General features: G+C 33.8%; 5 protein-coding genes, 1 long non-coding RNA gene and 1 pseudogene across 6 annotated transcripts in view; 2 read left to right on the top strand and 5 right to left on the bottom strand.

Moving 5' to 3' along the window:
* Positions 1-979: 979 nt before the first annotated feature.
* Positions 980-3089, bottom strand: LOC132556759 (uncharacterized; annotated as a pseudogene).
* A 5067-nt stretch (positions 3090-8156) lies between these two features.
* LOC132556758 (uncharacterized) lies at positions 8157-10194 on the bottom strand. The gene is made up of 6 exons (XM_060221200.1): positions 10156-10194; positions 9903-9983; positions 9513-9665; positions 9031-9186; positions 8723-8893; positions 8157-8498 (listed from the first exon to the last, which is right to left on the bottom strand). The coding sequence occupies exons 1-6, from the start codon at positions 10192-10194 to the stop codon at positions 8157-8159; spliced, it is 942 nt and encodes a 313-aa protein (XP_060077183.1).
* A 10365-nt stretch (positions 10195-20559) lies between these two features.
* Positions 20560-22561, top strand: LOC132556813 (uncharacterized). Its single transcript, XR_009554482.1, has 3 exons — positions 20560-20658; positions 21664-21760; positions 22097-22561. It is a non-coding gene; the product is annotated as an uncharacterized LOC132556813 (long non-coding RNA).
* Positions 22562-24576: 2015 nt separating this feature from the next.
* On the bottom strand, positions 24577-48204 carry LOC132556812 (protein disulfide-isomerase A5-like). The gene is made up of 25 exons (XM_060221258.1): positions 48132-48204; positions 43512-43641; positions 42987-43074; positions 42532-42597; positions 42165-42210; positions 41458-41550; positions 39569-39629; positions 39257-39324; positions 38931-39022; positions 38605-38673; positions 37315-37451; positions 35129-35196; positions 34020-34101; positions 33586-33598; positions 33065-33130; positions 32113-32252; positions 31666-31736; positions 31075-31203; positions 30139-30331; positions 29632-29699; positions 29125-29206; positions 28695-28707; positions 26281-26349; positions 25504-25757; positions 24577-24796 (listed from the first exon to the last, which is right to left on the bottom strand). Exons 1-25 carry the CDS (start codon positions 48183-48185, stop codon positions 24642-24644), a joined length of 2307 nt encoding a protein of 768 aa, XP_060077241.1. The 5' UTR covers positions 48186-48204; the 3' UTR covers positions 24577-24641.
* Positions 48205-54424: 6220 nt separating this feature from the next.
* On the bottom strand, positions 54425-58809 carry LOC132556809 (large ribosomal subunit protein bL32m-like). Its single transcript, XM_060221254.1, has 3 exons — positions 58719-58809; positions 55780-56046; positions 54425-55069 (listed from the first exon to the last, which is right to left on the bottom strand). Exons 1-3 carry the CDS (start codon positions 58807-58809, stop codon positions 54840-54842), a joined length of 588 nt encoding a protein of 195 aa, XP_060077237.1. The 3' UTR covers positions 54425-54839.
* Positions 58810-58927: 118 nt separating this feature from the next.
* LOC132556806 (proteasome subunit alpha type-2) lies at positions 58928-65342 on the top strand. The gene is made up of 7 exons (XM_060221252.1): positions 58928-58971; positions 59585-59661; positions 59953-60085; positions 61236-61358; positions 61733-61820; positions 62480-62553; positions 64593-65342. Exons 1-7 carry the CDS (start codon positions 58934-58936, stop codon positions 64765-64767), a joined length of 708 nt encoding a protein of 235 aa, XP_060077235.1. The 5' UTR covers positions 58928-58933; the 3' UTR covers positions 64768-65342.
* Positions 65343-67667: 2325 nt separating this feature from the next.
* Positions 67668-72089, bottom strand: part of LOC132556805 (uncharacterized) — a 9231-nt gene continuing 4809 nt past the window's right edge. Inside the window, exon 5 of the mRNA XM_060221251.1 lies at positions 67668-72021. Within this exon, the coding sequence (XP_060077234.1) occupies positions 71872-72021 (150 nt within the window). The 3' untranslated portion in view covers positions 67668-71871. The remainder of the gene's footprint in view (positions 72022-72089) is intronic.

The following is a 72089-nucleotide window of genomic DNA, read 5'->3' as shown; positions in this document are numbered from 1 at the left end:
TACCTGCCAGGTCTATATACACATGTTGTCCTATTGTATACCTGCCATGTCTATATACACCTTCCCTAATCTGAATTCACTACGTTTATATAATCTTCTTCCCATCGTGTGTATTAACTTGACCCTATGTTTATGTTTCCCACGTGTGTATTGGTTAGGTTTCGTGTTTCTACAAACATGTCTTTCTCTTGTTTATTTACTTTTCACTGATTTTTTTATGATTGTTCAAAAGACAAGCAGATGAATAGCATTTTTTAAAACAAATTTAAATAGGATACAGTAGAGCCAAACAATTAATTAAGCTGTATCATACAGCTGTTTCGTTCCTCTAGGACTCGTCAGTGACGAACCATAATTTTAAACCAATGAGGCGCCTGAGGAAAATTCAAAGTGATCGAAAGAAATGTGCAAAGCTAGATATGGAAGTGCTTCCTGTGTATTCTCGAAGTCTTGGAATAAAACATGTTTCGCTCATGTGTATCGGCGGGATTCATTTAAACATTACATCCCCCAGTCACAATGTTGTTTACCGAATTTCTATAAACAATTTCTTATGTAGGAGTTTACAAGCATTCTGTAAACAACACTTTCCATGTGTGTGATAAACATATTTCCGTTATGTGTTCCTCGTGTGTGTAAAAGAGATTTCTATAACACCATTTCCCACTAGTATGTTAACCATGTGTCAGTTAAAACAAGACATGTACGAAGTCAACCCTGTTAATCTTTAATGAAAAATAAGCGTAACAAAGGGAAGCAATAACGATACAGCATCAGATAACTTAAATAAAATCAAAGATTCCAGATAAACTCACATATAAAATAGCACTTCAAACAAAAACAAATATTATGTAGCCTTTCAAACAAACCCAGATATTACGTGACCTTTTAGAAAATGCAGATTCTGAGTGGCATTATAAACGAACCGCAATATTAAAGCGACAAGTATCCTCTTTAACTTTCAAGTCTCTTGATCTGATCAACGACAGATCAGTTTCTTCTGGATAAAGGTCCCGAGACGGCTCATCTGGTGTTTCATCATCTTAAGGAACCCTACTGGTTTCTTTTCTGTGCTGGTGTCGATGACCACGTCTTCCTGTAATGAGTCAATGACACCGGTTCTTTGTTTCTCCGGTTCTTGTCCATCAATGACATTCTCTTTGATTTTATTTTGTCTAGTCTTCTTCTTCTTTCGTTTCTTTTCCGGATTGTTTCCGCTGCTTTTCGAGAGTTCGGCGAGTTCTGATGGCCATTAAGTGCCGAATACCAGTTGTTGCACGTTTATTGTCGGACTTAGTAACGGTCATCGGCGTCTGCAAATTTAATTGGATCAGTTTGGTTTACAATAAACGTATACATCTGTGTAAAGCACGTAAACAGGACACGCAACACACTAATGTACAACTACCAGAATGAAATAATTACATATCTAGATCTACATGTATAGGATTTCATTCCTGAATTAATCAATAATTGTCAAATAAAATCATATTTGTATTACGTAACGTTTATAACATCCGATCTTAGTAAAACTTACTTCAGTCAGCTGGCTAAGTTTCTCGACAGCTGTCAATATGTTTGAAGTATGACCTTCACTGTCAAGGTCTAACATCATGACGTCACCATGCATGGTGATATTATTGTCAATGACAAAAGCCCCACCCGCATCTATTTTTCCAAGACGGTTCAGCAGTCTTGTTTGATGAAACTGAAAATGGAAAGGCAAGTAACATTTTGTTAGTAAAAAAGGCAGCCTTCATACTTCGTTATATTTTAGTGTGCTCCAATATATTGATCATTTCAGACGAGCTCAACCAATACCACTAATAGTAAATTGTGTAATACCTCGGGCTTTGGGAAGACGTCACGGAATCTGTACGTTTCGATAGCGTCTGAGGGACTAAATATCGGCCTGTGTGGTTTCCCCTCTGATGGGTCCACAAGGGAAACCTGCTTTCCTTGATTTACATACATTTTAATGTCCTTTGGTGGTGTGGCCATCTGTTTAATACAAGAGCATTGAACTGAAGATCAATCTTGTGGACGATTCCATCATCAACATACAAACATTTCATTGAATGTAAAAATATTATGGCGTTAGAATGGTCAAGCTTTCAGCAAAGTCACACTAAAATAAATGTATCCTCTCACCACATGTGGTGCTACTCGATAGAAAACCACACGAAGAATATCCTTTATTACCACTGCTTATACTACATATCTTATAACATTCTTTATCAATATCCTTTGCTACGGATGACATCGTTAAAAGTACATAAACAATAATTCTGCCAAGTGTTATTGCATAACATTATAAAACCACTAACCCTTGGTGTTCCATGATCAGACATGTCGCATGTGTATTCAACATCAACATTGTCCAGGTCCCAAACCAGTAAATCGCCATGCGAGGTGATGTTGTCGTCAATGCTGAGTGTGCCATTTGTTTTCTGTCGTATTTTCCCGACCCGTCCAAGAGACTAAAATAGAAACCAATGTATACTTTAGTTTTATAGACACTGAAACATGAGTAATCCTCCAGTGTACAGAGAGTTGTTATGTTATGTAGAGTATCTTACATTTCTATGGGATCAGACATTGGTTACAGTTTTCATTAAGTGATTAACATGAATATTACTACTGTTTTTTTTATATTTTCTTCTATGAGTTTTATCTATAATATTACTTTAAAATAAAGCAAAGGAAGAATTTACGTTTGTATCTTTTTGCTTGTCATCCTCTTTCTGGTTTCGAGAACGTTCCGACAATACAGGAGTTCCCCTCGGGTCTTGAAACTGCAACAAAAGCACAAAGATTTCTTAGAAGTGATTGTTTTTTTTTCTAATCTCAAGGAAGACTGGTATCATGTGGATCAGTTTGTATATAAGGGTTTTTTCTCAATGGAATAAAGCGGCCATAAACATGTACTCAAGCCTGCCCTCTGTGAATTATGAAAGCATGTTTGTAAAACTTCGGTTTTTACATAATAATGATAGTTCCTTGGCAGCTAGGATTATAAAGGTATATTCCATGAATATACTTATCCTTACCTCCTCCCAACCGGAGTGATTTTCTTCTCTAGAATCCATTTTCTGCCTTTGCACACTTTGTGTATATCTAACAGTTGCTAAAGTTGAAATTCCCGCTATTAATTTAATCCTTCTTGTATGTTGGTAATTGTTTACCGCAACAAGAACAATAGGTATCACGTGACGTCGTGACATGACAACGTCGCAGGCAACGTCGAGGTCACGTGCATATACCTGGGAAAAAACGATGGGGAGTATCAGCAAACTAAAAAAAATTCAATACAAGAAAATTATTTTGAGGAAGTGAGTCGATACAACGAAATAATGTAGAGAGGAGGGAGGGGGAGGGGGTTTATGAGTCGGGGGATGGGGGTATGAGTCGAAACAACGAAATAATGTAGAGAGGAGGTAGGGGGGTTTATGAGTCGATACAACGAAATAATGTAGAGAAGAGGGAGGGAGGAGGGGGTAGTAATATTCTTAGAAGCGGTATAACACTATTAAAATGTATATGTTATACAGTATGCAGTGAAATATGACGATTCTGGTATTCACTCGGGGTATATATTTATATATATTTTTGTTTTGTTTTTAATATCGATTGGGGATGCAATGAATCTATCTGTTAATTTGCTTGCTGTTGCTAATCACTTAGTAAAGAAACTTTTCTGAGTTGACTGGTTTTTCTGCGTATATTGTTTAACTATAGTAGATAGTGTCATGTCACGTAACGCGTCCACTCGTTTGGGGTAGCAATCGTTTTTGCACACTTCAAACTTTCTGATCTCGTCTAATGTCAGAATATTCACAGTCGACACAACCACTTTCTCCACAAACGTTAAAGAAGCCGATAAAGTGTCTATTTCTCCAGCTTTCCAACCAACCGCTAGGTGACTTGAAATCCAAAATTTTCATTTCCCTTGTTTTCTGAGTTGCCTGTTCCTGAACGAACGGTCTACGTATTGGAATAATTTAAGCCCTGGTAAACAATTACTCACTTGAATACGAGAAAATTATTTCTTGGATGCATAATTTAGTTGATAAATGACCTTTGAAGTAATATTTACGGACATTGTCGCCCTGGCGATATCAAATTTATACCAACTCCTTTTGTAAAGGTTTTTAGCTGATTCAGCTGTATATACGTTCAAGTTTTTTCTCCATTGATAAAACCTTCCTTTTGTGTTTTGAAAGTGTACGCTTTAGATTAATTACTGTCCGCTTACATACCTAAGAAGCCACGATAACGAGGGTGTGTGTAAACACCTGGCTACTCTTACTATGTGAAGACTTGCATTCATCTGTAATGGTGAATACAAATCACACAAAATAAAGTTATATAGAATATCTGTGAGCTAACGTCATTTGAATCTATCCTAAATTAACATGTTTCTAATTTTATCCGTCATTGTGACAATCGCCGCCAGCAGCCTTATGGAATCAGGCGTTAGTCACTCGGTCATGGCTGACAGGTGGATGAGGGTGATGGTCTACAGCACTGTATACTAATTAAATGTGAACACTTTACGCGTATAATGCTTAGTTGTTTCGCTCGTGTGTATTTTTCAAGTTTCCTTAGCATGTTCCGCACGTGCATACACTAGGTCTGTATCAACATGTTTCCCTCGCATGTACTTACTAAGTCTACATCAACATGTTTCCCTCACGTGTATACAGTAGGTCTGTACCAACATGTTTCTTTCACGTGTATACACAAGGTCTGTACCAACATGTTTCTTTCACGTGTATACACAAGGTCTGTACCAACATGTTTCCTTCGTGTGTTACAGCAGGTCTATATTAACTTGTTTCTTTCACGTGTATTCACAAGGTCTGTATCAACATGTTTTCCTTGCGTGAATTCACTAGCTTTGTATCAACATGTTTCCTCCACATGTATTCAATAGGTCTGTATCAACATGTTTCCCTCGCGTGTATACAACACGTCTCTATCAACATGTTTCCCTCACGTGTATACAGTAGGTCTATATCAACATGTTTCCATCACGTGTATACAGTAGATCTATTTCAACATGTTTCCCTCGCTAGTATTAACAAGGTCTATATAAACATGTTTCCCTCGCGTATATACAGTAAGTCTATATCAACATGTTTTACTCAACTATGTTCATATTGTTTATTCACTAGGTCTGTATAATTGTTTGTCCCTCTTGTTTATTCACTAGGTTTGCATGATTGTTTGTCCCTCTTGTTTATTCGGGGTAAGTCTGTATAATTGTTTGTCCCTCTTGTTTATTCACTAGGTCTGTATAATTGTTTGTCCCTTTTGTTTATTCACTAGGTCTGTATAATTGTTTGTCCCTCTTGTTTATTCGCTAGGTCTGTATAATTGTTTGTCCCTCTTGTTTATTCGCTAGGTCTGTATAATAGTTTGTCCCTCTTGTTTATTCCCTCTTGTTTATTCACTAGGTCTTTATAATTGTAGGTCTTTATTATTGTTTGTCCCTCTTGTTTATTCGCTAGGTCTGCATGATTGTTTGTCCCTCTTGTTTATTCACTAGGTCTGTATAATTGTTTGTCCCTCTTGTTTATTCGCTAGGTCTGTATAATTGTTTGTCCCTCTTGTTTATTCACTAGGTCTGTATAATTGTTTGTCCCTCTTGTTTATTCACTAGGTCTGTATAATTGTTTGTCCCTCTTGTTTATTCGCTAGGTCTGTATAATTGTTTGTCCCTATATACACATGTTGTCCCTGTTGTATACCTGCCAGGTCTATAAATACATGTTGTCCTGTTGTATACCTGCCATGTCTATACAAACAGGTTGTCCTGTTGTATACCTTCCAGGTCTATATACACATGTTGTCCTGTTGTATACATGCCAGTTCTATATACACATGTTGTCCTGTTGTATACCTGCCAGGTCTGTATACACATGTTGTCCTGTTGTATGCCTGCCAGGTCTATATAAACATGTTGCCCTGTTGTATACCTGCCAGGTCTATATACACATGTTGTCCTGTTGTATACCTGCCAGGTCTGTATAAACATGTTGTCCTGTTGTATACCTGCCAGGTCTATATAAACATGTTGTCCTGTTGTATACCTGCCAGGGCTATATAAACATGTTGTCCTGTTGTATACCTGCCAGGTCTGTATACACATGTTGCCCTGTTGTATACCTGCCATGTCTATATACTCATGTTGTCCTGTTGTATACCTGCCAGGGCTATATAAACATGTTGTCCTGTTGTATACCTGCCAGGTCTGTATACACATGTTGTCCTGTTGTATACCTGCCAGGTCTATATACACATGTTGCCCTGTTGTATACCTGCCAGGTCTATATACACATGTTGACCTGTTGTGTACCTGCCAGGTCTGTATAAACATGTTGTCCTGTTGTATACCTGCCAGGTCTATATAAACATGTTGTCCTGTTGTTATATACCTGTTGTCCTGGTCTATATATATACATGTTGCCCTGTTGTATACCTACCAGGTCTATATACACATGTTGCCCTGTTGTATACCTGCACATGTTGCCCTGTTGTATACCTGCCAGGTCTGTATAAACAGGTTGTCTGTATATACACATGTTGCTCTGTTGTATGCCTGCCAGGTCTGTATACACATGTTGCCCTGTTGTATGCCTGCCAGGTCTGTATACACATGTTGCCCTGTTGTATGCCTGCCAGGTCTGTATACACATGTTGCCCTGTTGTATGCCTGCCAGGTCTGTAAACACATGTTGCCCTGTTGTATGCCTGCCAGGTCTGTATACACATGTTGCCCTGTTGTATGCCTGCCAGGTCTGTATACACATGTTGCCCTGTTGTATGCCTGCCAGGTCTGTATACACATGTTGCCCTGTTGTATGCCTGCCAGGTCTGTATACACATGTTGCCCTGTTGTATACCTGCCATGTCTATATACTCATGTTGTCCTGTTATATACCTGCCATGTCTATATACACATGTTGTCCTGTTGTATACCTGCCATGTCTATATACACATGTTGTCCTGTTGTATACCTGCCATGTTTATATACACATGTTGCCCTGTTGTATACCTGCCAGGTCTATATACACATGTTGTCCTGTTGTATACCTGCCAGGTCTATATACACATGTTGCCCTGTTGTATACCTGCCAGGTCTATATACACATGTTGCCCTGTTGTATACCTGCCAGGTCTATATACACATGTTGTCCTATTGTATACCTGCCATGTTGCTATATACATATACACTTCCCTAATCTGAATTCACTACTTTATATAATCTTCTTCCCATCCTGTGTATTAACTTGACCCTATGTTTATGTTTCCCACGTGTGTATTGGTTAGGTTTCGTGTTTCTACAAACATGTCTTTCTCTTGTTTATTTACTTTTCACTGATTTTTTTATGATTGTTCGAAAGACAAGCAGATGAATAGCATTTCTTAAAACAAATTTAAATAGGATACAGTAGAGCCAAACAATTAATTAAGCTGTATCATACAGCTGTTTCGTTCCTCTAGGACTCGTCAGTGACGAACCATAATTTTAAACCAATGAGGCGCCTGAGGAAAATTCAAAGTGATCGAAAGAAATGTGCAAAGCCAGATATGGAAGTGCTTCCTGTGTATTCTCGAAGTCTTGGAATAAAACATGTTTCGCTCGTGTGTATCGGCGGGATTCATTTAAACATTACATCCCCCAGTCACAATGTTGTTTACCGAATTTCTATAAACAATTTCTTATGTAGGAGTTTACAAGCATTCTGTAAACAACACTTTCCATGTGTGTGATAAACATATTTCCGTTATGTGTTCCTCGTGTGTGTAAAAGAGATTTCTATAACACCATTTCCCACTAGTATGTTAACCATGTGTCAGTTAAAACAAGACATGTACGAAGTCAACCCTGTTAATCTTTAATGAAAAATAAGCGTAACAAAGGGAAGCAATAACGATACAGCATCAGATAACTTAAATAAAATCAAAGATTCCAGATAAACTCACATATAAAATAGCACTTCAAACAAAAACAAATATTATGTAGCCTTTCAAACAAACCCAGTTATTACGTGGCCTTTTAGAAAATGCAGATTCTGAGTGGCATTATAAACGAACCGCAATATTAAAGCGACAAGTATCCTCTTTAACTTTCAAGTCTCTTGATCTGATCAACGACAGATCAGTTTCTTCTGGATAAAGGTCCCGAGACGGCTCATCTGGTGTTTCATCATCTTAAGGAACCCTACTGGTTTCTTTTCTGTGCTGGTGTCGATGACCACGTCTTCCTGTAATGAGTCAATGACACCGGTTCTTTGTTTCTCCGGTTCTTGTCCATCAATGACATTCTCTTTGATTTTATTTTGTCTAGTCTTCTTCTTCTTTCGTTTCTTTTCCGGATTGTTTCCGCTGCTTTTCGAGAGTTCGGCGAGTTCTGGGTTTCTGATGGCCATTAAGTGCCGAATACCAGTTGTTGCACGTTTATTGTCGGACTTAGTAACGGTCATCGGCGTCTGCAAATTTAATTGGATCAGTTTGGTTTACAATAAACGTATACATCTGTGTAAAGCACGTAAATAGGACACGCAACACACTAATGTACAACTACCAGAATGAAATAATTACATATATAGATCTTCATGTATAGGATTTCATTCCTGAATTAATCAATAATTGTCAAATAAAATCATATTTGTATTACGTAACGTTTATAACATCCGATCTTAGTAAAACTTACTTCAGTCAGCTGGCTAAGTTTCTCGACAGCTGTCAATATGTTTGAAGTATGACCTTCACTGTCAAGGTCTAACATCATGACGTCACCATGCATGGTGATATTATTGTCAATGACAAAAGCCCCACCCGCATCTATTTTTCCAAGACGGTTCAGCAGTCTTGTTTGATGAAACTGAAAATGGAAAGGCGAGTAATATATTATTAGTAAAAAAGGCAGCCTTCATACTTCGTTATATTTTAGTGTGCTCCAATATATTGATCATTTCAGACGAGCTCAACCAATACCACTAATAGTAAATTGTGTAATACCTCGGGCTTTGGGAAGACGTCACGGAATCTGTACGTTTCGATAGCGTCTGAGGGACTAAATATCGGCCTGTGTGGTTTCCCCTCTGATGGGTCCACAAGGGAAACCTGCTTTCCTTGATTTACATACATTTTAATGTCCTTTGGTGGTGTGGCCATCTGTTTAATACAAAAGAATCGAACTGAAGATCAAGCTTGTGGACGATTCCATCATCAACATACAAACATATCATTGAATGTAAAAGTATTACGGCGTTAGAAGTATCAAGCTTTCAGCAAAGTCACACTAAAATAAATGTATCCTGTCACCACATGTGGTGCTACTCGACAGAAAACCACACAGAGAATATCCTTTATTACCACTGCTTATACCACATATCTTATAACATCATTTATCAATATCGTTTGCTACGGATGACATCGTTAAAAGTACATAAACAATAATTCCGCCAAGTGTTATTGCATAACATTATAAAACCACTAACCCTTGGTGTTCCATGATCAGACATGTCGCTTGTGTATTCAACATCAACATTGTCCAGGTCCCAAACCAGTAAATCGCCATGCGCGGTGATGTTGTCGTCAATGCTGAGTGTGCCATTTGATTTCTGTCGTATTTTCTCGATCCGTCCAAGAGACTAAAATAGAAACCAATGTATACTTTAGTTTTATAGACACTGAAACATGAGTAATCCTCCAGTGTACAGAGAGTTGTTATGTTATGTAGAGTATCTTACATTTCTATGGGATCAGACATTGGTTACAGTTTTCATTAAGTGATTAACATGAATATTACTACTGGTTTTTTTTATATATTTTCTTCTATGAGTTTTATCTGTGATATAATGTTATAGTAAAGCAAAGGAAGAATTTACGTTTGTGTCTTTTTGCTTGTCATCCTCTTTCTGGTATCGAGAACGTTCCGACAATACAGGAGTTCCCCTCGGGTCTTGAAACTGCAACAAAAGCACAAAGATTTTCTATTACATGGTAGAATGATCTCAGGATAAATCAGTAGTGGGAAAGGATATTTTCCTACAGAAATAAATCTATCGTATACTTTCCGGAGTCTGTTACACCGCGATCTAATACCTCGATCAGTGCCATAAATTTACGGCAGACCCTTACCTCCTCCCAACCGGAGTGATCATCACCTCTAGAATTCATTTTCTACCTTTATACACTTTGTATATTTCTTGCTGTTGCTAAAGTTGAAAATTCCCGCTACTAAAACTTTCTTGTATGTGCGTAATTGTTGGCCGCAACAAGAACAATAGGAATCACGTGATGTCGTGATATGGCAACGTTGCAGGCAACGTCGCTGTCACGTGCACATTTGCGGGACAGGAAAAAAATTACGATAGAGTAGACCTCGTTGATTGGAAAATCTTAAAGCATTTACATATTAATAAATCTCAAATCAAGGAAATTGACTTTATTATTTGCACGTTAAACACAAATGCCGTGAGCTGGCGTCAGGGAACTAAGACAATGCAGAAGGGGAGATAATAGTGTTCTTACAAGGGGAGGTAATGCTATATTTAGTTATATAGTTTGTAGCGTATTATCTGTTAGAAGTGGCCAATGTCATTTGAAGCAGTCTTGTTTTAACTTGTCGGTGATTGTATCCGTCACCGTTACACTCGATCCCAGTAACCTGCTGGTATCAGTCAAGGTTGATATGGGGGTTCAGTGACCGATGTCAGCTTTGCGTAAGTAAATGCGAAACATTGTATTTATGGTTGTCGATAGGGTAAATAAATAATAAATAGGGTAAAGATCAATTTGGTGACTTCTAAGTTGAACGTTAATATCATATAAAGAACATGGATCACTAGACTTTTTTTCTCGAATTCAGGAAGAGTTGTGAATGCGTAGTTCGAGAAGAATCAGCTAATTAAGACCTGTTGGGGTTACTTCGATACAAATTACAATATTAACAAATACATGTATATAAAATTAATAACTCTGACATGTCTGTTATGCCGATGACCAAGATCCTGATACGGAACTTCTATTAATGTGGTATAATTACATGTCCATGCATTCGTAACCTCATATCGGCTGAGTAAGTCAACTGAAGTGTAAACACGAAGTTTATGTATGACTATATGAATAGGGATTCCATAGTTATTCGCCGAAAGAGAAAACAGAAAACAATAAATCGATGTTGTGTTTTCGGCATGAAATTGTTACGGAGTGTTTAAGTGTAAAGGACTCACCTTCTCGGAGAGTAATTATACCAAACACAGATATTGGTAATAACCCCAGAAGATGACTAGCGTTTGTACTAGTGAAGAAATCGTATGGTATGACCGGTGCAGGATCAGAGTGTTATTGTCAAATATCAAAACTATTTTATAGTTCAGTGTTTTTGATCTTCAGAAAAAAATAATTATCCGCGTTTTTGCAAAGTCACGCGTATAGTTTTACTCAAACTACCAAGTCGCGATATTTCTTTTAAATATCTAGAGTATAAAACAGCATTTTGACTGGGAGAAATTGACATTTATCATAATAAACATCAAATACGTTTTTGTTGTTACAATAATTTATGTTTAACTAGGTATCAAATATAACATTCCTTTGTAACCGATGTAGGTTTATTTGAAAATGAAATCGGATGAATATGATATTAACCTTCGGACCGGATCAGATAATGATTTTGTCCTATCTCTTCATGACAATAGCTGTTCCCTAGAAGGATAAATCAGTTTCCTTGCGGATTATATTTCTCGAGCACGTGGCGACATTTAGTACAATTTATCCGCTGTTTCTTTCTTATTTTACCAAATACCTTACTCTGTGTCAAACAAACACGATCTATAAAGTGTAAGAAATCTATTTTACACATTAAGATAAATATGTTGTAAAAAATAGCCTGTCGTAAATCTACATAATAAATTTCGTGGTTGTCATCGAAAGACAGTCCATAGAGAGTTGGAAAATAATCTCTAGAAAACTATGATACACCGCTCTGTAAAACTAGAATACAGCTGTCAGTAAATCTATAATACACCGCTCTGTAAAGTTATAACACAATTCTCTGTAAAGCTATAGCACAATCTCTGTAAAGTTATAACACATCTCTCTGTAAAGCTATAACACAACTATCTGTAAAGTTATAACACAACTCTCTGTAAAGTTATAACACAACTCTCTGTAAAGCTATAACACAACTCTCTGTAAAGCTATAACACAACTCTCTGTAAAGTTATAACACATCTCTCTGTAAAGTTATAACACAACTCTCTGTAAAGCTATAACACAACTCTCTGTAAAGCTATAACACAACTCTCTGTAAAGTTATAACACATCTCTCTGTAAAGTTATAACACAACTCTCTGTAAAGTTATAACACATCTCTCTGTACAGTTATAACACAACTCTCTGTAAAGTTATAACACAACTCTCTGTAAAGCTATAACACAACTATCTGTAAAGTTATAACACAACTCTCTGTAAAGTTATAACACAGCTCTCTGTAAAGTTATAACACATCTCTCTGTAAAGTTATAACACAACTCCCTTTAAAGCTATAACACAACTCTCTGTAAAGTTATAACACAGCTCTCTGTAAAGTTATAACACATCTCTCTGTAAAGTTATAGCACATCTCTCTGTAAAGCTATAACACAACTCTCTGTAAAGTTTTAACACATCTCTCTGTAAAGTTATAACACATCTCTCTGTAAAGTTATAACACATCTCTCTGTAAAGTTATAACACAACTCTCTGTAAAGTTATAACACATCTCTCTGTAAAGTTATAACACAGCTCTCTGTAAAGTTATAACACAGCTCTCTGTAAAGCTATAACACATTTCTCTGTAAAGTTATAACACATCTCTCTGTAAAGTTATAACACATCTCTCTGTAAAGTTATAACACAGCTCTCTGTAAAGCTATAACACATCTCTCTGTAAAGTTATAACACAACTCTCTGTAAAGTTATAACACATCTCTCTGTAAAGTTATAACACAGCTCCCTGTAAAACTGGAATACGACTGTCAGAAAGTTTGAAATACAACCCGGTGTATTCTCAGTACAGCTATAATACAAATAGCAAAGTAGGAATACAATTCTCTGTTTGTAAAATTATAATACAAGTTAGAATACAGCTCACGATAGAAATGGAATATAGTAATAAGTCAGGTTATAATACAGATCTCGATAAAACTGGAATACAATTATTGATCAAGTTAGAATACAGCTCAAGATGAAATTGAAATACAATTATTGATTAAGTTAGAAAACATCTCACGATTAATTTCTAGCTGGAAGAAGAGCTGGCGTACACTTCACGTATTAACGATTACATGACAACTCAAGCTGGGACATAACTGCGGTAAACTTCAGAATTTGTAAGATGACGCGCTGTACTTTGCAGAAGACACCCAGAGATCATTCAGGTTTGGGTGGGGCACAAATTGGTTGTTTATGAAATGAATTTGACTTCATTCAAATTAAACTTTAAAGTGCATATCTGAAGGTTATTTTTTAAAATTTAATTAAAAAATCCGCTATGATCAGTTGTTTGGACTTTTGGACTAAGTATCCGTTTTCCTCTGTAGTCATAGACGTTATTGTCGTGTTGACTACTAGACAGCATAATTCCGGGAAGTCATTCCGATAAGATATTGAATTATTCAGATCATGTGACCTGGGTGATGTGTATATTGATGTGTAGAAATCCTTCGTACCTTAATTCAATACTAACCACCAATAATACAACCAATGATAGTATACATGTACAAAGTATTAATAGACATCAAGAAAATGTAACAAGTCAACATGATCATAATCCAAACTCAAAGTAACATCGGAGAAGGGTTTATTATCACGACATGCAAACTACGAGATATGAAGCATGTGTCTATAGTGAGACAGTAAGGCACGACAACTAGCGAGTTTTCATTTGATATGTGGAATGATTGGAATTTGTTGTAAGACAGTGATTCTGGTGTCACATTTTACGCCTGCAAAGCACGATTCTGCTCCCTAATATTAATTACCTACATTTTATTATATGCTTGAACTAAAACATTACCTGTATTTAAAATTTCTATAGCAATCTGAAATGAAATATGTCGTATTTCATTGCAATGTTTGTTTTATCAGAAAGCTCGGATCATAGATATTTCTGTTCATGTTGTCGTGTTGGTATCCTAGGGCAAGATCCTTTACTAAATTGCCATGGACATGTGATGGACCTCTCGTATGTTGTTCAGCGAGGTGGTCATCAGCTGTTTCACGGAGACCACCACCATAAGATGAATCAGGCACGATACAACAAACTTATTAGAAGTGTTTATATAGTTACAGCGTCTCTACAATCCTCTCTTTATCAGACTAATTATCGTCATTTTAATAGCAATTGTGTATTTCTATTCATAAACCAGATTTTGTTTGCGTCAACATTTCTTTCGCAGTTATAACATAAGATAAAACAGTTCAGTACAACACGACCTAGAGAACATATAACATCTACTCGGCCGTTTTAATGGGATACATTGACCATTAACCTAACATGACCGTCATGTGACAGGAAATATACATCAATTTGCATGGCCTTAATGATGTAGGACCAATGTTCTTAGGAATACATCTATATTCCTCTTCTAAAAGAAACATATTACCAGTAACAGCTTGTACCTGTCTATTTTGAGTAATGGGGTGACCAAAGGTGGACAGTCCAGAACGGACATTGACCTAGGGTGTCGTTATTTCACGCGAGACAGTGCTAGGGTAACTTCACTACCGCGACTAGTGTAGGGAATTCATGATCTTCACATGGCGATGAAAATGATAATCTCTCGGCAAAATGTTACGAATTTCGATACAAGTACATAACAAAATGAAATAATGCTTCCCAGACTTGATATTAACCCGTTCTTAAGAGTTCTACCGTGTGATATGTTCGTGTCATCAGTATACTACACGTATCATTGTTCATGTCATCACTGATAAACGCCTATCACATTAGGAAAGCTTTTTTTTTCAATTTTCCTTGTTTCAGTAACGAATATCAAACTTGGGTCGGGGTATTGTGACTTTATTAAGTTCGTCAGATAGATGATTTGAAACGCTACTTTCCAAAAGACTCGTGTTTCAAACCGACTCGATAGACATTTTAGGAGCGGGTCGTCGCCCGTATTGTGGAGTAGATGACCGAGAAAATGACATATGATATATTTAGTATTTGATATTTTCTTGTTAATTTTGGCCAATGATCGGGGCGCTAATTTATATTGTGTCAGATTGTATGTGTAGGGGACAAGCTGATATCGTGGTATACCCGTGTGATTTGTGTGTGATTGATGTAAATAGTGACTTTTGCGCTGCTCCCCTACTGTCACGTGTACTATAACATACACTACTGCCTGGGCCGTATTTCAACCAAAAAGGTAAAGAATAAAGTCACAACTGATCGTGTATTTCACAAAATCCTATTTTTGTACATGGTCCACATCTATTTTATGTGTTAACGTGATTTTTGTGATTTTTAAAGCACTGTTTCACACTACCGACGTACATCGCCGGGACTAAACCGTAGCATAAAATTAACATTAACAAGATAATCGGCGGAGCTTCTTCAAGGTACATTGTACCGCTGTTCTTATCTTGTAGCCCGATTCATGAAAAACTACTGATTCTATATTACCTAGCGTATATTTATATTAATTCTACATCTTTATGCTGTGGGTGTTTTCGTACTTTAATCTGCTGTGGAGAAACTTTGCTTCGACGTTAACTACAGCTAAGACACAAGATAATGTACCAGCAGGTAGAGCATAAAATCCCCAAACCCCCCACCCCCCCACCCCAACACACACCACCATCATCATCGCCTAAGTACCCACTGCCCCCACTACACGATCGTAGGAGGCGACTATATTTGGGAACTCGTGTGATCTCTTCTTGTTCAACAACTATTATTTCCTAATGTTTCCCTTGATACTTTTTTGAATTTTGCATTAGTTGAGGGTTCGCCCCTGTGAGGGAAGTTTTGGGTTATTGCCAGGGCATACCAGAGTCTACAAAAACGGTACCTTGTTAGTAGATATTTTCAGAATGATAGCACTACAAACACGGTTTCAGTTCCGTTCAATATCACAATGTGGTGTACGTGAACATATCACAGTCTTCAACAAACACGCGCACTCATCAGATGTACTCACCTTGTGACTACAGCTGTTGATAGGACGTTCAACGAAACAAATCCAAACATTATAACATCTGCCTGAATAACTGTACTAGTGAGCTGCATAAACTACTTCGGATATACTGAATTACTGTCGCCGAGTGCTGACCATTCGGTCATTTATACGAATCACGACGGATCGGCGCCCATTTGATCCATACCATGTCGTGTTTGGTTAAGTCGACATTCCGAATTTCTGTTTCTTTAATATTGATTATCACTTAAATCAATTTGGCGTTTATTTATCTTTTTTTTATATATATATATATAATGGAAGATCGAAATGGTTATTGACAAAAAGTTGTATGAACAAGACGAACTTGTTAACTATGGCTTTCCTTCGATAAAAAATGTTTCTTACTCTTTCTACCGACAGTGTCGTCATATTTTTGTGATTTTATTTTATTTAAACTTCATTCATTTTTACAGTTGTCTTAATATTCAAATGACATTTTTAAAAATGATATTTCGGTCGAAAGGGTAATTTGAAAGGCAATTATAGTCTCACAGGTAGTTTTGAACTTCCGGTTGTTGTTGCCAAAACCATGTGTTCAGATTTAACTAAGCACATTATTAAATTAATAATACGAGTTAAGGAACACATCTGGTGCTCAAATGTAAAGTCGTAATAAACTGCAAGGTACTTTTACTCAAAAGTTGGTCAAACTTGATAACTGAATTTTGTATCGAACATACAACGTATTGTTTGCGACATTAAAGAGTTTTTATCACTTTCACATAATTCATAGAATTTAGTACAGTACTTTGTGCTTTTATTTTGTCTTTTGTATATAAAACATAAGCGAAAATTTATGAATCATACAGTATTGTAAATAGGCGTGAACTTCAAACAGGTACGGAAAACTGACATGTTGTGTTCCGAACGCGCCCATTGCAGGCCTGCAGCTGGAGATTTATTGAAGTAAAACCAGAGTGTTTTAGATGTAGTGCACTCCCTCGTGTTTATAGGTGTATATTGAGTGTAATTCCTCCTTGTGCAAGTTTCTCCTGTATTTATACTTTACTTATAGTTATTTTAACAATGTGCCGTTAATGTCGTTTACTTTCCTTTTTTCCTTTTTGCACCGTACAGCAGTTTCAACGCAGCTCCGCTCTACCAGGGATTAAAATTAATTGTCCAGTGTACGTTGTCATTTTTTCAAAGCTAGAGTTAATGGATGCCCGAGAATATGTGATTTTGCCATACTTACCTCAACAGGGGATCGGGGAGAGATAGGAAGTTGATTTGTACATTGTAATGAGGTACGGAAAGGGAATCCTGAATGAGAAAAACGTAAAAAGAATGTCACATCATGGCAATGTGTTAAACTGTATTTATATTCTAACATGAAAAGTACATGTATTACTTTGTTGTGTTCTGGTGTCAGAATTTACTAAATAATTCATAGTTAAGTTCAGTTTCCCCTTTTTTACCCCTGACTCTTTTATTGTTGTTCGTACTGCTCGAGTATGAGTTCACTAACGGGGGGGAATTTTTTTTTTCACTGAAGTAACGATTTAAAAATATAATAGGATAAAAGCTACGTTTCTTCTCTCAAAGGCATTCATTTAAGCCAAGAAATATACAATAAATTTGTATGTCCATATACAATGTTTGCATAATTTAAGGCTTTATGTAACTACGCAGCATCTTAATTGACTATATAAACCCTGGTACAAATCTTAACATGATGTTTTTGTAAAGTTTTATTAAAATGGAAATTAGGTGTGTTATACATAATCTTTTCCTTCATTTCTGATATCAAACGCGGGACGATAATTCTATAAAATGTAAAATTGCATTAGTGTGTTTATGCGGATAGCTAATTCAATGTTAGACCAATGATAAATATCGTGTACATGGTGAAATGACTTTCTGTAACCGTACGCCCTTACTGAGTAGTATTTTCGTTTGTGACTCAAGATAGAGGACCATTTGGAGGCCAAAACTGTGCATATGGTCCCCATCAAATCTTGTGACTATTTTACAAGATTTTTGCGTATTCAAATACTTTAATGTAATGATGCCTCGTGTTTTCAAAACCGCTAAGTTCAACGTGTTTTCAGCGCTCGAAGCGAAAAAGATTTTTTTTTAATTAGTGGCTTTTGCAGTATCATAATTGAACCGGTCACTGCGCGTCAGATCGCCATTTCATTACTGCACTTGCTCATTTGAGTGCAACACGAAGTGCAGTTAGTTTCTAAAAACGAAATAAATTGTTGTTAGTTATGACATGTGTAAATTATGATAAGTACAAACGCGGGGTGTAAAACATAAATCCTAATGATGATGGTGATGATAGCTGCTATAAATCTCAAGTGTACCATTTGTGAAAAAGGGCTATAGCTATTTATGTTGATCCCAGTCAGAATTGTTAATGGAAGATACATGGATTATCCTGAATAGGTTTTAAATAAATCAAGTACAATATGATTTAATATAAGTCGGTTATAATAGTGTCTCGTTATCGTTTGTTTTAAATCAAACACTGTGTCATTTATCGTAAATTATCATAATTCACCATCTCTGGAATTTAGTTTCTTTGAAGTTTGAAATTAGTTTAAGAGAATATAAAATAAAAACGATAATTCATTTATACCAATCCATTCCATATGTCTAAATGTGGCATGATGAACATGGATAACTCTAAGCATTTAATTTGTAACATATGGAGATTGAAGTTTGACTCAAGTTAAATTTTTGTACCATTGGAATAAATTATATAAACTTGTTGTTTGTCTTCGTTAAGCTACTTAATAAAATATGTTCATGTTGATAATCACTATCGAAATGTGCTGTCTATTATACCTTCAGATAAAGGTTTTCCTACTTAAAGATAAAAACTTGTTAATAATACATATATATATAGGAGGATTCGCTTCTGTTTCATTTGTTAATTTACAGCATTCAAAAATCCGAAAGTTCATAAAACATCGGTAAGGAATTATCAATGACATAACTTGAAATTTTGCGTACAAGTGTAATTAGCTACGCTGTATTTCAATGGCAAATTAAAGGTCGTTCCGCGTAAACAGAACGTGCATGTATAGAAGATATGGGTTTCACGTGTTGCATTTTCTTTACTTTAAATCATTGGAAAAGTTTTAATTAAGTTTCAATGTGTATGATAAGATCATGAGTAAACTCTTAATATACTGGAAAGTTAAACAAGTTCCCGTATGTCTGAACACTTAGGATATTGACCGGGTATGTAAAGATTTAGTAATGTACTTTGAACAAGTACTTCATAGACACTCAAATTATCCCCTCCGAAACAACATCCACTCAAAAGAAAACGGTTGGATTTAGTTATATTCAGATGAATCCCAATCTGAAGGATTCTACTATGAATGATATCCTCATATTTGATAGAAGGCTGGGTCGTCCATATGGGCAAAACCAAGATGGCAGATAGAAAGTCAGATCCCAGCCACCTTTAGCTCATCAGCTTTTTTCAACTCATAATCGGGAAAGTTAGCTTACATAATGCCAGGGCGCGCCGTCCGTCCGTCGTCTGCCCGTTGTCCGCCCGTCGTCAACTTTTTCCATTTAAACGATTTCTTCCGAAGAACCAACCAACCTAGTTTTGTGCTATTTGGCTGGTAAGTGTATGGGATGAAGCTATATTCAAGGTTACAGATATCAAGTCTGTTAAATCCTTTTAAAGCAACTTCTTCTGATGAACCAAAAGACTTAGAAGCATGATAGGTTGCTGGTATGTCTCTCACGACTCTCACTGAGAGAGATTGATTGACTGGCCCACTTTCAATGTCAGTGATGTATTTGTGATAAATTTTAATTGTCTTGTTTGTTATAAAGTTTTTTATATTGCTTAGTTTTTCAACTATATGTGCGGCCTTTGTAGACTAACCGTAAAATATCGTTTGTGCACAGTACCTGCATCTACTGAGGTCGGACAAGTTACGTTCGGTAATATAAAAAACGAAGAATTCTTACCTAATATCATTACATATGGATGGTCTAAATAATGTACTACACCAAACGATTTTCTCACTTCACAAATAGTGCCTTATCCTTTTAGAAACGAAAACAAAATGAAAACTCAGTTTAAATCTTAACGAATAATGTTCATGGCAATATTAAATTCAATTATTCATATAAATCTATACTGATAAGTAATTTTGTAATCTGTCTAAAAATGGCACATACATAGAAATAATGTTGATGTTACAACAGAGCCTTTTGATTGAAATATCGACAAGTTTTTAACTAAGCTAATGCAACATCCACGTTATAAGGGAAGTAACTAGCATTATAATAGTAGTCTCCCTTTGCGCAGCTCTTTTTTGCTTTGAAATTTTCAGCATGGCCGACAAAGACAAATCCAAGAAAGAAGAGAAGGAAAAGAAGCCAGACCTCGGTTTATTGGAAGAAGATGACGAATTTGAAGAATTTCCAGCAGAAGGTTTAATAATTTCCACTCATACATGGCTACCAAATAGTCACTATTAAGAGAACAATTCTGAAAGTAACCGAGAATATAACAAAATTTCTGCACTGTCATTCTGCATTTGTTCCTCGACAGGTTAACAATTATTTATATATATAAGGCTTATAGAGTTGTTGTGCGGTTTCGAAGTTAGTGAAACGGTTGTTGTGGTTTAAATGTTATGACTGGGAACTATGGATTATTCCGAATCTGTCGAATTACACCAACCACGGGCATGTAAATAAGAATTTGCTTCTAAAATAGTTTCTATAAAATGTTTCGATTTCTATCAAATGCCGGTACAACATGCTCAATGCTTTATACGAATTCCAAATTCGGAATTTCAAATGTGAAATGTTTTTTCAAGAAGTATTTTTGTTTGTGCTATTAGAACTGGAAAGGTTGAACAAATCGTCCATGGTTGACAACAGTCCCCAGAGCAGCTTTAAAACATTCACCATCTCGAAATTTTTAGAGTCTATTTCATAATAGATTACTTAACTTTATGCATTTCGCATTAGGCATTTCAAAGATTTTGCATAAAGCTTTAAAAGGAAGTATTCAATTGTATAGAATGCCCCAAATAAACAAATGGCAACAACTCATAATATATAAATTTGACAACAGAAGACAACTAACATTTATTCTCGAAAAAGACAACATTGCAGTAAGATATATTTCTAAAGACTTAAGGTCATCCTGAAGTCTCTAAACAATAAAGTAGCATTAACCCTTTCCCATTTAGTATAATACCATTTCCATTTGGCCTATAAAGCAATTCACTTAGAGCATAAAGCATGTCATACTTGCTTTCTATACATTCCTCTTGAATTTTGTGGTAAAAATTATCTTGTTAACATTTACAAATTTTGTACTTTGATGGGTGCATAATATAAAATAAAAGTTTGAATATGTTTATATATAATTTTGATTTTGAACGGATTATTAATGAGATTAATTTTTTGAACTCCATCATTCCAGACTGGAACAGTGCAGATGAAGATGAGAAGGACATTAATGTTTGGGAGGATAACTGGGACGATGACAATGTAGATGATGATTTATCAGTTCAGCTAAGGTCAGTAACCCGAAGTGATGAGAATCTTCCTATTTGATATCAGGTATTGGCTTAGTAAGTGATATATAGCTTGGTTACATTACATATTACTAAGGAAATCAGACTTTCTAGCTATACTTAAACCTAAAAAAAAGTTGAAACAAAGAATTGTGTTAATGGTGACTTTCATTATGTATTATAATGAAAAGTATGCCAGATAGCGACCTTCAATGATTTAAGATATGGTGATTATTTGACAAATATATTGTCCGCCTGTCAAACAATGCAGTTTGAGCCTTTTGAAAGTTATATCATTTTGAATACCTCTAAAGTAGCTTCCTTTTTTGTTTCCTACAGGAGTGAACTTGAAAAGTTTTGTAAAAATTCTGATGGCCATGAACCTATGAAGAAGTAGCAGGAAGCATTCGATATCATCTCTCATCATCATAAACCTCATTTCATAGACAGTGTGCTGATTCAGAGTTCAGCAGGACAGTCACTCAACTTTATTTTTTATCTATTCTTGAATCCTTACAAATGTTTAGTGAAGTTGTTTTAAAAGCAATGACACATAAAAAGTTTGTCCATCTGGAAAATATGGAGTAATTAACTAAAAGAATGCGCGAACAATATTAGAGATTTTATCTGTTATAATTATCATGACAATGTCATTAAGTGCTCATGTTACACAAGGATATTTCTATCAAAATTAAGGTAAAGACAGTCTTGCTAGTAACAACTTAGTTCTTTCAGTGTTCATCATTGAAATTATTATTAAAAATTGTTTTGATATTAAATATTGTTTATTCCTCACATACACAATTGTAGACTTGTAATGTTATGTTAGCTGACTTGAAAAAGTTGACGAAACATCCGACTGGTCTAAACAATTGCCTCTCAGTTTTTTTCTGCTCACATCGCACTTCATTCAACTTTCATTCAAGGTCAGAGGGATCAACTCCTCAGGTCCCAGAATCCTGATTTATGGGTAGTAATTCAAACAGAATGCAACCAAGTATCCTCATGAAAATGACCTAAACCTAATTTCAAGGTCACAGGAACCAATTATAATCATTTAGAAATTTTCTTTTTATACATCCATGAAATATCACACATATTAAAGTGACATTGCATGCCATCCAGTCGTAAACTTTTGTTTGACCAAGTGTCTCAGAGTTTCCACCTTTCACTTTTAGAAGAGCACCGGATATTTTTATTTCTTTGAATAGTTTCCCACTCACCCTTCAAAACTTGATATGAGTTAATTTATCATTAAAACATTCAGAATCTTTTCCTCTCTTGAAATTTTTGCTCATTATTACCAGTTCTGTGTAATGTTCTAAGCTGCAGTACTTTATTGTAATTTTTTTTTCTTTTTCAAAAGATTTTAAATTAAATCTTGTTGAGAGATATCCCTCAGTTTCTGCAAATCTTTTTCAAAAATTTGTATACGTTTTCACCAAACACAGACTGTTTTCCCGTTTGGTATTTACATATATGTTATATCTATATAGTTTTGTGCGAGCAGTTGTTTTTTGGTCTTGCATCATGGTGTACTCTTGATACTGGGACCTATCGTATGCAAGAAGGTACATGTACACGTACTTGAATTGACATCCTTCCTTCAACTCCCGATGGATACAATTTTCTAAAATACCACTGATTTAGATAGAACTTCTATTTAACTTTATCAGTTGCGTAAGGTCAGGTTCAATCACTAGTACAGGATAGATCAAGTATTTGTCTGATAAAGCATCTTATTTTTTCAACTATTACAAAATGTGTACAAGTGATCATGTCACCATAAAGACATGGAACCTGTTCATTTAAGTGGACAAACACACCGGGACTTCGCAAAAATTCAAACACACATAACATATATATATGGACTGTTAGTTGGAATTCATGTCAAGTTCCTTTGGGCAAACCAGTCAGTCAGTATTTCAAATGTTACATTTCAGGCATAAATCTTCACCAACTTTGAAATATTATTCAGGCCTCGAAAGGCACAGTTGATGCTTGTCAGAAAATGAGACTCCCTAAGGATCTTGATGTCCACTATTGTTTCATTTGTTCTCTGAAAGTTGGATCTTTTTCCTACTTTTCCTTTCCTCTGTTTTTGCCCTTAACTATAAGAGACTTCAAAAATTTGTTGTAGAAATAGCAATAATAATCTTCAACTGCCAAATCCAAGATGGTCATCTGTCAGCCATTTTTATTTTCCTATTTGGTCACAAAATCAAAAGGGCATAACTAGGGACCAAAAGGAAACTACGAAAGAAACAGTGATTTGATCAGTTCCAAAATCAAACGAGCACAATTTAGGATCAATAGGAACTTACATGTGAACTTTTAGAATGATCCAGCCAGTATATCTAAAAGAATAGCAATAATGAATTTTCATTGTCAAAATTCTGCCTGTAAGCCATTTTGTTTTTCTAATCAATTCCAAAATAAAACGGGCACAAGAGATCAAGAGGAATCTACAAATGAAATTCAAGAAAGACACATACAATACTTCTTAAGAAATGGCAATTACAAAAATTGCTTACGGATGGACAGACAACGGATGAAGGGCAATTTGAAAAGCCAATCGTCTGATGATGGTATGCTAATAAAATAAGTAGGTCTAAATCTAGATAAATTCAGCCTTCAGTTATTCATCAAAGAGCTTGTTGAATTTCATGTAGGTCTTATAAATGGCATTCATGTATAGAAATCTTGAAAAAAATTTCTACTTTCAACTCTTTCCCTCGAAAATGATTTTTTCTGTTGACACATAGAACTACTATTTTCTGACTAATGATCCATGGAAAAATCAAAGTCAAACAAGAATAAAAACATGGTAAAATTTTATTTTATAATTTTCATATAAATATTTCTAAAATTGGATTTCATTATGTTATAACTCATCTTTATTATTAGCAGTTGGTGCATTGAGAATATATTTGAGGAATTCATCTTCAGTTCGTTCACCATTGTACTCTATCAGGAAATCCCCCTTTACATACAGCTTAAAGGTAGGGAAGCCCTCTATTTTTCCTTTCTCACAAGTGTCTGAAAATAGAAAATAAAACACATGTTCAAATGACATTCCATCTGTCAAAGTGATTAAAGGCAAAATGCTGTGAATCTTTTGAGCACTTAAATTCTTTGACCAAGAACTCAAACATTAAGTATATTGTCATGATTGACATCTATTCTCAGAGAGAGTAAGCATGATCTTAAAAAATTCATACATGAAGGGTTTTTTTTCAGTGATAATTAGAGGTGTGCAGTTTGAAAGTCATCAAGTCCAATTTAAGGAAACTTTGTTACAATCTTAAAAAGTCCAGGAATTTTTACTGTCTCTCAATGTCTCTCAATATTCTGTCCGAGATGCAATACATTCAACCTGAGCATTCAGTTTACCATTGGACGTGTATTTTTGACTCCTGAAAATGTTATCTGACTATTGAGTTTGAAGTGATACATCTTTTCAAATATTTTAATCTCTCACATTTCTGAATGTACTTCTGAAATGATGAAGCCCAAAGGGCAGCTGAATACCTTGGTTCATTATTTTTTTTACCACAGTGACTGTTTCGACTGTGTAAAATTTAAGAACATTAAACAAATTCTATGACCAAAGAATACTCCTAATGGATACTAAAATTACTGACATATCACGTCAGATTAATTAATTTTCCCAAATGATGCAACGTAAACTTGATTATATAATTAACACTCATTCACGTTGCTACCTATTTGTTCTTAGCTCTTACCATGAGCTACGGTGCAATCAACCGCAACAAAGCCACGAGACTTTTCCATTTTTTCTAACTTGTCAGCTGCTGCCTGGAATGCTGGCTTAGCCTTTTTACAGTGGCCACACCAAGGAGCATAAAACATTACTAGAGCTGAATCCATTTTGGCCATTTCTGATGCGAAATTGTCATCTGTAAGATGTTTCACTCCACTTGGGACATCGCTCCAGGATTCTTCTTTGGCTGGAGGTGTTGGTTCCTTTGAACTTGGACTAAAACATACATACATTGCCATGAATTTACATCCAATATTGGAGAAAGCAAGACAGAATTAACTTGAGTAAAATGTTCCTCTTCAAATGATGTAGCAGTTATAGTATTTTTATCTACTTTGCTAATAGGTCAAAGGTCATAATAGCAGATACAAACCTTTAATATAAACAAATCCATGAAAAGAATATCAACATTCCAAGTAACATGGTTTCATTATGTCAGAACATTCTACATCAGAAAAGTCTTCATTATATAAGATCTATAACCAGACAAGTATTTCTGTTAATATCGTAAATATTAAATCTGTAAATGGATTTAACAATAACCTATATTTTCTTGTTTCTTGACCATATTCATTTTTCTTGCAATAATTCCAGGGACCAACTGACTTATGTTAGGAGGTGAACTCAATAAAGCTAATGCAGAGCAATGAAATATCACTGGTTGCTGAACATTGATACAAATATCTGGCTTGTTACCACCTATACAGTTATTGCTAAAAATTGGCACACCGTAACTTACTTTTTCATAAAGCTAACAAGATCATTTGTAGTTCTTCCCTTATTGTATTCAAATGCTTCTTGTCCATCTCTACAAGAAGAAAAATAAGCTATTAACATATACTTAAATACATCATAACTGTTGTTAAGATCTGCATTAACATTTCTCTGAAATTTAACTTTGACTGGTTTGAGGTAATTAATTCTGGACCACTACAAAATATCACATTTTGCTGTTATTGTTATCATTATAGTGAATTGAATAATAGATCACATTAAATTAGAAATCAACATTAGTATCAGTGAAAATGATGAATGTTCCCCTAAAGCAACTTTATTGGACAGACATTTTTTAATAAAAGGGTCATAATTCTAAATCTGGTTTACTGCACATTCTCTTAACATGACATAAATGCATAAATCATGTTTCATCATCCTAATTTTAATGCAAGCAAAGCTAAGCTCATGACACAATTTTTTAAACAAAGAGTAATAACACTGTACTGAGAGTAAAGGGCCCAGACTTTGCTCAACTGCACCTTGTTTTTTTATTACTTATGTATACCTCATGTTTCAATAAAAAAATTGAAAAGGCCTATAACTTTGTAATTGAGGGGTCAAGTGTCCTGGATTTGGTACACATCACACTGTCTTAGTATAATCAATGCATATACTAACTGTCATGATCCTTGCCTGAGTGGGCCAAGTTATGCTTTGGACAAGAAATTTACAAAGGACAATAACTCTGTATTTAAGAGGTTTCGGACCCAGACATTAGTACATTACACACTGTCATTGTATGATCGATATATACACCAAATTTCATTATCCTGCCTTAAATGCAGGAAAAGTTATGTTCTGGACAAGATCTTTTACACAAACGGCCTTATTGGCCTTTTTAGCAAAGGGGAATAAGGCTGTAAGTAAGGATTTATGGGCCTTTATATTAATAAACTGCATATTGTCTTTGTATGATTAATGTGTACACCAAATTTCATTATTATATCTTAAATGCAAGGAAGTTATGCTCTGAACAACATATCTTAAACAAAGTGCTATAACTTTGTAATTAAGGGGTCAAGGGCCATGACATCTGTAATTAAGGGGTCAAGGGCCATGAAATTGGTACAATGCATAATGTCTTTGTATGATCAAAGTTTGCACAAAGTTTTGTTATCCTAGTTTAAATGCAAGCAAAGTTATGATCCGGATGGCCAGATAGTCTATATGATCCCCTTAAAATTTTTGGATAGCATAACAACCTATGTGAACACGCCAAACACGATGAGTGAATGAAAGTCACTTCTAGTAAATCCAGAACATTGACAAGCAACAAAATAAGGTTGATAACCTCATATACTGTTGTTATCATGCATCTAAATAAGGGAGATAATCTTATATACTGTTGTTAACTAGCAGCTAAATAAGGGAGATAACATTACATATATACTGTGGTTAACATGCCGCTACTATTGTTAACATGCAGCTAAATTAGGGAGATAACATCAGATTGCTTAAGTCCAAACACAATGTAAATAAAATACTTCATCAACAAGAAAACCAAGCAAGACCTTCCATTAAACTTTATTTCATATTGTCGTTACTTAAAACATACCAGATATAGCATTGGCCTTTGATTTGTTTCATTTTAATCAACTTTTTTGTAACATGGAAAATGATTAACCAACTTTACTCCACTAAAGAATTCCAATTACCTTTGCTTCATACTTTCACAAAATACTTTTCATTATAAAAGAACATTTATTGACCTTAACCTTTGACTTAACAATAGCCAATACACCTTATTGTGTTTTTAATTTTTTGCCAACTTCAATATCTTTAAAATTTCATGGTAACAAATCTGCAACATTGACTTTCAACCCAATCATCAGTTGGTAGCTATATTGTTCTTCATATCTATAAACACAATGTATATTGCTTACAGAAGTCTAACAGGAAAGTGCATGCACAATATGTACTTCCTTTCCTGATCAAGGGTGATGAATTTGAGATTTTTCATTTTAAACGAACATTCTAGACAAATTAGAATTATAATAGGTAACATCATTTAAAAAGAAGCACACTTACATGATGTAAAAAGATTGATATATGGGAAGGAATGAGTGATGAAAGAAGAAAAGATTATATTACTACAAGCAAGCAAAGGGAGATGTAGTCGTGAAAATGAGAGATATATGCAAAGTTAGAAGACTAGATAAGATTAGTGAAGAAAAAAATCTCCACAAGCATGCAAAGGGAGGCACTGACCAAAATAAAGTGTATGAGAATATAGGAAGTGAAAACTGATTAGGAAAGCCTATCTACAATCATACCTAAAGACACAATGAAGAAAAGAAAGGATATATGTGAACAGGCTAGACAGAAAGCATAAACACATCCAAATTACAGATATCAAGTACAAACAACATCACTTACTTGAAATATTTTACTGAAGCAAACAAAACAACATATTCAGATTCATCATCAAAAATTACATTTTTTTTGTATCATGAATTCAAAATTACCATTTTTTAACAAATAAAAAGAAGATAATTTCCCTTTCTAAAATTTTTAAATGCTGCTGAGCAAATACCCATATTGCAGTGTAATCACATCACAAATATTTGTGACATTGTTAAGGTTACCAAAAAAAGTATACGTGTATTCAAACAAATATTCTGATGATATGATTCTTATAACAATTCACAAAACACGACCATTTAATTTTTATAGATTAATATATAACAGCCTTCTAAATGCCCTATATAACAAACAGCATCTAAAATCAAGGGTCAATTCTTATATATCGAACATCGTGCTAGGAAAGTATTGTATTCAGTTTATTGATAATCAGACAATTACTTACATGTAGGGTATCCCTTCACCCCAAACCTGGAGGCAAGATTTGGCTCTAATGTAGCATCAACTGCTGCTAAAACTCCATTAACCTGTTAACAAAGGAAATGTGACCTTACTGTAAATTACAATGGTTTTAACTGGAGCTCCATACGTCTCTGAAACAACGTTTATGTAGATCAATAAACTTGGAAGGAACCCTTTTTAATTACATAACAACAATACAACATTTTACTGAAATCCTTTTTAAGATAAAATATCATCTATCATTCATCAATTCTGTTTTCAAATATTGCAGTTGTAGTCCTTCGTAATTACTTTCAAATAAGAGATGAAACCACAAATAAAACTGGCTATTCCAGTAAAACATCTACTTGACCCCAGGATTCCCAAAATAAATCCCTTCTATCCCTGGTTCTGTGTCCTGCTGTTTACTTCTCAGCAAATTATCAAATTTTACAGATGGTATCTCTAAACAAAACCTGGAGTTCTGGGATAGGGTTCCATCTTAACTTACCTCTTGGTCGTTAAGAATAGTAGCTGCCTCTCCATAGGCTGGTTTCATTGCTTTACAATGTCCACACCCTGAAAACCAACATCAGTTCCTTAACTGCATGTACATGTATGCAGGATGTAGTCATGTTTCATCATTCAAACAAGCAATATTAATCAGTATATTTTATGTGACATATACAGCAATTTAACATTGATTTGGTATGTTATATATTCATGTCACTGTTAGAATTGTGAACCTGTGGGGCAACATGAAGTAACAAATTAACACTAGTGTTGACTTGGCAAAATTCCATCTATGTATGGACAAGCTGGATTCCCCGTGTCATTGTGTCATCATCACAGGGTACATAGTTCTTAGCATTTGTCCTTCAGGGGTTCTTATTCTTTAGTTACAAAGATTATAAGGTTGAACCTGACACATCATTTTGTCTTTAACAGTCTATAAAGGCTGTGACAAGGATTTCCTGTTCCAATGATTTCCTCTTAACAAAGTTTTAACTGTACTTACATGGAGCATAAAACATGACAAGTACAGAGTTGTGTTCCTGGAGGAAGCTATCAAAGCTGTCAGTGGTAAGGAATCGTAAATTTTCCATGCCGACCACCTCTGCCCACTGTTGGGCAGGGGTCTCTACAGCAGGAGCTGGAGGTGAGGCCCCAGGATTCTGTGGGTCACTCATAAAGTTCACAAAGTCAGCCTCCTACAAAAACAACACAGTGTATGATTAATTCAAAGATATCAACCTCAGAGTTACTGATAAGAGATCCCAAAGAAATCTGGGTGTAACTATTGTATAACTGTTGCTGGTTTTATAAAAACATGGTCATTTTGTTTCTTCTCTCCTCTTTCCTCTCAATTGTTCTTAATTGGTTCATGTGTTTTTGAATTATATTACAAAACCATTCTACAAGAAACCCTTGTGTAGAATTGAAATGTATTTTCAGAAATACGTCAAGTGTACAATCTACAATGGACACTTCGCAATCATCAACTTCTTCAAATCAGTCACACAAATGAGTATGCAGAACTGACGACCAAGTGAAACCCACATATGATATATGGAAATTGTCCATCCAGTACTTTCTGAGAAATAATGATAGTAACCTTTAAGTTTCAAAATCCAAGATGGCCATTTTATTATTCTGATCTGTCCACAAACTTACGGTAAGCATAACTGAGAAAAAATAGAAACAAAATATTCAAGAATGATCCATCAAGCACTTCTTAAGAAAGAACAATTACAAGAATTAGACAAACAGGGGGCGATTTGAACTGCTTGTCATCAAATGTATGGAAGCTCATGAAAAATATTAAGCAAATAGGAGACATGATGAAGTTCTCCAAATCTCTGCCACACTTGTGACTAGGAGGAGGCATATTGCTCTTCTAAACTCTAAGCTCTACCTTTTATATGGTTCTGAAGAAAGATGCTGTTCTACTCACCTCTCTACCACCCATGTAGTTCTGAGGAGACTTCCCATACTTGAAGTATTTAAATGTTGGATAACCCGTCACTTCATGAGCTGTACAGGATGTGGAGTGCACAGTACAGTCAATAGCAGCAAACAGGACCTACATAAAAACATATCACTGTAATGATACCCCTTCTTTCAAACTTAATGATAATCTGTTGAAATATTTCCACCAATGAGAAAGCTAGGATTGGTAGTAACAGCTAGTTACTGCACTGTGTTATTTTTAGTCTAAAAATATGCACAACCATTAAAAATTGCTCTTTTTAATGTTGAGTTGAAGTCAATTTGATAAAGTGAAAGAAAAAATGCAACTCCAAATTGACAAACAAATGTAAAATACAGTCTTGACTTTATACAAAGCACAATCAGTTCCTTGGTATTTCCAAAATTTAATTATCCATGGTTAATACAAAATAATAGACTAATTGAAATTTCGGTTTTAACTCTATATACTGTGCTAATTGTTTTTCTTACACTTGACAGATTATTAATGTAAAAATATGATATAATAAATTACTTACAGTAACATTTACTAACACAAGGACAGTGAAATTCTCACCTTGGAATCATCTTTAAGTTTGGCAGCTGCCTGTGTAAATTCAGGCTTAGCCTTTTTACAATGTCCACACCCTACAAAATTGATATCATAAAAATAGAAATATTCAAAAGAACATTTCTGAACAGGATGTAAGCCTGCTTTTCTGAAAGCAAATCACGAGAGATCCAACATCATTCCATTAAAACAGGCAGATTGGAATTTTTATAGAGATAAACATAGAAACCAGATTATTTTGGTAAGATTTCTAAATAACCAGACAGCTAAAATTCCATATGGCTGAATCATTTAAATTTGCTTAATTTATCTAAGAATTTCTTAACGTTCAATCATAGCAATGTTTGGATAGGAGAGTTTAAAGAAAGGTTTTACCACATGTTACAGTTATATTATTCACAACACATTGTGTAATCATTATCAAAGCAAGTGGAAATTATAAGGCCAACATACATGGTGCATAAAACATGACAAGGCCATGCTTCTTTTTCTTCAGAGTAGATTTAAAATTTTCATCAGTAAGGTGAGACACTTCACTCTCCGTTTCATCCCATTTAGGCTCTGGAGGTGGAGGTGGAGGGGGCTCCTTTGGACTGAAAACAAAGTGTACACACAATATAAAAGGATTTAAAGGATGGTTCATGAGGGAAAAACAAACTCGTCAAGTACAACTACCTACACTCATCAGATCGAGATTCCATAGGAACAAAACTACAAGTATATCACAAAATACAATAATACTGACACTGAGGGATCAGGGAGACAGAGACTTTGTAGAGGATTGGAAGAGAGGTACATTGTGTTATATTGAATATGTACCCATACTTAGTATATTAAATTTGCAGGACTAACGCTTTGTGGTTGACCTAGTCAATAACAAGATCGAAATTTACATTAGGCTGTTAAAGGTATTTGTATTGGTATTTTAAATTATACCACATATTTTCTGGTGATCACAATAGTTTATCTTTTATAACTGGTATAAGATATCAATTTGTCGTTGAACCATATAGTTGAAGTGCCAAAATGCAAACTACAACAATGCAGTTTATTATTTCTGTATCAATGATATAGAAAATTCAACTGTTTCGAATTAAATCTCAGAACAAACAAATCTGGTAGTACTTAAAAAGTCCCAGGACAACTATTTTTCCTGTTAAGAATTGAAAAGCAAATTCTCATCATGATTACACCAATAGTGGCTTTGATAAATCCATTTTGCCTTGTAAGGTAACAAAGTCAGCTGGAATGACTTCTTTAATCAAAAGACTGGTACAAATTCAGACAGGGAAACATTCTTGTGTATCGGAAGTTATCCTGTTAAATCAATATGTTTGTGACGGTGGGTTCAGGACTACACTACAGATATGTTATAACTATATAGGTATGTAGACGTGTTACTTACTCTTTCATAAATTCTACTATTTTTTCTTCTGTTCTTTCATTTACATCAAATGCAAATTCCCCATCCCTGAAAAAAAGAAACATAACATAACTGTTTGTAATTTAATCAATTATTAAATATATTCTTCATGAATAATTGATAACCAATGGTTTCTGAACAGACAATATATGGTTAAACAAAGTGAGGGTCACTTCAGGTAACAAGAGGCCAAAGGGCCTTACCGAGTAGTAATAGTTTGTGTGTTGAAGAGTTAATACATAGAAAATGACATTTTTAGAGTGTAATTTCTTTTTATTCAAACATGGGTAGAGTAGAAGTCTTAGCATGGATGGCAGTTAATGTTATGCACATCATGTATTTGCATCACATGTACATTGTAGTTCAAGTTATCTTACTTCGTTAGCTAGATTATTTCTATGGCATGCTAAAAGAAAAATGACCACATTGCAACTCAGGTAAGAGTTATGGTCCTTGGGTCTCTAGTTATATATTAACTGGTCATAAAGAAACAATGTACTTACTTGAAATATTTAACTTCATGTCAGGAAATGCATCGCAGGTAATTGGTAAAAATAAGACAACAAGAGTTATTTTCACATTTATGCAATAATATGAATGTCATATGTGATTCACACTCCAACAGAAATTTACTTACATATATAACATTCTTAATTACATTGTAATGTTGATACCTTATCACAATAAAAGATTTTGTGGTCACATACCCAAAATGATTAATATGTGAATGTATGTTTACAGATATGACATAAATTTACATGCACCATTAATTTTATGGTACCAATGCATCAACAGCTCTTAGCAATACATTGACCTATATAACATAACAAACCTGCAGGCAATTCAGTTCTAAAAGAACATAATAAAAGTTTGAGATAAAAAGGATATTAATATATTGACAGATTTTACATTTGAAAATATGTTTAATCTACTATACCTGTTGGAAATCCTTTTATGCTAAACTGATCTCCAACTGTTTTCTCTTTTGTAGCATCAACTGCAGCTAAGATACCTTCAATCTGATAAAAAGAAGTAAAAGTTATGTCTAATAATACTGATATTAACAAAACGTAAATTAAATATACATAAAGCTAGAAAATTTACATAATCAGAGTAATTGTTTGAAAATTTGACCACAGAATCCTGAAACAGGACCTCATTTGAGGTGATCTCCTAGGGGGGACCCTGAAACACAAACCCATCCAAGGCATTCTCACAGTTTGTGTACAATTTTAGCAAATCCAAGCATTGATACCAGATGTATCTCAAACTGCGTAAATATCTTAATGGTTTATCCCATAATGAATTCTTTAATTTTGAATATTTGTAAATAAGCTATTTCCATCCAATAGAGTGGCTAATATACCAAGTATTAGTGTCTAAATGCTGCAAAGCATTAAAAACTATTTTAATGGTTACTAAGTTTTTAATTATTCAATTAACAAAGTTTAAAAAATATTATTTCTAATCCATGGAAGTATGTAAGCAGAATATGGAACAGAAATTAAGATAATATACATTTAGCGTGGACATTGTATTTATCCTGCAAATGCATTTCCATTGTCCTAATACACCTACCACCTATATTTTTGCTGCACTCAGCAGTGACAGAAAGTAGCTGTATTTTAGCATGTGCATTAACTCAACAGAATTACTTTCTGATTTGCTTTGATGTTTCATTCACTAATACTAATAATTGTTTAGATAAGTGATTTTCATATTCATAAAACTTATTTTCATATCTACTGTAGTGTAAAACTATATTTTGGTGTGAGTCATTATTCAACATAACCTCTACCTCAGGGAAACAAAGATTAGATAGACCTAACAAACTGTTGAAATTTCAATAGTCTGAATTTTCAATCAGTGTTGCAGGATAAATAGTATACATGGTCTGTGTCTTAAAACATAAGCTATATTTTGGCTCTGGACAGAAAAGCAAAAGTGGCTCACTAAAGCCTCGCAACTTATGTCTTTTTTCATCCTCTTCAAAATACAGCTGATATGTTAAGATACTGACCATGTATTCTCATGTTTATCACTTACATTTTCCTCCTTTAGTGTTTCAGCTGCCTTTGCATAATCTGGTTTCATTTGTTTACAGTGGCCACACCCTGAAATAAAAAAAACAGTGATTAACATCCAAACATGCCATCACTTCCGGATACAAGATCATTCATGAGGAGAACTTGAGAATACAGATCTCATACTACATATCAAACTCCCTTCCCTTCTCCCATCATTTCTTTGAACAAGTAAACTAAACACAGATTTTGTATGGTGTCCTTGTATTTTGGCACCTCAGCACTATCCAGTCAATAAATGTTTTTTCACTATCTTAACTCAGTGCTTAATACTGTGAAAAATTTTGGCTTGGTAAGTTATGTACTGAGTATAAGATATGATAATGTCACAACCATTAAGAAATTTAAGTGTGGCACTCCAATGATTACTCTATCACTTTCATTATATGAGTGACTACGCAGTTCAAAGCATATTAAAGCTGACATATGCAATATGCTTTAATATTTTTCAGCAATGGAAACATTGAACTTTGAATCAAAATATGTTATCCGAAGCAAACACTTTCTGAAAGGATGTAATGTATTAAGTCCAGGTTTGCTGGGCTTAAGGAAATTAAAGTTATGACAAAGAATACAACTTTCTCTAAATATATGTGTTACTTATGGTAACAGTGAGTTTGGCTTTCAAACGTCAAAAAATCAATTTCAAAAAGGAACATTTATTCAAAGAGAACTAGGTTTTCAGGAGCTGAAACTATCACTGTACACAGAATCAAGCTTTCTTCTTAACTTACTGATTTTTATAGGTAACTTTGAACTGTAACCATCACACAGGATATGCCATTCTAGGCAAAAGTAAGGAGGTACGGTATTAATTAGCGTTATTCAGAAAACAAGATGACTGACTAATTGACTGATTTTTGATATGATACCATAGTCCTAACCATTCACCATAGTCCTACCCATGCATCATAGTCCTACCCATTCACCATAGTCGTAAACAGACACCAATGTCTTAATCTTATACCTAAACAAATACCATAGTCCTACCCATTCACCATAGTCCTACCAATTCACCATAGTCCTACCCATTCACCATAGTCCTACCCATTCACCATAGTCCTACCAATTCACCATAGTCCTACCCATTCACCATAGTCAAACACACCAATGTCTTATACCTAAACAAATACCATAGTCCTTTCAATCTTACACCTAAACAAATGCCTCATTCACCATAGTCATACCCATTCACCATAGTCATACCAATTCACCATAGTCCTAAACAAACACCCTAGTCTTAATCTTACACCTAAACAAACACCTTAGTCTAAACCATAGGCCATAGTCCTAAACAAACACCCTAGTCTTAATCTTACACCTAAACAAACACCTTAGTCTAAACCATAGGCCATAGTCCTTAACAAACACCCTAGTCTTAATCTTACACCTAAACAAATGCCTCAGTCTTAATCATACCCCATAGTCCTAAACAAACACCCTAGTCTTAATCTTACACCTAAACAAATGCCTCAGTCTTAACCATACCCCATAGTCCTAAACAAACACCCTAGTCTTAATCTTACACCTAAACAAACACCTTAGTCTTAACCATACCCCATTGTCCTAAACAAACACCCTAGTCTTAATCTTACACCTAAACAAACACCTTAGTCTAAACCATAGGCCATAGTCCTTAGTCTTAATCTTACACCTACACCCTAGTCTAAACCATAGGCCATAGTCCTAAACAAACACCCTAAATCTTACACCTAAACAAACCCTTAGTCTTAACATAGGCCATAGTAAACAAACACCTTAGTCTAAACCATAGGCCATAGTCCTAAACAAACACCCTAGTCTTAATCTTACACCTAAACAAATGCCTCAGTCTTAACCATACCCCATAGTCCTAAACAAACACCCTAGTCTTAATCTTACACCTAAACAAATGCCTCAGTCTTAATCATACCCCATAGTCCTCAACAAACACTAAGTCTAAATCATGCACCATAGTCCTAACCATTAGATAATAGTCACTGACTATAGTTTGACAGTTTAATCAGTAAATACAGTAGAACAATGTGTGTGTCATTGTTAGTTTCACTGTTTTGCCTTATATGATATGATTTCTGGTAAACTCTGTTTGTTGATTAATGAAATACTTTGCACAAACAAAACGACTGTATAGAAAATAAATCAACATACATGGTGCATAAAACATGACAAGTACAGAGGGGTGTGTCTTTATGTACTCCTGGAAATTACTGTCGGTCAAATGGACAACTTCTGAAGGCTCATCTGCCCACTCTGCCTCTTTTGGCTTCTCTGATGGAGGTCCAGGACTGAAAAATTCATCAAATAAGTAAGGTGAGGTATACTTTTTATTTATTTTAATTATCTATATCAAAGTCTTAATAGAAATTGAAAAAATGGATAATTATCCCATAATAAAGGAAAACAATATGTTTTTTAAAAGTAATTTTGCTGTAAAAAAGACCAGATTTGATATCAAAACTGACTGGTTTTTTTTCAATTACCAAAATACATGAAATATTTGGGACACAGTGGTTCATCATATGATGCATTTCTATGATAATTATGCAATATGTATATATCTATTGTTTTATAAGGTAGTAAACTAAACAAAATGTGTAATTCCTTACAGTTGTCAAAATCTAGATCAGTAGTATATATATAGGTATGTATCTATATGTTTCCCTAGTAATCAAGTTGATGTGGCTACATATGTGTTTTATGTGTTTATTGTGGTGTATTTCTTTATATCAATAAAGAAAAAAGTAATTTAATTGAATTTTATCCTATAAAATCTGAAGGGATGGACTACCTTAAATGTACTTATAAGGAAAATGTTTTGCTAAAACTTTCCAACACTAAGTGTACTTTCAGTCTATCATACCCTGTCATGTTCATTTGTGGACAGGATATAAAGAACCTCCAATGTTAGTGCTAATGGAAACATCACTTAATAGGCTATCTTTTGTGATAAATTACATTTTTTGAAGAACATAATAAATAAGCAGAAAACATAATGCTTATGTAAGAAAAGACTTGCAAATTAATTTTTGAATACACTGTTTTTTCAAATCTGACATCTCTGACAACTGTCTTTGTTTTTACTGGTTAACTGGTAAAAAACAAAAAACAATATTTTGCCAAACCATTTTCATTCTGACAATATGACATTTCCCTTTAACTTACAGGTAACTCAGAACACTCTGATGGGACTAAGATGTATATACTGCAATCACCATTAAAAAAATCTGTTTCATTTTTCACTCTAACAGGCACAATTTCACTATTTTACATTGTTAAGATTTTTTAATCATCTAAAATGTACATGGAATCACATTAAAAAATTCTCTTCATTAATTACCAATAAAAATCCCATGCCCATCAATAAATCTACTTATCAGGACAACCGGACAAGTTCATTTGCTGTGCTCTACACAATTTAATACAAGATACAATACTTACTTTTTCAACCATGAAATTATGCCTTCTTTATTGTTTTCACCTCCATATAGATAAAGTTTTTTGCCTTTCCTGCAAACAAAACAAAGCAAAGGTAGATGTAATGCAACTGTGTAATGTTTGATGAACAGTCAATGTCCCAGAAATCCTTTCTCTAGACTGAACAAGTTATAAAATGAAGACCATAGTGTTATTACAGCATACAAGGAGTCCAATACTACAATGTAGATTCTAAAATTACCACCTACACTGAACCTAAACGTACATTATACATTGAACCTTATTTTCACAATATGTATCTATAAAAAAAGACAACATCAAAAACATACTCAAAATAATAGATGGTTGGAAATCCTGTGATATTGTAGTCCATCCTGAGCTGCATCTGTTGTGGTTTGTCTACATCCACACCCACCAACACCTGCAGCATAGCGAAAGTGATCAAATAACTTAGAATTTCACATAGGTTGATAGAGGAAAAATACCTTTGAGTTAAAAAAATGTTAGCATTCTATAGCCTTTTACACTTCTCCAAACAACATTAAAGTGATAGGTTACATAAAGACCAACTTCTTTATGAATATAGTTGATAAACTATATTGATTCAAGATTCTGAATATCTGGTATCACATCTATAAAGCACATCTGAACTTACAGCTTTTCCCTTCATCTCTGTAGCTGCAGCAGAAAAGTCTGGTTTTAATCTCTTACAGAATCCACACCCTGCACAACAAAAGCTCAACATTTAAAACAAAATTTTAAAGTATTCACTGTAGATAATGTTCTTGTTATTCAACAGGACTTCTTATAAGCACATTAACTTTTATATATAATATAACATGGAAAGTAATGCTTACATTCAGTAGCATTTAATATCTAACAGTTAAATCATAAAGATATATTTCTTGTTTTACACATACAGTCAAATGTAAAGTAACAGTAGCATCCCCTGGGTCTTACAACTTACATGGAGCATAAAACATCACCAACATTGGACCCTTTTCTTTTTTGAGTAGCTTGTTAAAACTCTGAAAAGGAACACAATCAATTATCAAACTTTATCCTCCAATATAAAAAAGATGTTTCAGAGCTTATTTCATGACACAGTACTTTGTTGTCTGAACTTAAGGTCTATTGGCGTATCCAGAGCCATGATAAGAGGGTTGGCAGTGTGCCAAGGTCATGCACAGGGTCAGATGTGGTTAAAAGTCAGAATCAAAAGTAGGTCAAAGTTCAGCACTGTGTTGGATGTAAGCTAATCAAAGTCAGAAGTGGGTCAAGGTAAGAGGTAAGAGCTTGGCAAAGGTCAACAGGTCAAAAGGTAGGTCAAAGTCCAGGGATTCAAAGGTAGATTAGCAGATTTTGCCAAATATAATTGTAAATGTTTTCAGATATAAATAAAAACAACTTGCCACACACACACACACACATATATATACTTCCTTCATTTCCACTCTCTATGTACATGATATCTATCAAATGTTTGTGCATTCTCAATAAGTAACATTTCACCATGAAAAAAAACATGGTCTATTTGTCAGGAAGAAATGTGATACTAAGCAGAATGTGACAGTAACAGCTGACATGTTTTCTTCGGACGTCTAAATCTGGGATTTAATTTTCTGATGTGCCAAACACACTTGTTTCTAACAGAAATTGTTTGAAGACAAGAAATTTGCAATTCGATTTGTTTTCCCCTTAAGAATAGTGATTTTCCTTAACTTTTGTTTATTCATTCTTTGAAATATCTGATATACTATCATAATTTGTCGTGTACAATCACATGTCATATTCATAATTTACACATGGGCAAATTATGGTGACATCTGCTGATGTTCTGCTATTCGTCCATCACTGTATAGGCTTTATAATGTCTTCATTGCAAAGTTGATATATATATATATATACAGTGCAACTTCGATAAAATGTGTTCTGAAGATGACTACTCGAGCACTGCCGACAAAAATGGCCAACAGTGTATGAACTGTTCACCTTTTAAATACTATGTTTAATTGGCTGTTATAACATCTATGTAGTTTCTTGTAAATTTAAAGATGGCGACATTCATAATGACGACATTGACATGCTGCACTTTGGCATTCCATGGGCCATTGTAAAAGAACCAAAACAAACACAATCTAACGTAAATTACCGTTCATGGCTGATTAATTTCTGAAATGTCTTTTGCAAAACAATCTTTTTTGTTTTGAATTTGACCATGGTATGCAAACTAAAGACTCATTTTCAAGAAATTTCAGCAGCCTGCCCACTCAAACATTGGTTATATTGTGACAAGTTCATAGTGATATAAAGGGTTTTAACCCCATGTTAAAGCTTGGAATGCGCTAGCAAATTAAAAGAAAAATAACAAATGCACTAGACATGATTGGACAAAGTTGGACCTTACAGATACATGGATCAATCTGTTGTTTGGATGTCGCAAGTTTGAAAAGTTGGCCAGTGAAAATGTTTACATAATGCATCCAGGTGTGACATATGACCCTTCAGGCATGATTCCATAATTCCTGCCCGCACTTAACTGTGATTTAGCTATATTTTTTGTGATAGTCACCAAAATGAAGTGATATTAAGCATTCCCCACATGAAAGTAAATGACATTATCAGCAGTTGGATTGCAAAGAATATAAAGGGAAAAATTGTTTTTTCAAGAAAATGTTATATTAGCCAGAAAGTTACATTAACATATGTGACATTAAGTGGGTTTCATGGCATAATGAAAAACAATTCCAAAATTTGTTTTGATGCATGTCAGAAAGACTTTTGCTATTCAGTTCCTTTCCTGAAATCCCTTCCCCTGTCTCTCCATTTTTTTTTGTCCATAAAGTTATATATAACCTGTGGTGTATCAGGATGGACAACATCTCCTGCATCCGGCTCCTCCTCCCAAGGTATGTCTCCTGTTGGGTCCAACAGGAAGTTTACCATTGACTGAAAGTAAATTTCATTAATTTATGACGTAACAAGGATCTTGGCAACTTTTTAATAAAAACATCTTCAATTTTAATTACAAAAACACAACTACAATAGAAAAATATTTCATTTGGCATGTGTTGTTACCTTTGATATATTTGGAAAAAAAATTGAATTCTAGTGGCTATCTACAAACTGATGTATTTGTCTTAAAATTAGAAAAAAAAATCAATAGGATATTAGTTCAATTTATCAGCTCTTCTACACTGATGATTTCTAGAAACAAACTCCATTTTGACATGCATCAACAAAAGATTTTACCATGTATCTGATCAATAATTTAATGCACAACTCCAAAGTAAGTCTTTGGCATATATCTATTATCCATATTAAAAAAAACTTCAACATCATTAAAAAATTACATTTATTCAAAATTATCTTTTTCTCAGGTACGCGGTCATATTTGCATTATTGCTTACAGATTCTGCAATAAACATATTTAGAAAGGATAACTAATTACCATTTGAATTATTCAAAATCTGGTATGTAATTGTTCAAATACTAAAAAAATAGAAACTGATATTGAACTCAGAAATGCTTTTAAATCAAGTTGTCAAAAAACTCATACAAACCTTCTTCACCATTTTTCTGTCATATTCTTTGTTGAAACTGCCATCTCTGAAGTGTTAAATGAACATTCAGAGTCATGCTACACATGTTGGTATATCTCAATCAATATTTGACAATATAAATCAATGCAGCAGCTACCAAGACTTTCACAAAATATTCCATTTACTTTAGTTTTTTTAAAGTATGACTATGTAAAGCAGATGTTTTTAATTAATCTGAGAAATATTCATAAGTGTTAGTAACAATATCTTCAAGAAATAGAATTTTGAGGTATAGGAAATTAATTAGTATACAGTGCTATTTACAGGTACTCTGATTGTAGATATATCACATCACTGGTCTTCAAAGCTAAGGCCATATCAGACTTACTTAAAGTGTTTCAGTTCCATAGGACTTGGGGATGCTTTCTGATTCTTACACAATTTCTTGCTTTCACTGAAAAATAAGATATCAATTTTTTGGTACTACAAACATACAACCCTCCTCTCTATTTTGAAACCAACAGTATATTTGATTCAAATCTTCAAACTCCCACTCAGATTGAACAGTAATGTTCATCAACACTGAAAGAGGTAAAGTCATAAGGGTTACTCTTAATTATTAAAACAAAATATAAACTTTGCTAAAAAAACTCCAGGAAATTTGTAATTTTTCAGAATCTGGGTATTCAAATATCTTTGAATATTAGATAATAATGTAAATTAATAAGGAAACTATTTAAGTATAACCTATCAAGTGTAGACCAGAGAGGGAGTTTACAGGAAACATTAATTACATCCTGTGTAATACAACATGTTATATCAGACTAACAATTTTTTACCTACCTGCAGTCCACAAGAGCCAGAGTAGCCTTCCCCTTCATTTCCGTGGCAACATCATTGAACAAGGACATGGAGTTCGATATTGCTTTTTCTGCAAATACAAATTCAAAACTGTATACATGCAGAAAAGAAATTGAATGGATAAGATTGAAATTCAAATTGGTTATCTCAAAAATATTTGTTCTGCAGAATTATTCCTTTTCAATTTTAAGATAACAGATGAGAAATATAGCTTAAACCCATGTATACAAGCAGTCACCTAGGATCAAATATTTCATACTATATTTCATAAACAAAAAAATATACAAATTGCAGATCCTCAATATAGATGCATTACCACATAATACATAACTCAATGAATCTCTAATCATGTAGCCTATTTGTAAATGTGGCAAAACATTATCTCAATATATCATACATTGCTATATTTCCTAGAACTGAATTCTTGCTGCAAGCTTGAGGATGCAAAAACTAAGTTATCAAACAGAAGAAAAATACTACTTTACAAGATTTACAAAATATATTTACCTGATTTTGCAAATATAATTAAGAGGTTAGTCTTGGTACGAACAAGTTTTTTTAATTCTTTGAGGTCATCAATTTCCATAATGAGTCCTTTTGAATTCTGCTTGGCACCATCATGGGTGGGTACAAGAATCTGGAATGATAAGACAACACCATTGAACCAACACATCAATTCAAAGGAAGAGTTACATACTGGTAACTCTAACCAAACATTATGTCTGAAACTCAAAAATCTCACATTTCAATGGGTATAAATGATTATTTGAACATATTGACTCGGAGGAGATTTATTGAAGGCATTGAGCTTAAGCATTTCCCATGCTGCTGTGGGACTCATATTTTGGTAACACACCACAGGTTTTTTTTTCTGTAGAAGTTCAGGACTGACTACAGTGGACACAAGCTGTCACCAATAGAAAAGGACTTCATTTGTTGCTATATTTATCTCAAGATTATTATTCCTGCAAAATGTATCAGTTCTATATAAAACTTATGAAGAAACTATGAGATGTGACTTACTAGTTAATCTGCTGTAACATAAGTGTCAGGCAACATGTTGAAAAAGCTTAATTTACAATATACTACAAAGTAGAAAGAGTGTGAATTGCTCATGAATCAAACATCACACTTCTGTTTCTGGTAACAGCTGCCAAAGATAATGCCAATTGATTTATGTTATCTAAAAAAATCTTTAAGGTAGTTACCTATGCTTAATCAGAGTTTAAATTGTCGTAAAACATGTATCGTAAATTTAGAAATGTTGTCTTAAACAGTAGAAATTTGTTTGCTCAAAAAACCGAAAATGTATGTCAACCAGAGCTTGTCTATACATACCACACACACATATATATATTAATGGACTGTCTTAAGGTCAGAACCTGTCTATAAATACCACACACATATATCCTAATGGACTGTCTTCAGGTCAGAACCTGTCTATAAATACCACATATATATATATATTAATGGACTGTCTTAAGATCTCAGTTAAATAAGTTCTTTGAATTACAAATGACTTGTTTGTACAATATATCAATCATGAGTCCATCAATTTTATTGACATTAAATGTCAAGTAATTGGCAAAGGCTCCTAACCATTACTGCAATAATCATATACACGTAAACATATCATGTATGGCAAGAAAAATTCAAATTATTTAAGACTGATTTCCATTTTACAGACAATATGTAACCTTTCACCACATTTGTTTTTTTTTTTTAATAAAACTAACACATGAAGAAAATTTCTAACAAGTGTTATTGAACTTCTCCCAGTATAATGGCCTGGGTGAGATCATTATCAGCCAGTGTACAATTTCAAATGCTTTGAATAAAATATTTCCTGTCTGTCAATGAACAACTTCAATTTTTCATTACATCAATACCTTGACCCTTGTTCTAGCCATGTCTGTCTCCAGGCAGGTCATGATTACATTCTGTTACTTCCACTGAAGGCAAAATCTATTGTTCTTTTTTAAAACAAAGCAGTGATTGCAGGTGTAGAAAATCTACACATATATAGTGACATTTGACCAAGTTACCTGAAAAGAACTCACTCACAAAATTTGGTAATCTAAGCCACATGGTATAGTACAGGAGATATATGACGAGACTAAACATCAAGAAAGGGCGATGACTGCACAGGGTGGACACTAGTGAAGTTTTTTATGTTTTAAATGTGTGCATTTCTCTATCAAGTGAACAGATTATTGAAAGAACATTCAATATGAGAGATGACCTGGATAAAGTACATGGTAATTCTCGATAAACAAACGATCATAACATTGAAATTAATCTAAGCAATAATATGAGTAGGAGACCTGTCAAAATAGGTACCATGCCCACTGCTACAGCTGACAAATAAATGCAAATATAGGGTATTATGTTTTTTTGTCATGAAATTGCACCATGGGCTGACTTTTTAAAATGCAAATTTTGGGTATACTTTATCCTTATGAAATTGCACCATGGGTTGACTTTTTAAAATGTAAGTCTAGGCTCAGTTGTAGATGTTTTGTAATAACCATAGCTGTGTGGCAATGGACATTTAGATTGACAAGATAACCCATGATATACATGTACATTGATCAATCACAACACACGTCACCTGTGGGTCATATTTATATATATATACAGGTGTAATAATGGCATTTAACCACTTTGTTCTATTAAAACAAGTAGAGTATGCAAAAGAGGGCTGCTAATCTGATATGTGTCCCAAAAAAAAAAAAAAATGCACACTATCCTTACTTGGTTGGATATTAACTACTGGTACCAATATGCTGGGATTTTATGTCAATACAAACAGATTACCAGATCATGTATATCCTGTTGTAATACTTGGTGCTCATCATATTAACTCTGAATTATCAAACTATACTGGTTATCAGTCTGATCAAAACTTCTTGAAAAAAAGTCCATTTCAGTAAGCTGGTCAATCCTAGAGTAGTTTTTCACATGTTTGCTATATGGTAATTTAAGTAAACATGTCTGACACCAAAGTCAGCCTTGTGTACTCAGGGCTAACACATTCCTGCCTTTCTGATGAGGTTACACAATGTAAATAAATCCCACCTTCAGTTTGGTGATATTCATCCCTCATGATTTTGGATAAATTCACAATACAAAAGTTTTAAAGGTTATGAAAGACTGGAATGCATGATAATTCAATTATTCTCAAAACCAAAAATGGAAACCCCTATAAAGATGAAAATATGTTAATTTATGATATGACTTGAATGTTAAAGTCGATTTAATTACAATGTGTGGTATGTATGGTCTCATTATTAATCATTTTTAGGCTAAATTATTTTCTATATTTCTTGTCTTTACATGTTAATCCATCACTTTTGAACTGATATTTCTTTTTCAAGTTTCTTATCTCTTATGAAGAAAAATACATACATCAGCCTGTATTAACAAGGGGCATTGGATACAGGTTATGCTCCATAAATAGGACAAAATTTAAGTATGAAAAATGTTGTGGTTCTTGTACACCCCAATTCTCCTCATCAAGATCTATCTACCTCTGAAGCATCATGTTGACCTGATTTCTTTTAGTTTTTGCGTTATGCTCCATTCAAAATCATGAAGAACAGACGGATGGACAGAGAGGCAACTATGTGTTCTCCTTTCGAGGAGCATAAGAATGATGAAACATATAACATTCTACAGGCTAATTTATTTGGTCTACCCAACACAACTAAGGAATTACACAACTAAAATAAATTCATATTCAACATGGATGAAATGAGGTCAAAACATAAACAAAACAAAGATTGAAATATAGATAAAAGAAAATTTACACACACTTCTAAAAAGTAAAACATGAAGATCAATTGCTCAGGAAGAGGAAGATCACCTCCTATGTAAATCCTGGTCAATCAAAGTATGCAATTTTTCTTTGTAATGTCACTTTGCCAAGTGAGAATAAGGTTAGCAAGACCACATCTACCATGCATACTAATGAGCATCAAACATTTCCAATCTTATATCACATAAGGATATAGCATATTTACTAATAATGTTGTACTGATAACCATAAACCTTCAAATAACCGTCATCAATCTGCATCTCTTGAAACCCTGTGTCATGAGGTTATCTGTTAGCTGTCATTTGATATTTTATGTATCAAAATCAGCACACTGATAAATGAAAATTTTAAGTATGACTTGTGTATGTATTTAGAGTTTTACTGTCAATTTCAGCCATAAATTATCCTCACTTCTACATGAAATGTAACATATTTTGATGAAGATATATGTCTTGAGGTGAAAAGACTTGGTTATATCAGAGACGTATATAACACACATGTGTTATATACGTCTCTGGTTATATGTACCTTCTTAAGTGTGAGGAATTTCCTGACTTGCTGAGCTTTACTTTTTGGTCTCACCAATGACATTCATGTATTACATATATGCAACCCAGAGGCATCTCTGATGTGCATAATTACAATATTACCGCAATTTACTATGAATAGTTCTAATTATAACTGACGAATAGCAAACTGCCTTTTAAGGCTTCTACCTTCCAGGTATTATGTGACCCCGTTTGTCAGTTGTCATCCGACCCTGACCTAGGAGCTTCAGATATTTAGCCTGTTCGTTTATGGGAACAAACCGGTCCGTCGGCACTTAAATATAATACTTCAGACATCGGACGTGCAAATACTAATACAGACTTCTAAAGATTTTGTCGATGCATTTCAGAAAGCAAATGACAATAAATAAGTTCGCTCTCTTTTCATAAACGAACAAGCAACTTTGATTAGCCTGGTAAACGAAAACGGTTGCGCCAAAGCGGTCAGCAACTGCAACATGGCGACCAAAGGCGCCGGTACTGCGGTAGTGAAAGTGAATAACACCTATGTAACTAAGAATAGTGTATGCATTATCCAAGCATCAACAGTGAACATAACGTTAACGATTCACATATCCGTTTACATTCCAAAGAAATATATTTTTAAGATCAAAGCTGAAAAGATAAATAAAGCTTGAAAACACAACATCAAAGAAGTTCATGGGTGTTGCCCCAACACATTCAGGAGGCATTTCATTGCAAGTTTCTGAGTTTGACATTCATTATTTGCAACATAGCTTTTTGCATTTGATCTATACCCACCAATAACAAAAACGCTTTCCAGAGAAGCGAAGTCACTGCTTTCATATTCGCCATCGCCACTCACTGGCCTACACACACGTGCCACGTAAAAATGAAAACACGTGGTAATTATATTTATCAGATTGCTATGTACCGCACACTCCTGAATAAAAACGGAACGAAACCGATGACGTTTCTGAGAAAATTAGCACCGGCGCGTACACACATGACGAGATAAGACCGCTATCAGTGGGACGGGAAGTATTTGTATCAATTCAAAGATTATCGGAATTAAAATATATTATGTCAGGACCGTAGACTAACCAGGAAGATTACAGGAGGGATTAGATTTGGAGAAAAAAAACCCAGCGAAATCAGGGACGCAGATAATGGATACAAATCACAGTCACCGAAGTTCCCTCACCTCAAAGTTATGATCACGGCACTGACTAGAATTGTTATGTCAATCAATTTTATGAAAAGCTCGTAACAAAAAATATCAAAATTCGTAAACATGATTGTTTCCTTAACATCAAACGTAATGAAGAAAAGTCACAAAAGTTAGTACGATCGATTTGATAATTATTCAGGGTTCTACTAACGTTCATTTTTGGAAAAAAATATGTATCTGTGGAGAAAAATGGTATATAAACAAAGCAAAGCAAGTTAACTCAAACTTATTTGCTCTAAGCAGCTTTAAAAATATATATATACATTTATCACATGCATAGAGACATTCGCTTATCCCTCTAAAATACGTCCCTGGCGAAATGAAAATTATCTTCCAAACCGCCTACATCATAGGCATCGCTATAAATGTTCCTTTCGTTTTAGATAGCACTGATCAATGGTCAATAAATCATATTTTCTAAAAATTGGATAAGTTGATTTAAATGCCGCAATGCTTAGCAACAAGGTATAAAACAAAATATCGTCATAGTTTCTGAAAGCTGTAATCACGATGAGTGCAGATAAGCAGTCGTGAACCGATGTGGTTTGCATTACTGAAATAAATATTTGTTCGTGAAATCTGTATCCACATGACATTTACTCATCTTGTTCATTTATTTAGGGATCATTTATGCATAGATATTTTATACTAAGGAATTAAAATACCAATAAATGATCTGCTTATGTATTGCAATAATGAAGTTCATCGGACAGTTTATCTCTCACTCATGGTATAAAAGCATATGTCCAGTCGCAGTGATAGATAAATGCTACTTGATACATCCTTAATATGACAAATGTATTTTTTATTTTATCATTATTTTTTATTGTTATCATTTCTCGGGATTACATTTAACTAGAGATTAACAAGGTATATTTACATTTTTTTTTAAATTTCTATTTATTTATTCATTTATTTCTTATTTTTTTTGTGAGAACAATGAAATGAAATTTCATGATCACTCAGGCTTTAAGGTCTACGGAACTTCAAACACATACGAACTGGGGACATTAAATATTATTATTCGTTCAAAAAAATCGGGACTACGCCCCGAATCAAGCTTTGACAATGTGTTACTTTGTAATTTCGACAAAATCTCTTTACTGTTACTACCTAAACATACACTTTAGTTCTCATTCTTCCAAGTACATAAGAACGGACCTAAAGGAGGGGGTGTCGCCGTACGACACCATTCATATGCAGCAATGTTTAGTTTAGTTTAAACATATTTTATTGCCAACAAACAAGCAAACGGAACGGGCACAAGTTATTACAACATTATTTAAGCCCTCTCCACACATTATAACAAGTAAAAATTAAGGCAAATAAGAAGATACAAAACATACATATTTCAAGTCCTGACCTAAGGTCGCTCTCCTCGTTCATTCAAAATGAACATTAAATTATTCACTTAAATAAAAATCTATTGCTGGTTTTGATGAAGATGTGTACATTTCTAAATATTTCTACATTAAAGTCAACGGGTAAGTGTTGATCTCCATAAAGGAGGATATTTAGATTAAAATCGATGTTTGTATCCAGTGTGTTTAAGCTTTGAAATAGAATTCGCCGCTGATTACTATAATTTACACAGCTAAAAAAGAAGTGATAAGCATTCTCACATGGATGACCACAACCACACTCTGGGCTTTCTGTGAGATGAGCACGAAATAAATCATGGTTCAATGAACTACATTTATGCCTCAGTTTAGTGTGAACTATATTTAGTTTCCTGTCTCCAAAATTATAATATACAGCAATGTCCCTTATGTTTTTTGTTTAAATAACACCATCCTGATTACTTCCACCCGCCACCCCCACCCTGCGTCTCTTTTGCGGGGCCCATCGTCCCTGCACCCCCGATATTGGTCATATGTCTGATCTACATATTTTGCATAAAGAAATGTAAATCAAACAAAACACGGGAAAAGGTGATATTGGGGTCGGAAACAATGTGTGCCCCCTCTGTCCCGAATTCCTGGATCCGCGCCTGTTTTTTCCCACAGTTGACAATAACGTACACGTGTGCCACTTAAATTTCAGCAGTAACGTGTAATGATAAACTGTTAACAATCAGAATTACTCGACTCGCTTTACTCTGTGTTGAAATTTTGTCACACTAAAAACTAATTAACTACATAATAACATGCATTTTTTCATAGAGTACGTGCTTTTAACGATATGAGCAAAACAGGAAAGTAGTTTTCAGTTACGATTAAATAGTGTGATCATTTATTGGCAGTTGATCGCTGACATAATGGCATATTATATGGTATGAACATTTACGATTTGTAAGTTAAATACTTCCCATTTCCTGAACAACTACATTGTAAATGTTGGCCGTGTGCGGAAAAAAAAATCTATTTTCAATATTCGATGTTTTTATTTTTTCGCACGGGGTAAAGAGAATGCTTTTCATCTACACGTTTGAACGAAACTGGAATGTAATATTGTTTTATCTGTTCATATTTTGTTTAAGAATACCATTAACTGTCATCGTAGTCATAAGGAGTGTGATTTCATTTTACGCAGTAATACACTTACTTTTGTCTGGTAATTTCTTGTTACATTTAACTGTATATATACATATTGATGCTAGAAAGATTCTATCTGTGTATAATTCATTATGTAGTACACGTGTACTTTGTGTACCTAGTTTATTGACTGTAACTGAGAGTCTTTGAAGTCCGGCGGATGCGAAGAGGTAAAATGGTTCCATATGAGGTACTGGCATAGCCAAGCAGAAACCTGTTTTTGGCAATTGATCTTAACCTGTTGACCTGTAAATAATATTCTAAGTTACGGAGCAGACATTTGGGGATTTCATAAAGCTTTAGACGTAGAAAAAGTACATATTCTTTTTTGTTAAAGACTTCTTGTGAGGTAGGACAACAACCACTTTTAGCCTGTAGGAAACTAAGAATACTTAAATATTGGTTAAAGCTGAAGGCTACAAATAATTGTATTTCAAATCCTTTTTTTTTTTTTTTTTTTGCTGAAAGGGTTACATCAGGTGACAGCTAGATAATGAATATTCAAGCAGAGCTTAACAAATTAGGATTAACTTATTTGTTGAACCCATATTGTAATGCAAAAAGGGTGTTCAGCTTATATAAACAAAGATTTTCATCTAGAGATAATTCTGATATTAGTAATAATTCTAGTTGTAAACAATATCAACATATTATTGATAATATTTCTGTACAACTGTACTACTTGTGTAAGCCAATAGAGGTAAGATAAGAAAAAAAAAATATATAGCCAGGTTTCGCTTGAACTCACACAATCTTAACATAGAACACAGAAGATATAGAAATCAGCAGAGAAAGCAAAGAATTTATACATTATGTAAAAAAATTATATTGAGGATAAATTTCGTTTTATTCTAAAGTGTAGTTTTTTTATAACAATCTTCCATGTACATATAAGCCATATTATTATAGAAGACCAAGTGTATTTAAATTCACCCAATTATTCAGGGTCTAAAATGTAACTGAATTGAGCAAACTAGGGAAATCCCTTTATCTAGCAACAAAACAACGCACTGAAACCATATAGCTATGTATCCTACAGTTTATACCATTATGTTTTTATGTATATATTTCTATGTTTCTCAATATTGTTTCTATTATCCTATCGGTTCTATCATTACCATCATGTCTAGGTACCAATGTATATGTAGGTGATATCTTATTGCTAGATTACACTGTACATCAATACAATACGATGTGCTGCTCTAATACATTGCATGAAGGTAATAATGATAAAATATTATCATGCAAACCATTATATATAAGTCAGTAATTATAATGTAGAACACTATAAGTATATCATATTACAGTACAATTGTAGGGTTATATATATATTATATATAAGTCAGTAATTATAATGTAGAACACTATAAGTATATCATATTACAGTACAATTAGTAGGGTTATATATATATTATATATAAGTCAGTAATTATAATGTAGAACACTATAAGTATATCATATTACAGTACAATTATAGGGTTATTATGTGTGGTAATAACTTGTGATGTATTATAGTATTTTTTACAGTAAGAGTAACCAGTTTATTATATGTTGTTGCATTTATCTGAAATAGAACATTATGGCAATTACTGTCACACGAATCATTGTCTATTATTTTAATACAAATTATTGTCCATTTGTGTAATAGGAATCATTGTCTATTACTATAATACAAATTATTGCCCATTTGTGTAATATGAATCATTGTCTATTACTATAATACAAATTATTGTCCATTTGTGTAATAGGAATCATTGTCTATTACTATAATACAAATTATTGCCCATTTGTGTAATATGAATCATTGTCTATTACTATAATACAAATTATTGCCCATTTGTGTAATATGAATCATTGTCTATTACTATAATACAAATTATTGCCCATTTGTGTAATATGAATCATTGTCTATTACTATAATACAAATTATTGCCCATTTGTGTAATATGAATCATTGTCTATTACTATAATACAAATTATTGCCCATTTGTGTAATATGAATCATTGTCTATTACTATAATACAAATTATTGCCCATTTGTGTAATATGAATCATTGTCTATTACTATAATACAAATTATTGCCCATTTGTGTAATATGAATCATTGTCTATTACTATAATACAAATTATTGCCCATTTGTGTAATATGAATCATTGTCTATTACTATAATACAAATTATTGCCCATTTGTGTAATATGAATCATTGTCTATTACTATAAAACAAATTATTGCCCATTTGTGTAATATGAATCATTGTCTATTACTATAATACAAATTATTGCCCATTACTTTATAGGTTATTGTCCATTACATTATATTGAGGATAAATTTCGTTTTATTCTAAAGGACAAACAATCAATGGCACATATTATGCATCACTCCTTAGGCAGGTAAGTGAAAATATTAAACTGGAGTATTCTGGAAAAAAGAATACATGTATTCTTCCACAAGGACAATGCCGCTGTTCACAAGTCTGACTTTCATCTATTTCCAAAATAGAGAAAGGCTATTTCCGTTACCCACTGTTGGTCAGTTGATGACATCATACATGCTGTGGAAGACTTTCTGAACATCAAGAAAAGTACTTCTTTAAAAGTGGCATTGGGGCTCTAAACGTCGCTGGCAAAAGTGTATAGATACTGAAAAGGAATACCGGTATGTTTAAAGACAAGAGTTCCTTGGAACTGTATGTGTCACCTGCACAAAGTGTCATGGTCACCCAGAAATCGAACTGGATGTGCAACGATCAACCATAAAGTTGTAATACAAAATTTCATTTCTATAACTTGAAGCATAACCAAAGAAAGTCAAGAAAACAATATTCCCAAAGAATTTTCTAAGTTCAAAGGGGCATAACTCAGCCAAGAAGGACCACAGACAGCCAGGAATCAAACTTAATTTCTACTCTTGCAACAAGAAGCCATATACCAAAATTCATTTTGATTACTCAAAGCATAAGCCAAAAAAGTCTGCAAAACAATATTCCCTTGAAATTTTCTAAGTTGAAAGGGGCATAACTCTGCCAAAAAGGGTCTCAGACAGCCAGGAATTACACTTAATCTGTACCCTTACAACAAGAAGCCATATGCCAAATTTCATTCTGATAACTCAAAGCATTACTGAAAAAAGCCTGGAAAACTTTTGTACGGACGCTGATGCCTCCGCCGAAGATAACGACAGACAAAGTGATCCTTAAGTGTCCGCCAGCTCTGCAGGCGACACAAAAATGTGATATATCCACCAAACGTCAAACTCTTAGATATGAGGCTCACAACTTCTCAATCAGCCCTCATATCGAGGTCGTTTTTAATAATAAGCAAATTACACATTTTAGTGAAAATGTCAAGATTTTATTTTCCATTTATGAAAAATAATGCTGTACAATTTTGTGCAGAGTTATCATCCATATTTTTACAAATAATGACACCAACTTGTTATTTTTATGATAAGGCTAATTACTGACAAGTTACGTCCAGAACTACCTGTACAATATAAATTGATGGCATGCATACATGCATATTGTATTCCTGACTGTCACATCCATCTAGTATACTGCTTTTAGGTTGATCATAGAAAAAGTGTCATTTAGCCATCCAGAATAGCAGTTCAGACAGAAAGATCTGATGTTCCATCACAATAATCCTTCAGCATTTGTTGCATTTATTAGTTGTTCATTCAGTTTTCTTTATATCATCATTACAACACAAATCCTGTTAAGTCATTCCATTGATAATAAACTCATGTCATGAATCTGACCAACTCCTTTTGTTTTTAGCATCGATGAAATCTGAAAACCATTTTGGTCTAGGTTTGTCCATTTGTACAATAAATTTATCATGTAATTTTTCCCGTTCTTCTTCTTCCCCTTCATATATTACCGCCAATTCTGAATGTGGTGAATCATACTCAAGATGGTCGCCGATTTTTTTCATCATTTCTTGGGTCTCCTTTCGTACCATGTCGTAGCAAGTACCTGCAATAATAAGATATCAAATGAAAATCATTTAATACACCACAATGATGACACTTCGTTACAATCTACTGGCAAATAATAACAGTGCAAAAGAAAACAAATGTAACAAAAAGTCAAAAGGGACAGCAGTGTGTAACACTTATTTACCCATACTTGTAAACTGTATAATTTTCAGACTTAATCTTCATAGATTCCAGCGAAAACTTAAAAAATTCAAACTAGACTTAAAAAAAATTAAAGACCCACTAGTATGCTGATCAAAGAGAAAGAGACAGATATTAGTGTCCATCAGATTGAATTTCCTTGGTTCTATGCATTTTTCATCTTGATCATGATGTTAATGAATAAAGATAACTTGATATACATTTTTGGGGTCAATGATTTCTGAAATAAGAACGTGTCTACTTGCTTCAAGATTGCTTTGAGTTAAACTAGTGAAAAGATTTTAATCTGAATTGAACAAAATTAGAAACTTTCTTTATCCTTTAATTTCACGTCTATAGATTTGATGAGACAAGTCAGATTAACATCTTTTGAGTGCAAATCCTACTTTGAATGTCCTTATTTTTCAGAGGCAATAATTTCACTTTTTCACTATCCAAATGTAATTCTAACCAAGCTTTGATCAACTGGGGCAGCATTCAAAATTAAAATTTCATTTGCATAAGAATTATATACCTACATATGAATAAAGAAAATAAATTTCTCACCACATATTGTGTTTCTTTTGTGGAAACCCCCACAATGTAAACAAGATACTATATCTGTTTGGATATTTTGCCGCTTATTTAAATATGTGAATCCAAATCGACGAGTTTGTCTTCTTTCTCTTGACCTGCGAGACCTCTGAGTTTGATGAGAACTCCACATTATTCCACTTCCATTAAGTAATTCTCTGAGGCATGATGAACTATCTGGTGGTAATATGTCAGTCTCCACTGGATTAACAGAACTCCCAACCAGAGCCGGCAAAAATTCTGATAAAAGGGGAAAAAATTATATCAAAAAATGGCACTGCATCATATATAAGTTTACTTCAACATTATCTTAACCTTAAAAAAACCTGTCAACTTAAAAAGAATAATATACAATACATGTAATACAACAGTTACCTTTTGACTTGACAACTGATAACACACCAATTTCTTCAACTTCCTGTAAGTATCATAAATTTCTCTCATTGAGATCCAACACCAAATATGGTTGGTGTAGATATGCATCTGTTATCAATTATAAATAGTGCTGTATTACCAGAGTACATTTTATCAATTAATTTGCTACTACAGATGTACATAGTTGTATTTATACACCATGACACTTTTATTCATTCAAACCAAATGACTGAAAATGATTCTTGACCTTACACATACAGTAGTTATAGATCCTTAAACATGTACTAGTAACATTGATAGCTCATCACAAAGGTGAAACGGAGTCAGATGACACCAAATGAGACTGTAATAGTTGCATTGCTATTCTGTAAATGAGATCAAATTTAATTAAAATCATATGGGAGGACAAGTCCTTGGAATATTAGTACAGCACCGTTAGGTGATTTAAGCTTTTTAAAATGAATTGGTCACTCCAGACCATTTTGACCTTGCCATTTCGCACACAAACTGCCTCAGGGTCCCTTCCTTTAAGATTTTAATCCATATCCTCTACTTAAAGGTACATAAAATCCTAGGAAAAAAAGATGATCTTACCTGTTATTGTTACATTTAAAGGAAAAAAAAAATTGATTCTTTCAAAAAAGGAATTTCTAATAGTTACACACTAAGACCTTTCTAAATGTATATCTAGTCCTCCCTGGAAACATCTGTATCAAAATGTTTGTAATTTTAGCTTCTTTAATAATGGAGACTATACAAGGTAGCTCAAAATTGCATACTCTCCAATCTTTCTCTATATTTGATTTTCTAGTAATAAGGAGATTTTACTCCTCTAGTGTGTCCCAACTGTAAATGTGTAGAAGTAAAAAGTACATGTCACTTTATTTACCAACCTTAGCTATTGCAAAGTTTTCTTGTAGTCAATGGCGTGACTTTGAAAAAACAAAGGGGTTGCTGGCTGGGACTGCAACATGGACAGCGATTTTTTATTAGTACCTACTACAGATTTTGTGCCAATGAACACTCCAAGGGTAGAGGGATGAAAAAAAGTAAGATGCTTCCTTGTACAGGTGGGAGTAGTGATATACCGGCATAATAGAGAACAGAAAGTAAACGTTACCTTACTTGTCTCTACCTAGAAGTAGTGGTACGAACATTGATGTTAACCATAGAGAAGAGAAAGTTGCTCATCATCCTTGATACTCCAGGGTTACAATCACTTTCCCTCCCTACACCCTTACAACATGTCATAGTGAAATTGAAGGCACAAACAAAGTAAGTTTATTGGTACCAGGAGGAAAACCTGACCAATCACAGACTGATATCCTCCTTTTGAAGATTACAAACTATGGACACTTAACTTACAAGCTATTACAATATACTGTTATGCAACTTCAAAATTTTTTTGATGTACAACAAAGGATCAAACTAGTTTTTTCATCTTGTCCACAAGGTTAGCACATAGAACTTTCCAATTTGCCATGACATGTTCCAGAGGTGCGGAGAGCAAAAGTGATTGTAAACCATGGAGTGTTGAGGATGGTTGCTAATACAGAATCAGTAGGAGCGTGACATTGTTTAGTACCCGTTTCTATAACAGGACACATTGTAATGAAATCATTCAAAGTGTAATACTTTACAATATTGAAAAAGAGTTTTTAAGAATATTTGAAATTTAGTTGATTTTTTCTGTTCTTGAGAAATGAATTACTTATTATAATCCTAGATTGAGCTTTGGGATCCTGGCCGGGACAGGGTATGACATATGCCTGTGATTGACAGCATAAAAGAAAACACAGAAGTTACGCCTAGGAAATGATTGCTGTGATGTAAATGTAGAAATTCTACAATGTACAAGACATGACAACATCAAAGGACACATCGTATGGACAAGGTCATGGTCATCTATACTATCACAAGCATAGATTTTGCGATTTCAACATAGTAACTGAGGAACCTATTAGAGAGAAGAGTGTATTTCAACCTATATTTCCTCATTCATCAGGTTATAACTTGGTTTATACCCGGTCAATCTCATTCACAAAACAATCAATGAAAAGATAAAACTTTTCTCTTCGTGGTAACGTACATATTACTAAAATCTGCGGCCCCTAGAATATATAAAACTAATAAGCGAAAAAAAAGGTTAGGTTTTTCCTTCTCGGAAATTACACCTCTTGTCACTATAATACATACGAGGTACATATAGACCGTGGGTCGGGAATTTGTGCCAACTCCCCGTGACTTTACCCCATTGACTCTGAATGACGTATGGTAAGTCTCCCGTATGTTGTTCAGTGTGGTACCCATTAGCTTCTAAAACGATACCCTTGTTTTATAAACGAAAACGACTGTTAAGAGGGCAAATGACCATGCAAACAAAACAAGAAATATTCTGTAAGCTTACTTTTCCCCAACCCAAGTAGAGAATCGAACTTCGTCTACAAATCTTTCAAAGACACTGGCGCATTTAATTTATAATCACTAATTGGATAACCATATAAACTATCATGAAAATAAGTGAAAATATGCCTCACGATTTTGTGCGCCTGTCAGTCTCAGAAATAACGAGTCTAATTGCTTCCAAGCCCTCTGAAGCCGCTGCATAATACTCGTGTTGGTAGCCATCTTGTTTCCGCTGATATGTAGGATATGTTACACGATAGTTAATTGGTTGTCTACATTAAGCTGGGCTGTATTGGCCAATCATTTTTGTCGTTACTTCATATTCACTATCACCGGCGAATCCAACATGTCTGAAAGATACAGCTTTTCTCTCACTACTTTCAGGTAAATTGTACAATTATAACAGAATTCATACATTGTTAAATTTACAACTTTCGTGATTCACCGAAAAGAATAATTTGGAAATAGATAAGTAGCGATTCACGCAATAACTGTTTATCAAAAATTAAGAAAAAGAAGTTGATTATTCGAGTGACTTGCAATTTTGAAGCAATTGCCGAGAATTGGCCATTTCCAAGAGGCACTATGATTATCACATTTTAGTTTTGATAAATCCAGATCTATTTTCATTATATTTAGGAAATGTCATTGTTCAAATAGGCGTTGTAGTAGATGTCAGTAATTTAATGTATTGTCATCTATTTGGATCAATATGACTATGAGACAACAGTACATCTCTCTTAAAAGATAAAACGGCAGCATTTGACCATTGTCTAAGTATTATTCATCAGGTATTTATGGTGCAATCAATCATTTAAAAAGATGACTGAAATGATCTACACTGGAGTATTGTTGAACAAATTAGTCATCACACAACAATGTACAACTGTTTCCCGTCTTTTTACAATTTGATTTGTGCTAATCTCATGTATACATAACCCAACTATATAATTGCTTGTACTATGTATTGAAGTGATAGCATCATATTCATTTACAGCCCCTCAGGGAAACTTGTACAGATTGAGTATGCCTTAGCAGCTGTGGCAGCAGGTGCTCCCTCTGTCGGAATAAAAGGTAAAAAAAAGAGAAGCTGTAGGAGTCTACAGCAAAGCATATTTGTTTCAGGTAGCGAATAATATTCAGAATATTATTGCAACATCAAGATAACAAATTTGTTTGCACTACTGAAACATAGATTTTAAAACTTATTTTTGATATATGCTACCAAAAATGATATTTCTATCTTTTTGCATACCTTTCAAGCAATATTTTTCTATAAGAAAGGTGTGTTTTATCAAACATAAATTACAAATTCTTCTTGTCTTTTTCCACATTAGTTCAACTGTAATTGATTATATGTTGCAGCTACCAATGGAGTTGTGCTGGCTACAGAGAAGAAACAGAAATCCATATTGTATGATGAGAATAGCATACACAAGATAGAAATGATAACAAAGAATGTCGGCATGGTATACAGTGGGATGGGACCAGATTATAGGTGAAACTTTATACATGCAAAATCTGATTAATAGCTCTTCCTTTGCTATTGCAGAGGAGTTATTCCCCTTCTTGTCTATAGACCACAAGATGTAGTGGTCGGCGGAAGATGTTTCTGAAATAAATCTATTGGTGATCTATGAGAGAACCTTAATGCAGTAAATGGATGAAGTTGAATGACTTCAAATAAAACTAAAAGAAATTCATGGTCTAATATATACTTGTCACTTCATTGTTTTGCTTGATACTTTGATCATTCATAAGGGACCATTGTGTTTAAATTTTCAAAAGCAGACACCCATAATAGTATACATACTGTGATACAAACAAGATATAATAATTTAGCAACAGTAACACCGAGTTGTCCAGATGACAAGTCTAAGTCATGATGACCATCTTTTAAAAAGAATTACAAACTCAAATAGATATTACATCTATTATTTGTTGCTCATCATTTCAGTGATATAAACTGATTATATTTTCAATTGTTTGAATTTTGATAAAAGATTTGTGTGAACATCTAGTGTGAACCTTCAATGATTGTTAAGTGATTAAAATTATGGAATTAATCATTGTCTGGCACCCATTAAAAGAGAGAATGGGGATATTCATAGGTAAAAAATAGTCAAATTGGCTGAATTTTAAGGAAATAATTCAAATTTGATCTGAACTTACATTCAGGTGTATCATTGGATTAATGCTGTTTGACAGTATAAAAAATTACCTGAACAATCATGTTAGATGTACAATTTATTTTGACATTTTCCTTTTCTGCTTTAGGAAATGATATTTTGTTTTACATTTAAAGGTTTATAGTCATAGGAAAAAAGCAATTTGCTTGCATTTTATTTAGTATTAGACCAAAAACTGCTGTTAGTATTCTCAGATATTGTGAATTTTGGGAGTCATCAATATGACAACGCATGAGTAACACATCTTTATTCTATAATTGGAAACTATCAGAATGAACTGCTGAATCCAATATCCAGACAATATTATCATGAATTGATGATTACTACAATGTTTACACTGCAGCACATGTATAGTATGATTTCCCAACACCTTCTTATCCTTGCAAAAACTTTGATAAAATGAATATTTAATTTCTAGGTTGATACTTATTTAACAATGTGATTCTGTTTTGATTACAGGGTATTGGTAAAAAATGCTCGTAAATTAGCACAGCAATACTACTTGCTTTACCAAGAACACATTCCTACAGCACAGATTGTACAAAGGGTTGCAAATGTTATGCAAGAATACACACAATCAGGGTAAGAAGTTAAGACAAATATATGAAGCAAAACAAATTAGCTCTGTACATACTGAAAGTGGCTGGTATTTGCTTACTGCTAAAAAGTCATTGTCATCTCAAAGAATTGGCTGTTGCAAATGTACATGAAACTCTATTACTAATATACTTATAATATACTGTTATAAACTGCAGACTACTGATACTGCATGTGGTAACATTAGATGGTAAACAAAGATACTGTTCCTGAGGTGTCAATGCAAAAAGCAGTTTTGATAAAAAGAAAATGCTCTTTAAAGATAAAGACTTCTATATAAAATTCTGTGTAGAAAGTTTTTTCTTGCAGTTGAGATAAGATGTTGTAATTAGTGTTTATGTACTGTGTTTTGATATTAGAGGTGTGCGACCGTTTGGTGTATCCCTCCTACTGGCTGGATGGGATGAGGATGAGGAAACACCATACCTCTACCAGTGTGATCCCTCTGTAAGTACCAAAGTTAACCACAGACAATTTAAGCTTTCTGCTACTCTAGGGTTTATGACTACTTTTGCTCTCTGCACCCCTGGATTGTGTCATGGCAAAACTTAAGCCCCAAACTAAGTAATTTGATTGGTACTACGAGTAACAAACTGACCAATTACAAGCTGATATGCTCCTTTTAATGTGTACAAGTCACTTTTTCTCTTTGAGCCTTGGTCCACTTGTAAATCACTCTCTCTTTTTGTCCTTAGTTATATATATAGTTTAACCTAACGGGTTGACAGATATAAACTTTATTGATAATTTCTGAATTTTTTAGTACAATTTTCTTAAATTCCATTTGGGTTCCTTTTGATCTTGCTCTTAGTTAAAGAGCAAAATGATGGCTTTTTTCTCAAAGTTTTATATACTGTTATATTCCCAGTGGCTTTTAGTTGATTGCAAATTTTTATTGCATTTTTTTTATGTTAAGATTTATTGGCAGATCAAAGAAAATTATGGCAGACAAATATCAGAAATCTTTTATAAAACTTTGGTAAGATTTTGGTTCGGATAGAAGTAGGGCTTTCATGAGTTATCAAGACATTTTCTAATTGTTATTCGTGTGTATTATCATTGCTTCCATCCACATATTTGTTATTCCTGGTACTGTTTTATTGCAGGGAGCATATTTTGCTTGGAAAGCTACTGCCATTGGAAAGAATCATGTGAATGGAAAGACATTTTTAGAGAAAAGGTAAATTATCTCATCCAATGTCCTTAATGTTTTAAGGATTTAATTAGTAGAGGAGGTAAGAGGTAGCCTGTAACGGCAGAAGAATGTAAAGGGTCTGCCTTCAGTTTGATTTTCTTAATATGTAAGCTTCAAAAGACATATCAACATTGTGGTTGGTCTTGAGATCATATTGTCAGAAACTGATCAAGTTGCAGTTGTAAATTTTCAAAATGAGGCAGCATTGCAATTGATTGTTCTTGTCATCCTCTTGAATGAAAATACACAGAAGCGTTTGTTGATGAAGAGGCACTAGAGAAATCGCAGTAATAATCTAATTGATGCTCTTATCAAAGTTATGCCTTTTTCTGATAATTGAGCAACAGATGGCTGTAAAAAATATTATAACATCAATGTTTATTGTGTTCCTATATAAATGCAATAGAATCATGTCAATTATACATCTGGGAAGGTGTACTATTAGAATTGCAATTCACAATTGAAATCTTTGGTGTTTTATGGCTTAAAATCCCCAACACCCATCCACCCCCAACCCAATCTTTTTGATTTTACTATGTCACATTTTTATTCCATTATTTTATCCCATTAAATGTGAATTAATCTATTTCAATGGATAGTTCAGAAATTCTTTTAATTTTCTTCACCAAGGAGATCTATTACCTTGTACTTAGACCATATTAAACATAATCTGTATCTTCTCCTGAATGTAGATTTTATCTCTATTTGGAAGGAATCATTAGTTGTCCATAACCAGTTGTATGCATGCATTTCTTTTTTTAATTCTTTAGCAACAATATGTTAATATATATTTGTTTGATAACTCATCTGTTGTACAAATCAAACACAGTGATTATGATGTATATTATAATCATGTGTTTTAGTTCACCTGGCCTGATGGGCTAATGCCATGATGCATCATCTGTTGTCTGTCTGTTGTGTGTCTGGCATCTATCTGTCCATCAACATCTTCTCACTAACAAACAGACCAGATGTCATGGTATTTGACTTATAGATTCCTAGAAGGAAGCCTTACAAAAAAATAACCTTGACCCATGTTCAAGGTCACAGGGGTCAAATTTGTAAGACCTTTGAATAACTTCTTCTGATGAACCAAGATGAGTCAGATTTCTTGAAATCTCAAAACAACTTCCATTGAAAACCAGAAGACTAATTAGCATGGTATTTGGTTCCTAGGAACAGAAGGATGATATTTGGCTCATAGACTCCTAGGATGAAGCCTGATAAAGTTTGCGAAAGAAATGACCCTTATTCAAGGTCACAGAGGATGCTTTTTTTTTTAAAAATCTTTTGAATGACTTCTTCTGACCAATCCAGAAGTCCCAGAAGCATGCTATTTGGCAAATAGATTCCTAGGCTGAAGCCTGACAATGTTTGCAGAAAAATGACCTTAACTCATATTCATGGTCACAAAGTCAAATTTGTTTAAACATTTAAACAACTACTTCTGACTAACCAAAATGCACAAAAGCCTGATGTTTGGCTTGTAGGTATCTGGGATGAAGCCTGACAAAGTTTGCGAAAAATGAATTACCTTGAACCATATTCAAGGTCACAGGGGTCAAAATTAAAACCAATGACAGGCTTTTTCTGGTGAAGCGAAAGTCCAAAAAGCAAGATATTTGGTGGAAAGGTGTTTCTAAGTCAAAGCCTGACAAATTTCAAGAAAAAAAAAGAAGTGACACTTACCAATAATCCAGATCATAACTATCGCAGTTTAGAGTTGAGTATTAGAAGCTGTTTGTTGTGGAAATTGGTTAAAATTGATTAGGTGTGCCTACTTTGAATGCTAATGGTGTAGGGTAATGTTTTCATGATGTCAACAACTCCATTTTCGATTAACATGAAATACAATGTGAGCAATGAAGGCCAGTGGATCTCTTGTTCAAATTAAACACACTGACTGTGATGTATTGCATAACTCATGTGTTTTACAAATTAAACACACTGATCATGATGTATTGCATAACTCATATGTTTTTAAGATTAAACACATTTATCAAGTATTTTAATTTCACCTTTAGGTACAGTGATAATCTTGAGTTAGAAGATGCCGTCCATACAGCTATTTTGACCTTGAAAGAAAGTTTTGAAGGACAAATGACGGAAGATAATATTGAGATCGGAATCTGTAATCAGGATGGCTTTAAAAGATTATCACCAGCAGAGGTCAAAGACTATTTAGCTTCTGTACAGTGATAGACTTGAATTTTCAGGATGGTACTTCGTCTACTGTGCTATTTCTTATTGACATGTTGTTCGTTGTATTTACGAATATGCTGACTGACAAACTCTACATGTAAAGTATAAAGATTTGTACTTTTATCAGAAAATATGTATTTTTCCATCCACATTTGAAATGCTATACTAAATTTTGGAATGAGTTAACTTCTAACTATGTATCGACTTAACAAATCAAGGTCAGACTCGACACAATTTGTGATAGATCTAGATCATTTGAAATATCATATCTATTAATGGTCTTCAGTTTTGCAGAATGTGTGTCATTGTATCCTTTTGACAAGTGACAAGTTAAAACATAAACAAGGACTTTTCTAAGTTGTCATAATGTTGCTGCAATTACAATTCAACAGAAATAGTGCTAATGTTGTGAAAAATAAAATTGTATTCAGAGTAGAATTCATATTGAAATATTCTGCAATGATTTAAAGATTGAAGTTGTACATTTGGATTGCATTTTATGAAAAAAAAATGAGATATAGGAATATCATTGTCATACATTTCATTAAAATATGACTAAACGATCATACATATATATGTGTTATGCTTTGTATTCATACCACTACCTTTGGGCCAGGTGAGCTATTGGAATACCCTGGCATCTATCATCCGTCTGTCCAATTTTGGGGAAAATTTTGTATAAACAATGGGGTGGGAGGGCGAGCTTAATAGAAGAAATAGAGCAATTTATTTAGAATCCTACTCTTGATATAGGAATGATTGGATTTTGCCCAAATTTGGTCTGAAGCATTGTTTAGGGTAAGGGAATCATTTATGTATAAAGAATGGGTCTCAGCCCCCTGAGGCAAGAGGGATAGGGGCAGAAAGGGGTAAAGAGCAAATTCTTTAAAATCCTACTCCTTTAGGAATGACTGGATTTTGGCCAAATTTAGTCTCAACTATTCTTGGGTGAAGGGAAATCAGTTCTGTATCAACATTGCATCCATGCCCCCTTTAATGGGAGAGAAGGGGCCAAATTGGGGAAGTGTAAGTTCTTTAAAATCCTTCAATTCAAGGATATTATTTGTCAATAACCAGGTGAGTGATGCAGGCACCTTGGGCCTCTTCTTCATTTATGTGCTTTGATATTGTACTATGTAGTGTGTTTTTGGTTTTTCTATTTGTTCCTAAAGTCCTGACAATAACTGATTATGCCAATAGTGCTGTTAGCTTAATGTTCTCAACAATGTTACAGGTACAGCTTTGATTTTTTGCTGTTAAACATGCACAAGATCTTTTTGTAGTAGGGTAACTACTGTCATGATGAACTGTACAGGCGTGAAACATTTTACTAAATTATACCATTATGTTTAAGCAGACAAAATTCTATTCAGAATTCACATGATAGCCCAGCACACAATGTAATTTTTTAGCAAATTTGTTTTAGTAATTATCAAAACTTTAAGCAGCAATTTTTGATGTATTGATATACAGTGAAACATCTCTATTAAGAGCATCTTCGGCACTGGAACAAGCAGACAGTCTTCCCTTACGATATTTTTTGTCCATATTTTCACAGTCATTAAATTATGATATTAATATTATTACATGAAACACAGCAATAATATCTGAATAGCCAGTTTTACAGCCAAGTGATCAGACATTTGACAGATGTACACAGTAGAAAACAAACCAGGTCACTGCAAGTTTTTAGAGGTTAAATTCAATGCAAAACAGGTTTTTGGGACTTTTAAAAATTGATCCTCATTGCATGTAATAGTGATAACCATACACAGACATTTAGATGAATTTATTGGGACTGAAACGAAGTGGTCTTAATTATGAGGTTTCACTGTGCTGTGAAGCATTTGTCATAAACATCAAAGGCTGTTATTGTTTTCCTCAAAACCCCTACAAGTATGTACAAATTACTCATTCATTCATCATGGAACCATTTAATTTGCAGATGTGATGGTTTAGGAACACATGATAGTAGAGTGTATATTGTTTGGCTAGTTACATCATTTTATTAAATTGCAAATTTTTGACTCCATCCAAGATGGACCTCGTCGAGCAATGTTTTGGTCAGCTCCAAAATATCATGGGCACAACTAGGGACTGTTAAGAACCTACATGTTTTGGGAAAGCTCCATCCAGTACTTCTCCAGAAATAGTGATAACAAACTATGATGGTCAAAAATTTGAGTGCTGCATGTCAGTCATTTTGTTTTCCTGATGCAATGAGGGACTGAGGGGAATCTATACAAGCTAGAGAAATATCCTTCCCATTATTCACAAGAAATGATGCTAACTTCAACTGTCTGTTTTTATGATCAGTCTCAAAATTGAATGGGCTCAAATAGGGATTATTGCTTTGTGGGAAATAACAGTAACAAACTAATACTGCCTACAACCTGCCTACTGGCCATCTCGATCTTTAGATCAGTCCCAAAAAAGACTGGACAGCTAGGGACCAAGAAAATACCATATATGAAATTCGAGAATGATCCATCAAAACTTTTCAAGAAATACATGGTAGTGTTAACAACTTAAGCTGTCTGCCATTTTATTTTCCAGTTGACTCCATATTGACCAGGCATTACTAGGATCTGAGGGAATAACCTACACATCAAGTTTCAGAAATATAACTTTTCATATATACTTCATAAGAAATAGCTTGAACAAACTTCAACTGTCTAAATCCAAGATTGTCACCTGTCAGCCATTTCATTTTCTTGATCGGTCTCAAAAATAAATGGGTAGAACTAAGGATCAAGGGTACCCTACATATGAATTTTGATAAATATCCTTTAGTTTTTCTCAAGAAATGGCTGTAGCAAGAATTATTTACGGATGTATGGCGATTTGAATACCCCACTATCTGAAGACCGTGGGCTAAAAATCACAGAAGTCATCAGTAATACAATGTTTAGTTTTATTCTTCAATGTGAAGAGATCAACTCAAAATGATTAGAACATTTAAATTTTGAACAAACAGAAATAGATGTACTGGTAATCTGTACAGCTCTACATAATATGTCCTATATCAGGTAATTTTATTCAAATTATTGCAAGAGAAATTAGTGGATTAAAATGTTACCAAGGCAATCTGTTGGTAATCAAACATCATATAATGACTATTAACTGATCCTAGCTTAATGTTCAAAATTTAAACTTGCGATTCTTGCTTAAATTTGAAAAAAAAATGAATGAATAAGATAAACCAGAGCAGAAAGGACCTCAAAACAGACATAAAACATGAATGTTTTAGGCAAGAAAGCTGAATGTTTGATTAAACAATCCTATCTGTCTCATATACAGCTATACATACATTCCTCTACCACTCCACGGTGGTTTCAAATGTCAGCTGTATTCTATTGATCTTTATCACTTTCCTAACTGTGCAAGATTCCCAAATCTACCAAGAATGAAGATCATGGTTGTAAGAAGAAACCCAGCATGTGTTCTACATCAGTGGGTTTTTAATACAATTGGCAAGTCATTGACTTTTGTTTTGCCTGAAAAAAGGTGAATATGTTTTTTCGTAGTCCTAAAATTTGAACAGCATCTTACCCAGAATTATGCATATGCTAATTTATGCACACAAAAAAATTGATAAATAATGCACCAAGATTATATAAAGCACTTAAGCAAACGTATGTATTTACAGTTAATTGTGCTGTAATATCATGAATAAAGCCATCTGACGACTTCCCAATCTTAATGCACACCTGTGTCTAATCAAACTTACAGGTATTAACACCAAAAAGATGATATCCAAGTATGATTTCACTGAAAAAGTTTGATGGCATATACATAAAAAAATTGTTGACCAAGCAAACAATAACTTAAATAACTGCAAATGATTTGAAGAAAATGGTATTGTATTTAAAATCTATAATCCACTTCAAATAACACACACTCCTCATGTGCTTTACCAAGGCTATTGAGTATAATGTTAAAATGTACCAGGAGTGCTAAAGGACTTACGTCAATAGTATCAGTATTATTGATTAAAAACTTGATATAGTTGCACACAGTACTCAACTGTTTCACCATATGACAGATCATGAGTAAACATTGGATCATAACTCGACCTTTTTAACAAGGCCAAGCTACTATCCGAAAATCATTTAAGTAAAGGTTTCAAAACGTCAGTGATTACAATGACTGATCATGAATTGACTGTGATATAATAACTTTAATTCCTACCTTGAAGAATGGTAGCATCATGATGAAATATCACACAGCAACATAATAAAGCAGAGATCAATTAGAATTGCTAGTATTGATTGCAAAATTAAGTAAGAATGGAATCTCTTGATGATTGTCACAATGATTATCATGTCAATGAAGACCTGACAAATCAAACAACAATATTTTCATAATGTTCACTGTTGACATGGCCTTTATCGTGACAGTCCTTTAGACAGATTTATAGCACACTGTAAATATACATATTTTAGTGATAATCAAGCAATTTTTGCTCTGATTATATTGCTCTAAACTTTGATTGCACCACTTGCAGTTTCTATAGTTGCTTTCATATACAATAACTGTGCAGGTGCAAATTCATCCTTTTGCCAATTTGGCAAAAAGGTGAAAATTTGCTAAAATTTGATTCTACCAAATCAAATAAGAGTTTTTGAGGTCTGCAAGAAATGTAACATCACAGCTAAATAACAAATAAACTGACTACTGTCAGAGACAGGAGGAATTATATTAATATGCACTTTCACAATTGTTTAGGGTCATAAAAAGGCCAGTCCAATTATGAAAGACTGAAACCATCTTAATGAAATGATATTTAAACTATGAAAGAATTATGTCCCACTGATGTATAAGTACATTACTTATTAAAAGTGATATGATAACAAACACATTCTGTATAAAGCAAGACATTGATACATACATAACATATACAACATCACAAACTGAATAACTTTTTATTACTTAGTCATGTGAAATGAAACAAAGCATCAGCATGAAAGAAGAAAAAATAAAGTATGCCTGTTGTGTTAACATCTTATCTGGAACTGCTTATAAAACTAACACACTTAACAAAAATTAATATCTGTTTGTTGAATGTTTTTCTGATAACTTCTTCAACAACTACAATAACTATTTGAATTAACCAAATTAGGAACACTATACACTTTCTCGAAGAGTAAGACAAATTTTTGAAAAGCTTAAGCTGGATAATAACTAAAAGTTTGATACAAGATTTGATAAAAAAAAGTGAAATCTTCACAGTTAACTAAACAAACATTTATATTTAATACATACATGTAATAAACATAAATTAATGTACAAAGCTTGTTATGCTCATAAATACTAAAATTTTAAGTAAAATCACAGATGGAGTTGAGGTATTTTGTATTATAAGGATTTAACGTGAATTCCAATATTCTTGTTCAAACTTGGAGAAATACTATTATACGACCTTGCTTTGCAACGTTCAATAGAAGAATTCAAAGAATGACATTAGCTTTAAGAACAGAGATGAATGTTTAACATTTCATTAATGAAGATAATGAATAAGCCCAAATATATGCATAAAAATGAAGTCAAATGTTGTGAGTGTTTTTTTTCTCTAAAAACAAGTACTACAAATGTTCTCTTTCAATTACACATATAAAAATTCGAATTGTAGCAAGCTTGAACTTCAAACCCTGCCCCCTGAAAAAAAGGATTTGTGTTCAATTTTTACAATACATCTGAGAAGGCAAGCAATATATTTGAACCAGTTGATTGGGTTTGTCAAAATATTTCAAGGTTTTCAAGAAATACGAGAAACCAGGGTATGCTAACAAAAAAAATATCAGATGGCAGTGAATGAATCTAAACGTAACCAAACCCAGGACTACCAAGAGTATATCTGTAACATTTTTATGTGAAATATGATTTCAATTTTTTTTTTGTTATAAATTCTAACTTTCCATATTTTGTCTAAGCTGCAGTCAGAGTAGGCTGTATCACCTTTGGTAATTGCACATCCATTTCATGGATGAAAAGAGGTTTATACATATATCAAATAACCTGAAATAACTTAAAGCTATGAAATTTTTCACATTTTTAAATCTTTAGCAGTATGAAATGATAAATGCACATATTGACATAATGTATTAAATCATTAATACATAAAAAAAAACATACAAACTACACACCTACATGTATACACCAATCTAACTCTCCCTATTAATCAGGCAACATATATGTATATGTAAACCAGTTATAGATGAAAAGGTGTTATTTTGTCACCAGATGACATTTACCTGTGAGGCAATGTATTACACAGCTTTGGTCTACATAATCTGTGGTGAAGATCTGAGGGAAAGTGTTCAACACTCCCTACCAGTAACATTTTGTGTTTCTCAGTTAAGAAATTGACACTTTACGCTAATTGCTCTGGATGACATACAACAAACCTCCAGTATGTTGTTCTGCAAGTCATCCACCAGCCACTACAAGGAGACCCCATCGCAAATGACTCTGGATGTTGATGGGGCGTAAAAACCCAGCAAACAAACAAAAATGTATAAAAGAATTTTGGTATGTACAATGTGCTTTAAATTTTATGTCTATTTACTTGCAACAAGATTGCACATTCTCCTGGTAGGTAACAACTTGAAAGTTTAAGTTCCAATGTGAATGCAATGATACAAACATCTTACTTATATATCATTATTTCTGCTACAACTAAGGAAATGGCACCTGAAAATACTATGAAGATATTGACATACATGTCCAGTACTCAGATAACAACAGATCTGTTTTTAAAAAAATCCCCAAATAACATCCACAATGCAGACTATCAATATTACCATACACTGAAATATTGGCAAACCACACTTAGACAGCTTCGTTTTTATTAAGAAAAAACACCAAATGACAAAAAAAAAAAAAAAAAAACAAGAGGAAACAGCTTACACATATCCTGTTGTTTATCATCAATTGAATCTCTCATTAAAAGGGGAACTATTTTTTCACAACTTGTACATTTTCACTAAAAAAAAAAAAAAAAACTAAACAATGTATATATAAACATCATTTAGTGTATTTGAAATACACCAGTTCATTCTTTCATTCACAAAACATATAATGCTGACATCACAACAAAGGTCAATGTTCCAAAGGCATTTTAAACTTGGCCTTAGAAAGATTTTTAAGCTTGAGCTTATCCAACCTTTTTTTATTTTTCCCACCAATGGAAGTGAATTCTACGTTTATTTTACGTCCAGCTAAGGTGGTTTGATGAAGGCGAAGAGCAATCTGAAAAAGCAAATGCATATTTAAATGTCTGAAATTCAGCTGAAGACCATATTCATCATAGTTTCAAT

This window comes from Ylistrum balloti, unplaced genomic scaffold (assembly GCF_031769215.1).
Source record: "Ylistrum balloti isolate Yb309-2 unplaced genomic scaffold, AGI_CSIRO_Ybal_v1 Utg370590, whole genome shotgun sequence".
NCBI classification, from domain to species: domain Eukaryota; kingdom Metazoa; phylum Mollusca; class Bivalvia; order Pectinida; family Pectinidae; genus Ylistrum; species Ylistrum balloti.
Note: the sequence above shows the minus strand (reverse complement) of the source record. Positions and strands in the feature narration are given on the sequence as shown.

Coding starts and splice junctions, on each gene's coding strand:
- LOC132556758 (XM_060221200.1), bottom strand. CDS start 10,194: ATGAATTCTAGAGGTGATGATCACTCCGGTTGGGAGGAG. Junction 9,187..9,512: donor CTGATCATGGAACACCAAGG/GTTAGTGGTTTT, acceptor TGTATTAAACAG/ATGGCCACACCACCAAAGGA. Junction 8,499..8,722: donor AACTTAGCCAGCTGACTGAA/GTAAGTTTTACT, acceptor TTAAATTTGCAG/ACGCCGATGACCGTTACTAA.
- LOC132556812 (XM_060221258.1), bottom strand. CDS start 48,185: ATGGCGAATATGAAAGCAGTGACTTCGCTTCTCTGGAAAGCGTTTTTG. Junction 41,551..42,164: donor ACAGAAAAATGGTGAAGAAG/GTTTGTATGAGT, acceptor ATTTACTTTCAG/TCAATGGTAAACTTCCTGTT. Junction 39,325..39,568: donor GGTGATGTTTTATGCTCCAT/GTAAGTTGTAAG, acceptor TTTGTTGTGCAG/GGTGTGGATTCTGTAAGAGA.
- LOC132556806 (XM_060221252.1), top strand. CDS start 58,934: ATGTCTGAAAGATACAGCTTTTCTCTCACTACTTTCAG. Junction 60,086..61,235: donor GGGATGGGACCAGATTATAG/GTGAAACTTTAT, acceptor TTTTGATTACAG/GGTATTGGTAAAAAATGCTC. Junction 61,359..61,732: donor CAAGAATACACACAATCAGG/GTAAGAAGTTAA, acceptor TTTTGATATTAG/AGGTGTGCGACCGTTTGGTG.
- LOC132556809 (XM_060221254.1), bottom strand. CDS start 58,809: ATGGCTACCAACACGAGTATTATGCAGCGGCTTCAGAGGGCTTGGAAG. Junction 56,047..58,718: donor ACTGACAGGCGCACAAAATC/GTGAGGCATATT, acceptor CCCTTTTATCAG/AATTTTTGCCGGCTCTGGTT. Junction 55,070..55,779: donor CAAAAGAAACACAATATGTG/GTGAGAAATTTA, acceptor TTATTATTGCAG/GTACTTGCTACGACATGGTA.